Genomic DNA, 72,089 nt, shown 5'->3' on the forward strand with positions numbered 1-72,089 from the left:
GAGAATAAGAAAAGATAAAGTGATTTGAAAGAAAAATTGAACAAATATATTAAAGGTATTTTCGTTCAAAACTTAACTCTCATTCTCATTCCCATCAAAACCCAAGTGAGGAGATTGGTTTCATCAATACCCATGTTTTTAGGTTTCATTCAAAAATTTTAATTTCATTTCTATCAACCAAACACAAGGTTTAAGAATAAATTCATTCCCTTATTCTCAAACCCCTAAATCAAATGCACTTAAGATCAAGTCACAAATGTTTGAAATACGAGATGGAGTGAACAAAGATTGTAAATCAATATACTTGGAAAAATTATAATCCTAATTAATGGTTTTTTTTTGCTCACTTGGGATCCTCTTCTTTAAAACGTGAGATTGACTTCCCTTTAGATGATATCCAAGTATCTTGATATGTAATACGGATTAGAGTTTGGGTCGGCTTATCAGTATGATCCCTTCGACGTTCAAGTCAGTCATCGGACAGAGAAGAAGAAAAGTTTAGCGGAGAAAAGTTGCTTCTGCTTGTGATAATAAAAAGACCAATTTTTTTTAAAAAAAAAAGTAGATCCGCTACTTTAACGACCCTTAGTACCGATCCCACAGATATAAAGGAAGGTAAATGTAGGTATACAAGTGTTAAGCACATGGTGGGGTAAATCGCAAGTTGTCAGTTCCCTAAGAATTGACCACTGACCATTATGCGAGAGATGTCATGCATCCATTATCTGCGTTATGCCTTGAGGGCAAAGACCAACCTTTTTTTAAAAAAATGATAAACTAGTTAGCTTCATTGACTAGCCCTGGGAGTAACCGGTCCGGCCATACGAAATTTTTCCACCGACCACCCGGGTAAATCGGGAAGTGCTCGCTGCGAGCGGCCAAAAAGCCTAGTATCCTTTAGTTATGTGGTTCGTTTGGAGAAAAAATTCCTACAAATTTGTCATAGCTGGAGATTAAACCCTAGGTGCCTGGGTGATAACCTGGATGTCTATCGTTGCACCATAGCCCCCGGGGTAGAGACCAACCTTTTTTAGAACTTACTATCCGTGGTGTTTATATAGTTAGCAAAAAAGCATCTCCACATCCAATATCATGCTTCTGACATTCCGTTACACCCTCCTCCATTCATCAAGTGTCGCATATCGAGAGAAAGGAATTAAGGGAACAAGATCTGACATCCGCTACTCACTTCTCCACTCTCTGCTCACCACGTATTCTTAACCAGAAACTTCAAAGACTTTGTTGCTCGACCACTAGCGGAGCCATCCCAGGTGATCTACTCTAGTTGTGGGCTATGCTGATGTCATCATTCAGGCTGCTTCCTCTTTCTCTCACGTTTTCTTTCTTTCTCCCATGATAAATCTAGGTTTTTTCCTTTCTAACTGCCATCGGGCCCCCGGGCTACAGCTTGGTAGCCTTGAATGCGCCTTCGCCATTGTGCTCGTCAAAGCTCAACCAATTGCTCAGTGGAATTTATTTATATTTCTCAGGATAACTTAAGTATATTGATCGGAGACACTTAATAATGTTGTTCAGCAAGACTTAATAATATTGCTCAACGGAATTTGATTGTATTGCTTAGTAGAATAGATTGATTTCTAGAGTATCGTAACTGTGTTACTGTAGTATTTTACTATATAGTATGATACTATAGCATACGTGAATATCATTATTCAGAAGATTAATCTAATTTCTAGAATATGTAGCTTCGCAACACCGTAGCATTAATGTATCACGATTAGGAGCGGAACAAGAAAAAAAAGATCAGGGGGACTGAAAATTTTCTGTAGGTTAATCACTACCAAGATAATAGTTCCAATAGATAATGCAAGATGTTAATCATCATTCCTATTAGCAAAACAGAGTTAAAAAAAAGAACAAAAGGTAATCATCATGCGTCACATGTTTGAATTCCTATTAAGTTTCTCCCCGCTAAACTTTGAGGCCTTAATATCCCAAGGGTTACAGAAGTCTACCTTTCTTCCATATGTGAGCTTCATTTTCGGGTTGGTACAGAAGTCTACGACGACCGATGAGTCGGTACCAGAGGAGACGATTGGATTCTACAAGACTGCATTTGTTGAAAATGTTATAACATTTGTTCATTTTCAATTGTAGAAAAAATATCCTTTTCAATGTATACAACTAAATTGTCATTCATCCATTCATCTCCTATTCTATTATGTAAATCAGTCTTCACAGTCTTCATTGCAGAAAAAACTCGTTCAACAGAAGTAGTTGCAACTAGTAAAACTAATGCCAACTCTATCATACGATGAACCAATGGGAAAATCAAATATTTTTAGTCTCAACCAATTTCTGAGCAAGAATTTCCAAGTCGTCAATTGAAGAAATGTGAGGATTATCCCGCAGATTATAAAAGTAACTTATAAGTTGTTATTCCAAAAATAAATAATCAGTACCAAAGAAGTCCTCGGGATAAAAATTAACAAGATGCATGAGTTTATGAACATCAAACTGAGAGAAATAATTTCTTGGATGAAGAAATGATATGCAATGAAGCAATTTCGTACTAACTTCTGAAAATGATTATTTATCTCTTGTATAATTAAATCAACAACCTAACATTCAAAATTGCAACCATGACAACATTAATAATCAATGAAATCTCTTTAACAATAAATAAAAAAAATAGAAATAATACCTGACAAAAAAATTTCCATACGATAATGATGAAAATTGGTGATGAGTAGCCCTCTATGCCTGTCATGACCACGAGTTAGCATATTGTCCTCCATATCAAGTATTATAATCATATTCAATTCACAAAATATGTTAACCTGTTCCAAAAAGTCTTGTAGTCGATATTTCACACTTCTAACTAAGGACATGACTTGAACAATATTTTGATCCCCTTGTTGTAGGAAAAGTGATAACTCATTTGTAATTCCCAATATATACTTCATTAAATGTAACACAAAAATAAATTGATAATTCTCTATCTTCTCAATTAAACCTGCAGCAATACCTTTATTCACATAATAAGAGGCGTCATTATATACATTTCCTAGCACTTCTATCATTGAAGACCACATAGAGCATAGACGAAGTAATGTTAAGTAGTGTGATCCCCAACGAGTATCTTCAGGTCTTGCTAAACTAGTTTCTTGATTTTTTTTCCTTTTCCACTAGTGATTTCTCCACTTTCCAATTTAACAATTATCTTATCATGTTGAATCTTTCTAAGTTGATCTCTCCTCTTACAAGATGCTCCAGATATATTCACAATCATGGTGATATACCTAAAAAATTTATTCACAGTAAAATTGTTATAGGCAACAACAACAAGAACTAATTGTAACTGATGAGAGAAACAGTGAACATACATTGTAAATGAATTTTCTTGTAGTATCAGAGATTTCAACCCATTGAACTCACCACGCATATTTGAAGCTTCATCATATCCTTGGCCTCTCAATCTAAATAATGATAAACCATGTTGCACAAATAAAGCATTAATAGCCATTTTCAAAGAATGAGAACTAATGTCAGACACATGCATTGTTGGGTTTTTCGGGTCGCGAAAACCGCTTTTTCGCTTCGTGGAAACCCCGAAACCCCAAGCCACCGGATCCGTGTGAAGTAAAATAAAACAAAAATACGAGTACGAGTTTACTAAAGCCTAGATCTACACTAGGAGAAGAGTCTTTACCCTTGATGCGCGCCCTTCGCGAATCCCGCTCGTCCAAGGTGTCGGATCTCAAGATTGTCAAAGTAGACAATCCTCTAGAAGTATCCACACGAACAAACTAGGTGAAGAAACCTAACACAAAGGTGTGCTAGCACCTTGGTGAGGTTCGACCAAGAGAGGAGAGGGAGAGCAAGAAAAGAGAGCAAGGAAGAAGATGAAGTGAATGCCCTTGAATGAAAAATCAAATTTTTCATTCACTACAAAAGTGGCCAGCCACATTAAGGAGTGTAACTCCTTTTCATTAAATGTGGAGGCCATTAAGGAGGGGACTTGTAACTTCCATGAGGTGGCACACACATGTGCCAACTATGATGATGTGACACATCATCATTAGTTCTCCTAATGCCAACTCACAAATGAGGTGACAAATAGTCAAGTCAAACTTGACTCTTCCTCTTCCTCTCAAGTCAAGTCAAACTTGACTTAATCTCTCTCATGGTTGATCTAATCCAACCATTTAATTCAAGCCAATTTAATATAATGAATCTAATTCATTTAATTAAATTGATTCAATGAGTCATAATCTAAATTAGACTCATTGAACACATGAATCAACTTGAGCCCAACTCAATTAGCCCAACTAGGATTACTCTTAATCCAATTTGATTCATCACATGAATTTAATCCTCTTGGTTCATCATATGAACCTAATCTCCATCTAATTGTCCTTAGTGTGTGACCCTATAGGTTCTTATAACGTTGGCAATGCCCTAAACCCATTTAGGAGCATAAGTAATGAGCGGTATCTAGCAATACATCATTACTACCCAAGTTACAAGAATGTTGAGATCCAACATCACCTTGTGACTACTAATTGTGACTCCTCACAATATATGACAAGTGTCCTTCTATTTTAGACATCTAGATTGATTAATATGAGGCATAGACCGTGTCATCCTCTAATCAATCTAAATCTTGAACTCTAAGTAGACTCAATAAATCAAATGAGCTCAATATCTCATATTGACTCATTTAGGCATGGACATGCACTTCGTGGTCTCACTCTATCAAGAATATCGATGTCTCTCCCGTTATATAGGAGGGATAGATCTCATCTACATCACTCACATCCCTCTGCATAATTCGTTACATACCCAGTAATCGCCTTTATAGTCCACCTAGTTACGGGTGACGTTTGACGAAACCAAAGTACATAACTCCTTATGTAGGGAACCATGGTGACTTCAGGTCTAAGAACTAGTAGTCATACTAATAGCCACATGAGAAAGCATATGACACTCATATAACGATCCATGATACTTTCTCATGGCCGGTCATTCAGTATACATTCTCCAATGCATACCCATGTGTCAACTTGATATCTCTATATCCATGAATTGTGAGATCAAGTCATCGAGTTGACTTACATGCTAGTCTTATTGCATTAACATTGTCCCTGAATGTTAATACTCGACTAGGAATGATTAAGAGTAGTGTTCCCTATATCATCTCACTATCGATTCAACCAATCGATTGATATAGGTAAGAACCTTCTACTCAAGGACGCTATTATACTTAGTTTATTTGGCACCAATACAAGTAAGTATAATAACCCAAAAACAAATGTCTTTATTTATATAAGAATATGATACAACAAGTCCATAATACAATCATCAAATGATTGACTCTAGGGCTCTAACTAACATGTATAACTACAAGAAATCATTCAATCACACATCCTTCTTTATTTAGATACCTCAAAACAACTATCATATGCTCCTTCACTGAACTGTCCCGAGCCTCATCAGCTAGCAAAGAAAAAAATTTATCTCCAATATCATTGATTATAGCAAGTGTGATCTCTGAGGCACAAGCACGTGTTAAATCCTTTTGAATTTTTGGCGAAGTCATTTGATTGTTTGCAGGAGCATCTTGTTTTATAACTTTAGAAACCTCTTCATTTCATTGACTATATCATTAAAGCAACTAAAGAAAATTACCTCTATTTGAAGAACTAGTTGACTCATCATGCCCTCGAAAAGGCAACCCTTGCTTCAATAGAAAGCGTGTCACATCCAACATTGATGTTAAACGGGTGCGATAATCAATTTCTATATTACGACTATGTACTCATAAAATATTTCCCACACTATGCCTTTGATCTTGAAAAAACTCAAATTGTATTATAGCTTCATTGTGACAACTATTCACAGTCTTCATATGGCGATTGAATCTTTCTAATGACATTTTCCAATTGTTGTATCCATCTTTTATAAAGACATTATCTACATTTTCTTTATTTAAGGGTTTGAAAAGATAACACCAAAAATAAAATGCAGCATCTTTTGATATGCTCTACTTTAGCCATGTATATTTTTTATACCAAGTTCCTTGAAAACTCCTTTCTTGATTACCAAAAGTTATTTTTGGATACACATGACCATATGGTTGACAAGACCCTTGGAGCGCATACTCTCTTCGAGCTTGATCTTGAATAACAATATCAAATTCTTCAATTGGTTTTCGTAATCCTGGATTACTAACAATATCATTCAAATTTAATTTTCCACGGGATTAATTTTCCACTTGTTCAATAACATTCGGCTTATTAGAGGAGCCGAAGCTGGAACTACGAGTTCGTTTAAAAAATCTTTCCATATCATACACAAATAAATAACTAAAAATAAATTATTTAATGGAAAACTACAAATGTAATGGAAAAAATATATATTGAACTAAAAGTCTAAAACTTTAATAAACTACCACTATCATCTACTAATCTAATAGAAAACTAATGGAAAACTAAACTACAATCATAATGTACCTTTTACAAAAAAAAAATCAAATAATAATGGAAAACTACCCATCTAATATAAAACTAAACTACAAATCTACAATGACATTCTATACATTTCAAAAAAAAAAAAATCAAATAATAAAAAAAATTTGAAATACAATCAATCTAAGTTCTAACCTTATGGAGAAATGGTGTTGGAGTTTGGAGCCTTAGAGTTAGAGACTTGGTTGCCGATTGACCGTTGGAGAATGGAGAGTCGGAGACTACTGTCGAGTGTCGCCGCCTATCGCCTGGCTATCCGCGAGTGAAACTGTGACTCCATCCACTACCGCACTTGGAGATTTGGTTGGAACCTTAGATTGAGCTTTGGAGGAGAGTTAGAGTGGGAGAGGGATTGAGGGAGAGGTTAGGGTTTCCGTCGTTCTGCGAAGTAGGCAAGCAATAGCGAAGGTAAAATAAAAGGCATTGCAGACTTGAAGTCTGTGTTTAATGTTTTTATTTATTTATTTTTATTTAATTTGGCCAGTTGGCCCCCACTTGCTAAGTTGTATTTAATTAAAATGCTAAGAAAAGACAAAAGAACACTCCTTCTCCGGCACCGCACCCGCACGCCACACTATACAGTGGCACCACCGCACCACACAGCCGCACAAGCACATTGCACATTGCACACTGCACACTGCACACTGCACACAACGTAGCCAGTGGCATTGGTGCACCACCTCTGCTAGTGCACCGCACTACCATAGGGCCTACACCGGCACTAGCAGCAAGTGCAAGCGCTGTGGGCAGTGTCCAGGTGGGGGAAGCTGAAGCCTCCTCCTCTTGTGTCGCTCGAAAAATTTCATGTCGGCTGACAATGTTCAGTGGACGACAGCCAACTAGGGGGGACTGAAACCTCCCTCAACCTCCCCGTCCAGTCCACCACTGATCATGATTGCTTGGGGATTAGTTTTGAGTCTCCAGAATACTATGACATTTTACTATAGTGTTAATGTATCACGATTGTTTGGGATTTAGAATAGTTTCTCAAATATTGTAGCAATGTTGTTATTATAGTATCATTGTAGCAATGTTGTTACTATAGTATCATTGTAACATAATTGCTCGGAAGAAGACCTATGGCTCTAGCAGTTCGAAAATAAATTTAAATATTATCAATAATATTTTAATAAAAAAATATAAACTACATGGGCGAGGTCTCAAAATGTATAACACAGGCTGGCGGAGCCAGGAATAATAGCCCGTCTGGGCTAAAAAAATTCTCCAAATGACCCTCGGGGCTAAAAGCCTTTTTTTCCCATTGAAAATTCAAAATACAAGATGTGAACAAGTAAAATTAATTAAATTTTCAACTGAGCCCCCGGGACTATAGCCCGAGTAAGCTTGCTGAGATCTAAACCATGAAGCTGTCAGACTCTAGTCTTTTAGGAGGATTTTGACAAGACCCTGTTCCACCTTTGGATTGTAATAAAATTCCACAAGATTTACTTCACAAATACGGCAAACACTTGATTTGCACTTATCGTAAACAATTTTTGTTTTTTTTTTCAGTAATGGAAGTATGGAACTCAAAAGAAAGGAAAACCGTTTTCAATGCGGTCGATCACCTTAACAGAAAAGCATACGTGACCATATCAAATTACTAACCAAACGACAAACCACGTAATTAGATGCGAATTTAAGTTTAAATCTAGATCTACACAATTGAGATTCTCATTTCTTTGTCCCTTTCTATCACGGCTCTATCTAACGAGTACATTCTCCACTAGAATTTTTACAGTTAAAATTTTCTGATTCCCTCAAGCAATATATATAATTTCATTTATCACCTCCTATAAAGTTATTTTCAATATTATTATGAAGATTGAATCAGATCAATTAAACTCATTGAACCGAATAGACTAACTCCTCTCATGCCACATGAGAACATTTTTTAAATAATAAATTAAGATTTCAAATTGGTTGAGAAATTTACATCACTTTGATGGGGCCTCACAACCTATTTTAGTTAGGTAGTGATTTCAAAGTTTGACTAACTTAGAAAATTGAATGCATTAGATTCCGATATAGCTCTCTTATTCCGATTCAATCTTTGATTGAAATCAAAATCAATTTGGATGATCTTCTTCATCTCAATTTCCAAGTCTGTTGTTTGGATTTATAATGTTCAACAATATTTATGTAAAATTATATTACTAGTTTGATTTGTATATTGCATGTTTTAATCATGCTAAATAAAATTCTGCCTTTTTGCATTTTAAAAATCATTTTAAATAAATTTGAATATTAAAAGAATCTTGTTTTTAAATGAAAATTTCCTTTTATATTTGGTAGAGGTTACACTTCGGCAAGCGACACCTCCTTGAAAGGAGAGAAAGGTAGCGATCTCGAGCGGGGGAGAGGAGAGGACTTGCGAAGGGGTTGGAGGCGCTTGTATTGTTTGTTATCTTCTGCAGTTGGATCGATGGAACTGGATAGCATCGAGTGCATATCGGTGTCAGATGGGATCACGGATGACGACGAGGTTGCCCGTGTTCCGCTCTCCTTCCTGAAGCCACACGGTGACGGAAGCGGTGTTCAGGCGACGCAGGTTATCAGCCCTGTGAGCAGGGTGCATGAGTTGCTGGAATGCCCTGTGTGCGGCCACTCGATGTACCCACCGATCCATCAGGTTAGATTTGCCCCTTCTGGGTTTTCTCTCTCAATGCGTGCACGGTATCGGGCATTCGGATGTAGCGGTTTCTGTGGAATCTTCTTCTGGTTTCCTGATTCGAGCGGAATCGATGTGTTGTTTGTACTAAGATGGGATTTTTGACATTGAATGGTTTGATTTCGGGTTTGAATCTCGAGTGTCATGTGGCTTAAAGCTCTAGTGCTTGCTCTATTTTGGTTATTTTGTGTGTTTCAATTTTTAGATGTAGTTTTTTTCAATAAAGGCAGGACTTGTAGACTCTGATTGTGGATGTATTGTCTGCCTTTTCTTTTTCTTACTATTCTTCATGGAGTCCTTCGTTTGCTTGTTTACTTCTCAACCTCGTTAAAAAAAAAACTTTTAGTAAATTTGGACTAATTCTTGCATCTTGATTCTGCAATTGAGTTATATAATAATTTATAGTGTTTTGCATTACTTTCCATTTATGAGCCCATCTGTCCCATTTGGTTTCTTATGATTGTCAATTGGAACATAATAATGTAGATTTCTCTTGAAATTGAATGCAAACCTGGAAATTTTCTCAACCTCATTAGCAAAATTATCTCCAGTTCCTATTAGATGTCTCCTCCGTTTGTAGCTGGAGAAATATAATATTCATTAAGTTGAACATTGGTTTTCATAACCAAGTGATAGAACATGACTTGGATAGGTGGCGCAGAATATAGATTATTTTGGGGCATGATGTTTAAGAGGAATTAACGAGAAAACAAGAGAGAAATAATGGAAAAAGTAGCCCAAGCTAGGTTTAAAAACCTTCTCGAGAAAACAAGAGCAGGAATAGAAGAATAAAAGTGATGTAGTTGTAACGTGACTTAAGCGAAACCAATTGATTCAATATCAAAATAACTTGTTCTTAACATCATCTAAGCATAAGTTTATATAGCTCTCGAAACCCAAAAAAAAAAAAAAAATAGAGAAAATAACCAACTAGACTTATTTCCTAAGATTTATGATAAATTAACTAACAAGACTTATTCTTTAAGATTTAAGATAAATTAACTAACAAGACTTGGTTCCCTAAGATTTATGACAAAATTAAATATAATTAAGAAAAAAATACTTAATTAACGGATTACTAATTAAACTCATCCTCGAAGGGGAAGATAGCCGTATCAGAGGGCATAAAATTGTGGTGCTGGTGGATGCTCCTGCATCAGACGTCTTAGTTTGAAAAGAACTTGTCCTCGAGTTTAAAGTAGTATCAGGTGGCAGCTTCAGAGGAAAATCATCTGGTACTAAATCGGTAAAATCTACTAACAGTTGTTGGATTTTCACCTTATCAAAATTAATTGAATCCCCATAATCTCCATCACCATCATCAACAAAACTTAATCTGTGTGCTATAGGTCTTCGCCCACGACTACCATCAATGTATGCCTGTATCACCAATCCCTCCCTTAGGGTGAAACCCATCCAGAAATTCCACTTCTACCACTGCACAAGATAACCACTAATGCAAAAATTTGAACCTTCAGGCTAAAGATTATGTATAGGCTTCACGTCACTTCGGTCAACTCCTCCTCTTGTTTCTTCAGCAGTATAATTTCGGTATCTTATCCATGCAAATTCTCTCGTCTTTTGTGCATGAGCATATAGATTTTGAAAGGTGAATTCCATGCCTCATAAGTATGAAATCTTTCTTGGATTTAGACATGCTAAACTGTTTTAGCACTCTGTCTATACAAGTAACTTTTTCGGTCTATCTCTATAAATCATCATTCCTAGGATGTAAGTTGCTTCTCTCATATCTTTCATGGAAAATGTCGTGGACAACCAAATTTTCACTAATTGTAAAATTGACACATCATTTCCTATAAGTAATATGTCATCAACATATAATATTAGAAATACGACCACAGTCCCACTAACCTTTTGATACACACAAGGTTCGTCTAGATTTTGTGAGAAATCAAACTCTTTGATCGCCTCATCAAAATTGATATTCCAACTCCTGAATGTTTACTTTAGTCCATAAATGGACCATTGAAGCTTGCATACTTTATTCTTGTTAATAGATGTGAAACCTTCGGGCTGTATCATATACACATCCTCGAGTAGGTTTTTATTAAGGAAAGCTGTTTTCACATTCATTTGCTATATCTCATAATCATGATGAGCTGATATGATCAGGAGTATCCAAATGAAATTAAGCGTGGCTACAACTGAGAAGATTTTGTCATAGTCAATGCCTTGCGTTTGACGATAGTCATTCGCTACCAACTTTGCCTTATAGGTAATTACATTACCATCCATGTCAGCTTTCTTCTTGAAAATCATACGTAATGCCTTTAGATGGGTCCACCAAATTCCAAACTTAGTTTTCGTACATAGAATCCATTTCCGATTTCATGGCTGTAAGTCACTTGTCCTTCTCTGAGCTATTCAGAGCTTCTTCGTAATCAATAGGTTTCTCATCCTCAATGAGTAACACGTCATTCGATTCTCTTACTAGATATCCATATCTCTCAGGAATGTGTCCTACTTGATCTACAAGGAGGTTGTATCATAATCGATTGCGGTTCTTGACTAGGTATCTCATTAATGCCTATTGGATTCTCTTGAACTTCATTAAGTTGAACTATACTCTCACTTGCTTCCTGCAAGAGAAATTTTCTCTAGGAATACAACATACTTTGAAACAAATATCTTTTATTCCAAAAGGTGATAGAATTAGTAACTCTTAGTTTCCATAGGGTATCTAATAAATAAACACTTATCAAACTTAGCGTCCGACTTGTCTGATACAGTCCTCTTCACATAAGCAGGACATCCCTATATCTTCATATAAGATATGAGGGGTTTCTTACTAGTCCATACCTCATATAGAGCAGTTGAGATTCGCTTCGTCGAGACTTTGTTTAGCAAGTAAACAGCTGTCATGAGTGCAAGACCCTAAAAGGTTTTGGGAAGATTTGCATGATCCATCATTGACCTAATCATATCCAACAGGGTTTGGTTACGCCTTTTTGATACACCATTATGTTGTGACTTATAAGGCGGAGTCCATTGAGATAATATACCATTGCCCCATAGATAATCTTGAAACTTTTAGCTTAAATACTCACCACATTGATCGAATCGAAGTATCTTAATACTTTTACCAAGTTGTTTCTCTAATTCATTTTTGAATTCTCTAAACTTTTTAAAGGTTTCAGACTTGTGTTTCATTAGATATACATACCCATAACAAAAGTGATCATCAATAAAAGTAATGAAGTAGTTATAACCTCCTAGTATTTGAGTTGACATTGGTCTGCATACATCGATATATATGAACCCAAGTAACTCATCAACTCATTCATCCTTTCCAGAAAAAAGTAACTTTGTCATCTTGCCTTTTAAACATGAATCGCATGTATCTAATTCAAACGATTCGAGAACTGCAATCTATTGCAATTCGACATACGTTTCTTGCTTATATGGCCAAGGCGATAATGCCACGAGTAAGAGGTTAATTGATTATCTATTCGAGCGCTTTTATTGCTCGTTTTGATATTAAATACGTCACCAGATATATCTAACGTGTAGAAGTTATTACATAAAATTCCAGTGTCATAAAGAATGCCATTCAAAGTTATATAACAACAATTGTTACTAAAAGTCAAATGGAACCTTTTCTATTTAAGCAAGAAATAGAAACAATGTTCTTTATTAATACAGGAACAAAATATCAATTATGCAGTTTTAAAACAATCCACTAGGAAGCTTTAACAAGTATGTTTCGATGACAATTGCATCAACCTTTGCTCTATTTCCCAACTCCCAAACTTGATTCTCCCTTGACGAGTCTTTTGCTATTCCTTAGTCCCTGTATGTTATTACATATATGTGAGCCACACCCAATATCCAATATTCAAGTGTTTGAGGAAATAGCATGACAATCAATAACGAAAATGCCTGAAGAGGATGGGGGCATCAGATGCCTTATTCTTCTTCACGGACTCAAGATAAAAGTTTCTTCGCCAGTGTCCCATCTTACTACAATGATATCATCGGCTTTTTTGTGCTGGTTCTACTGTCTTGGCCTTTTTGCTCTTCCCCTTAGCCTGATGTTTTGGCTTCCTCTTAGAACCTTTCCTGGAGGAGTCTACTAACATCACAGTTTTCTATTCACCTTTAACAGAAAGACTCCACAGGCTTGAGCATATTAATCAATTCGAAGATGATCGATTCCAAATTGTTCATCTGATAGTTCATCACAAATTGTGAATGACTTTTCAACAAACTATGTAGAATTAAGTCAATACTTAACTCATTATCCATCGTGAAACTGAGTCATGCTAAATGCTCTATGTAGTTGTTCATCTTTAATACAAATTGTATTGTAGACGAATTCTCCTGCATCTTTGAGCAAAAGAGAAGCTTGGAGACCTTAAACCTTTCGGATCTAGCTTGCTCATCAAACAATTCACGAAGATGATAGACAATATCATAAGCATTCAAATGCTCATGCTGTTTTTGTAGTTTAGGAGTCATAGCGACTAGCATGATGCAACTTGTAAGTATAGAATCATCTTTATGTTTCTGATGGGTCAACAATTGGTCCGCAGTTGTATCGACATCAAGACTTGTGGGAAGAGGCTCATCAAGGATATAAGCTACCTTCTCAACTTTGAGAATAATTCTCAAACTTCGAAACCATTCCAAGAAGTTCGGCTCAGTCAGTTTTGTTCGAATCTAAAATCGAACACAGATTAACAGAAGTCATAATTAAATTATTAACCTAAAAATACAAAAATGAGAATGTATTAGAGACATGATTTTATTTATGTAAACAATTTACATGTAATAAAAGTTCGTTTATTTATCAAATTCAAATACCCTTATTTTGAATTCGAGAGATAATAGGTTTTCTCTAAGTGGGTTAATATCCACCATAGATAAGAATAACCTTGACTTGGCCAACAAGACATTCTTAGCTATAACGGTAGGTAATAAATTTACCGATTGCATATCGCTTATATGCAACTATCATATTATGCTAGCAACTAATTGATTTTCGTATAAATATCAGGTTGTTAACACATTAACAAGTATACATCAAATGCATATCACCTAACTTTACCTCTATCCACATTGATCATGGTTTTTGCACAACAAATCAACGCTTCAAGTTTAAAACCAACCCGTTAATCATGAGCATCTCCATATTTTGAACATATTTAATTTCAAGTTGATCTTAACTTTGGCCAACAACTCAAACAAGAACTTAAACTCTGGTTCTTACTATATTAACGGAAGATGTAAGTTTTAATATTATGTAAGGGATTTGGTTCCATCTACATCATGCAAATATTCTATCTGTATGACATTATACGCATGACATAAATGATGACATGACACATTGCATGCATGACATAGATGATGACATGACATATCGTACGCATGATATAGCATGCCACATCACACATACGGTAAGATCTAATTACATTGCACACATGACAAAATCTAATCATATTATAATTAATGCATCTACATGGCATACAATATGACATAAATATGACATAAATTTAAATATATTATAATTCTATTTTGGAAATAAAAATATGTTATATATCTGATTTTAATAAATCAAGATTTATCTAATCAAATTAGGAAACTAATTTCTAAATTTAATTAACATATCTCATCTAGAATCTTTCTATCAATTAAGAATCTTTAATTATTTTATAAACAAATTTTCAAATTATTTTCATAATAATTTAGGAATAAATAATTAATATTTCTTAATTTATTACAGAATAATTCAAATTTAGATTTTCCAAATCTTTCTAAATTTGGTATTTCCTAACAATTTAGGAAACTTTTCAAAAATAGAATATTTTATAAATCTGAAAATTCTAGAAAAGATAATTTCTATAATTAAATTCAGAATATCTCAAGTCTGGATTTTTAAAAAATTTCAGAATCTTTCCAAATTTGGTTTACTTAACAAATTAGGAAAATTTTCAAAAATAGAATAAATTTCAGGAAATTCTTGAAATGATAATTTCTAAATTAACAAAATATTTCTAAATTTAATTTTTTAAAATTATTTCAGAAACTTTTCAAAAGTAGAATTTCCTAACAATTTAGAAAATTTCTAAAAATGAAAAATTCTTAATAATTCAAAAAAAATCCCAAAAGTTAATCATAACACTAATTACGAACCGTAAAATAATTTTACGATTATATCGAAGGACGGGGTCTAATACCACTGTTGGGATATGCCCGATTGCGATATGTGCTAAAAACACGTTTCGTAAATATGCACAACGGAAAACATAACGATAAATAAATTAATTTATTACATTACACACACCACACGCACACGTAGGGCTGTAAATGAACCAAGCGTTCGTGAATTCAATATGCATTAGATTAATTAAACAAACAAGCTTGAACAGCTCGTTAAGCTAAACAAACAAGCTTGAACACATATGTGTTCAGCTCGTTAACGTTCGTGAACAATGTTCGTGAACAACGTTCGTGAACAACGTTCGTGAAAAATGTTCACGAACAATATTTATTAATAAAATTCTTTTCAATATGCTAAATAAATAATAAAATAAAATAAATAAATAAATTTAAATTATCAATCTTAATAACCAATCAAACAATTAAAGTTTCAAACAATCAAACAAGCTTGAATTGAGAGCTTGATAACATCTAAACGAACCAAGCTCAAACCAAGCTCATGCCAAGCTCGAACCAAGCTCAAGCCAAGCTTGAATTGAGAGCTTGATAACATCTAAACGAACCAAGCTCAAGCCAAGCTTGAATTGAGAGCTTGATAACATCTAAACGAACCAAGCTCAAGCCAAGCTTCAAACAAGCTCAAACTCATAAAAAATAAACCAAGCCAAGCTTGAACACTCATTTCAAAATAAACCAAGCCAAGCTTGAACACTCATTTCAAAAGCTTGGTTCATTTTAAGCTTGGCTCGGCTCGGCTCGGTTATCTTATCAAACAAGCTTGAACACCCCAAAGGTCGGCTCGGCTCGGCTTGTTTACAGCCCTACGCACACGCATGCAAGATACAATTGCGCAGACAAAATCATAAAACAAAACAAAATTGAATAAAAATTATTTTAGGTATATCCTATGAATGATTTGTAACGAGAAAGGTATCAACCTTTTGCGACATTATCGAATCTCGTCTCTATTCATATCCACGCCGAGCTCTTCAAGACAACTCCAAGAGAACAAGCTTCGCCTTCGGAAGATACTAGCCACGAGCAAAGGAGAAGACAAGAAGAGGAAGAAGAAGCAAAAGGAAGATCTTCCTTTGGGTGGCTCACGACAACACGAGGAGATCCTCTTGTTGTGGTCGGCGATAAGGAGAGGAAGAGGGAGATAGAGGTATTGGATTTAAGTTTTCAAAACCTAATTAAGCCAATAATGAATTGTCTATTAATTCTCTCTTAACCATATCAATATATAGTCCTCTTTAATGAGTTGGATTAGAAAGCCCAAATTTAATCAATTATGCATTAACAAAAAAGTAGCCCATTAACCCCTTAGTTTGGTTTACAACTAAATCAAGTTGGTTCATAGCTAAACCAAATTAGGTCAAACTCTTTCATAAGAGATGTGACCTATCTGCGCTTCCGTTCCGATAAATATTTCCATATTTGTTTTATGTATAGTCCAACAAAATATTTATCTCTTGATCCGAGAATCTTATTTTCTAACTTGTTTTACGTCTTTTAGAGACTTATAGTATGTATGACCCAATAAGTTCCTGATTTATCTTGACCGTCCATAATTAACTACTTAATTATAGAACGATCATGAGTGACACCTGGTAGTACATCATGATCCCCAATTAACCAGAAAATCATAGTTTATATTAGAACTAATTTTGAACCTTCCAACAGCTATAGTGAGTCATGCCTCGTTCCTTTCACTCATTTTATACCCACTTGGTTTAGGACATGGTCTATGCATCTGTCCCCACTAGGCTGACTACGTCATACCTAACCCAAGTAATACTTTCTCATTCTGCGGATTCAAATTACTCGTACATGTGTACAAGAGTCTCATACTCTTAACATGTGATGCTTTGGCCAAACATTTTGAGTAATAATCCTAATGAGTGACCATAGAATATATGTCTCCTCGCAAGAGGTGGTGAATCCTCTGTGGACTATTCAAACATCTTCGGGTACTTCAACTTATACCCAATCATCTCGGGGCCACACTTTCAAGAGATGTTTGCTTAAGATGTTAAAGTATAAGTACCAAGATGACCTACATACCTCAAATCGAAGGAAACTTGCACTTTAGCTGCAGTAAGAACTAAACAGATATATCCATATATGTAGAGAACCATATGAAGTCTTACAACAAATCATTCCAATGAACTAGTTACCATAACTAACATCTACGTTTAACTCTCAACATCCTAATATCTTCAGCTAGTGAGAAATAGTTGCTTGGCCGAATCAAGGAGTATAACTTGTGCTAGTCTTACAGAATTGATGATGTCCGAATGAACCAATTCAACGACTAGGGAAATTTTAATGCGTTCATAATTCCACATGTAGAGATAATCACAAGTTGTGATCCAATCACAAATTATCTCATGCTATGAATTGTATTGCGGACATTCAGTGAATGAGTTTAAAACTATTCAAACATATAATATGCACTCAAATAGTTAATCTATATTTATCAAATAAATAGTATAACCATAAGGTGATTTGCCTTAGACACCCTCAAAATCTAACACTTCACATTCTGCATATTCCACAGCACCCATAAGTGGTTGGATGTTAGGAACAACTTCAGATGAGATGACTTTTCCTCTATGATGGCCACCTCGAGTTGATGCATTCACTTATGATAGTTCAACAATCCAAATGCTTCTCCAAGGAGGAAGCTTGATACCAGGTGGGGTATGGTGGTGCTTTAGAAGTAGAGCCAAATCCACCGTCTCCTCTAACTGTTGTACTTAAGCTTTTAGGGACTTCATAAATATCTGGTGTTAGAATTTTCTCAAAAATTATTTGAGCAATACAGTTGCCCGGTTGAATTTGTACTGGTTCATTAGAATGATTAAAGGCCAGTATAATAATTTCTCCTCGATAGTCGTTGTCAATAACTCCAGCCCCAACATCAAGGCCCAAGTTCCAAGCAGCGCTTGATCTGGTGGCAATTCGGCCATAGCTGCCGTACGGAATTTCCAGGGAAATGCCTGTAGAAATTTTTTCTCTTCCTCAAGCCTTGATAACGCATGGCTCACTTGCGACTAAATCGAAGTTTGCATCATTATCAGATTTTTGTTGAGGAATTATTGCATAAGGAGAAATTTTGTGTACTAGTACAAACGATTGAGCTTTCTTGGTTATAATAGTAGTCCTCTTCTCCATAAATAGGATCTTCAGGAGTTTTCTCCGCTAGGACGGCTAATGTATGAAATGTTTCCTCATCACTTTGGATTTCTTCATCTTTGCTATTATAGCTGGTCGCTCGTGCTGATGAAGAGGTTATGTAGTTATTGAAGTTCAAAGATATTCGCCCATCCATAAGATTTCTGGTGTTGACTTCGGATGGCTGCATTTGTATACAAATCTGGGTAGATTTAATTACCCAGTTACATCCTTGCAAACTTGAAGTTGAATATCGTCTGCCTGGCAAGGCTCAGACATCGTGGCTCGTTAGGTATTCCATTACTCCCTGTATTTTGTAGGCAAAGCTTATATTGGGAGTATTGGAGAGTCGCCCTACCATTCCCCTTGTTATGAGAAGGTTGGCTTCTTCGTGCTGCCATTGATCATATCCTCTTGTTTGAATTGATATCTGTAGATTTCTATAAAAATCACCAATAGTTAGCATTATATCATGAATAATATATACTAACTGGCTTCCATCAGTGAGATCTACTTCCATGGTTGCAATAATTGCTTGATCACCCATCCAGCGATTATCACGTGTGGAGGGTTTGTATTCGTACATGAAGAACTCCAAGGTGAATATATTGCATACGACTTCGTTGGAGTTGGTTGAAGCTATTTTCTTGGATGAAGGTTCGATCAAGCTGGTTCCCTTCTGTGACCAAGATAGCTTCTTCAGATCTATGTGCATATATACAGTGATGAGCATCATCTCGTCTGGAATGGTATAATACTTCTGCAGGTACCAAGGATGCCCTCTCTTGCATGAACAATCTTAATTGGGCTTGTGGATCAATTTGCTGCTCTAATGTGTATGCAGAGGTTGATCCCCCCAAGAGTCTTTGGCCAAGTCTTCTTGTAGCTTGCCGGGCATTATATAGTCTTCGTTGATTCCTTCTATATTCTCTAATTTGGTCATCAAAGAGGGGAGTAGTGGCTGAAGAAGTTGGTGGTTGGTCCAGAGTAGTTCTGGTTGTCATTTCAACTTCTCTTGTTCTTCTTTGAGAATCTTGTATGGATCACGGAATACTCGTAGCTTTCCTTTTCCCTCTTTTGGGCTTTCTGTAGGACCTAGAGACAAATTTTGCAATTTAGTAATTAAATCGTCAAGCAAAGAGGTTGCTTTGATCCCTCCTTTTGTTTGCTCAACGATCGTCTTCAAATCAACTTGGATATCCTTCAAGCTTTTAGCTATCTGCACAAGTAGCTGAAGTTGTGTATTATTTTGTTTTATAATCACCATATTTCCGGATGTAGGCCCTTGGAATTCGCTTGGCTTAGCGAATTCAACTGCCGGTGATTCAATCTGTTCAGTGGCTTGTACTGCTTCTTTGTATGAAGAGGTGCTCTTTGTAAAGGTGTAGTTGCTCATGAAGTGGCCTACTCCAGTTTTTGGAGTAAACTTTCCACTCTGTCAAGCTTCTTGTTAAGTTCCTCCGTAAGCCTTAAAACCTTCTTTTCCATGAGCTTGGGATGTCTTGCTATTTCCCTTACAAGATCACAAACCTCTTGTTTTGTAAGAGGTTTATTTTCTGTATAAACAAGGGTTAGATTTGACAAAGCAATTTCTAATTTAAGGACCTCCCCTTTAAGGATTTGGATTTGTTTAATAATTAGTTTGAAATTTCGTAGGTGAACTTATGTGGGCCATACTACTTTCACATTAAAGTACCAACGGCGCCTGCTGCGCTAGCACCATTCTTCCCACAAAACTTGATCTATGAGCAACAATACTATATTTCATGGTGCAAAGGAGAAATAGAGAGATTACAAAAGGAGGTAGATTACTACAGAGCCCAATATGAAGCACTTCTGTTAGAAAAGGAACTTGCCAAGGAATTTCAAGAATTAGATAGAGGCAAAGAATTAGCAGAAGAAGACAGAGAAGAAGCTGCAAATGGTTTATATGAAGAAACAACAACAAAGATAGCAGCGGCGCAAGAATCTACTGGACCAGGCTCATCAAAAATATGCTTTATAATTTAACAGCTGAAATAAATATCCTTGACATTCCCAAGTTCTCGCTCCGAGCCATTCTAGATACGGGCACAACAACATGCTACGTTGATCAAAAGTCCGTACCAAAAGAAGCTCTAGAAGACAATACTTTCGTGGTCCAGTTCAGCGGTATTAATTCACAACAAACCGCTAGACTGAAACTGAAGAAAGGACAAATGCTGATAGGGCCAAATACATTCAGAATACCCTATACCTACAGCTTCCCCATAACAGTTGGAGATAACATCCAGATGATAATTGGATGCAATTTTATCCGGGCCATGCAAAATTGAAGGGAATACGGTAATATTCTATAAGAATCTTACTACAATTAATATGTTACCAACTATTACTGCAGTTGCAGTTATAGAAGAACTAGACTTGGAAGAAGAAGAATACATTCAAATTAAGGAAATGATTTTATATTCTTCTGAAAAGATATCACAAAAGTTCCAACAACAATTCAAATTCCTCTTGACAGAGTTAAAAAATCAGGATTTTATTGGAGAAAATCCTTTACTCCATTGGTCCAAGAGTCAAGTCCTTTACCATCTAGATATCAAAAATCCAGATTTCACTATTGAAGATAGGCCTCTCAAACACCTTACTCCCCAGCATAAAGAAACTTTTACAAAGCATATGGAAACTCTATTAAAGATAGGAGTAATAAGGTCAAGCAAAAGCAGGCACCGTACCATTGCTATTATTGTCAATTCTAGTACTACTATAGACCCAAAGACTGGTAAAGAGATTAAAGGGAAAGAGCGCATGATTTTTATAATTACAAGCGCTTAAATGACATAACAAATGAGGACCAGTATAGCATGCCTGAGATCAACACCATTATTCGTAAGGTCAGTAATAGTAAAATTTACTTAAAGTTTGACCTGAAAAGCGACTTTCATCAGGTGGTTATGCATTCCGACTCAATAGAATGGACAACTTTCTGGGTGTCTGATGGACTTTATGAATGGCTGGTGATGTCTTTTGGCCTCAAAAACACACCAGCAATTTTCCAGTGAAAAATGTATTCCTGTTTCAAAGGCACGGAGTAGTTCATAGCTGTCTATATTGTTGATATTTTGGTTTTCTCCTAAAACAAAAAAGAGCATACGGAGCACTTAAAAATCATGCTCAATATTATCCAGAAGAATGAACTTATACTAAGCCCCACAAAGATGAAAATTGCAGTTCCTAAGGTCGAATTTCTCGGTGCTATTCTTGGCAACCAGAAAATTAAATTGCAACCCCATATCATCCGGAAGATTGCCGACTTTGAAGAAAAAGAATTAATGACAAAGCATAGGTTTCGTTCCTGACTGGGCCTTCTAAATTATGCCAGGAATTATATCCTAAATATGGGAAAATTATTAAGCCTATTATATGGAAAAACCAGCCCAACTGGTGAAAAGAGAATGAATCAACAAGATTGGGCTTTAATTAAAAAAATAAAGGGTATAGTCCAGAGTATGCCAGACTTAGAAGTACCCCAGAAGAATGTTTTATTGTCCTGGAAATTGACAGGTGCATAGAAGGATGAGGGACATATGTAAATGGAAGAAAAACAAGTTTGATCCAAAAACTACAGAGCGAATCTGCGCCTATGCAAGTGGAAAATTCTCCCCTATAAAGTCCACAATAGACGTAGAACTTCATGCAGTAATGAACTCTCTAGAGGTGCAAAAAATTTACTATCTTGATAAAAAGGAGTTAATTATAGAACAGACTGGCAAGCAATCATAAGCTTTTTTGGCAAGACAACAAATAACAAGCCATCACGAGTCAGATGGGTAGCCTTCATGTATTACATTACCGAAACTGACATTACAATTCATTTTGAACACATAGAAGGAAAAGATAATCAGCTAGCTGATGCTTTATCAAGACTAATAAATTGTCTTGTTATTTCAGAATGGCCGATGAAAATACTCGGGTGCCTGGAATTGGTGGCACCAGCTCTTCAAGAATTACAAAAGAGGCCCAACAAGGAAGCCCAGACTCAAATGGAACAAGTTCCGATGACCCTCTCCAGCTCGTTGAACAGTACCAATGACTCTTGCACAGGCAATACCCGATTACACTAGACGAAAGCAACAGACTCGACCAACCGCTCCATGACTTGCAACAACAAGCTGCAGCCCAAGCCACAAACGCTTTACAGCAGCTTAGGCTGCTCCATTCTTTGAAAAAAACAAGAGTGTCAGAAAAGAAGCACCTCTGACAACTGGTGGTCAGATTGATATCCGACCACAGAACAAGTGGGTAGGCAGCTGGCATCCACTGCTTATCTACTACAGGATGCTATCCGGAGAATGACTTCTTTTCGCCTGTAAAGAAGGCTTTGTGGAAGTGGTGGACCCGCGAAGAATCACGGACTCAACCCACTAAGCTTTGTAAATAATTAAAGTAATGTAATGTGATCTAAAGGGCGATCACAAAATAAAGCAATGAGCTGTAAAGCAATGTAACGTGATCTAAAGGACGATCACGAGCATAAAGGTGGATTCCTTCTTATCAAGGACACTACGCTGCTTATCCAGAAAATCAGGCCATGTGACGATGGGGCCAATGAGCATCCGACGTTGCCTTTCTTTTCTTATATAAGAAGCTACAAATCCTTTGCAGAAGCATAAGCGATCCTTAGCTTCTACTCAGGAAGTATTGTAAAATCCAGTTGCGAGTAATAGAATCTGTGAGTTTCTCATCTTTTCTCCTTATTTCTATTATTTGTCATTTGTGTCTTGTGCCGCCTCCGCGACACTCTTGCACCCCCATAACCCACTGGGGATGACAAGAGAGCCTTTAGTTTGGGGAAGTAATAAGCATCAACCAAAGCAACAATATTTTTTTTTTGGTTCCCACAGTACAGTTTCGATGAACCGCATACTACCTCTCACCTCCGGAATTGCTCCAATAACTTGAACTGTAGATATTTCAGTAGCAGATAATGGATCCAGAGGAGGTCTTGTCTGATCCCGCATCATAATTGGAATTCCTACTTCATTGGTAACTAAAGAGGTTGAAAATTGAGTAATAGTCTCATCTGAATGTTGGATAAATTGGGGCATTGGATCAACACAGGGCGAGACGAGACGATGGGGATTGGGGAGTCGTCGATAGAAGAACCAGACTGCTGACTGCCGTCAGACAAGTTAGGCTCCTGGTCTTCAATCAGTGCTTCATTAGGGTCTATCTCCTCTTCGTCATAAACTGGATCACCAAATATTTCGATCTTATTATCGTCTCCGCTGCCTCCTGAGATCGGACGATTGGGAGAGTCGCACTGATTGTACTTGATGTTGTTGAGGTCCGCATCCTCATGGTTGCCTCTGTTGGTGCAATCAACCTAGAATTGATTGGGTACGATCATTGTTTTGATGTGTGTGCCAAAGAGTTTAAGTTAGGTATCATATTGGTTTTAATATATACTTAAGTCATGCAGGACTTGGTGAAATACACAAGCTTGGAAAGTCTCATCTTATGGCTCAGGTCCTTGAAGATTGGTGAAGGATGGTGCATCTGAGGGACCGCAGACAAGGAGCAACGGAGTGAAGCCTAGGGAAGCGGACTTCAAGGCAACGTGAAGGATGACACGAAGAAGAGTTGCAAACTTGAGTGCATCTGAGGGACGAAAGCTGAGGAGGAAGGCTTTAAGGTCCTTAGCCTTCGTCCCTCAGATGCACTCAAGCCTGCAACTCTTCTTCGTGCCATCCTTCACATTGCCTTAAAGTTCGCTTCCCTCGGCTTCACTTCGTTGCTCCTTGTTCGTGGTCCCTCGGATGCACCATCCTTCACCAATCTTCAAGGACCTGAGCCATAAGATGAGACTTTCCAAGCTTGTGTGTTTCACCAAGTCATGCATGACTTAAGTATATATTAAAACCAATATGAACCTAACTTAAACTCTTTGACACACATATAAAAACAATGATCGTACCCAATCAATTCTAGGTCGATTGCACCAACAATCTCCCTTTTTTGATGTGTGGCAATATATTTAAGTTAGGCATAAAAATAATTTTGAGAATTATAAACATAGTGTAAATATGAAGTATAAAATCCAAGCTCCCCCTTAACATATGCTCTATCACATATAAAATCCAAGCTCCCTCTTAACATATGCTCTATCACATATAAAATCCAAGCTCCCCCTTAACATAAATTCTATTACATAATTTTCAAAAATAATTTGCTAACTTAAACTTTGCTTTTTCTCCTCCTTTGACAGACATCAAAAGGATAAAGGGAGCAATAATCCCTCTTCTCGTAGGAGGTCTGCTAGCACATTCACGTGCTTTCCTCAGGTTGATGAGCCCCTCACTGAGTCGCTTTCCCATGTCTCTATAGATATGATTCATCAACATTACTTTCATGCTCCCAGGGCTCCGCTTAAGTGCATTTTTGATGCCACACGCATGTCAGCCCCTAGTTACATTTTTTATAAAGTTGTCATTGCATGCATCCTGCCCATGGTCACTAAAGGACAAGCCAAGATTAGACTACCCCATTTAGTCATGATGTATGCATTGGAGCAGCGTCTCGATATTGATGTCGCTTTTCAGGTCTATGAGTCTATCATACACTTTTCTAGACCGGTGCAAGGGAAGTTATACATGCCATTTTGTCACGTCTTGACATCATTTTTCATATCTAAAGGGATTGATGCCACTAGGGGTGCATTGCATCAGTTGTCCAAGGGTTTGATCAGTTAGGGCCTCGACAGAAATCTCTGGCACAGATTGAGCAGCGTCAGGGCGTCATGGTTTGGCGTCACAGACATAACTAGGATGATTCCGACTCGGACAATGCTGCGGAGGTCCTGACCCTGCTCCAGGAGCGGCACATATGTCCCTGCGTGAGCGGGTCCTTCACTTGGAGGAGTTTGTCCGTGAGGAGTTTCGGGGCATTCACTAGCAACAGACAGAGATGTTTGAGATGATGCAACACTGGGATCTTGCCTACCAGGGCCCTCCTCCTCCTTCACGTGATGATGCTTAGGCATGATGTTTGTTTGTTTTTAGTTGGTGTCGGGTGCCTTTTGGCTTTGACTTATTTATCCTTTATTCATCTCGAACACCTTTAATGTTGTTGTAGTATGTTGTCTTTCTTGACTATCTATCTTTCTGACTTTGCATGCACACCTATGTATGATTATTATGCTTATTAGTATAACTTTTAGGTCTATCTCTTTTATCCTATCTATTGTTGGGTTTCTTTTTGTGTGTGCAAGTGTGCTTAGTATACACTTGTGTTTACCTAGTGTTATGCCTATTCATGTGTGTAAGACGTTTACATGTTGGATTACTTGGGTGGTAACACTATGTAGGATCCTCATCTCGATTCCTTTTCACTTAGATAGTATTTTTGAACTAAAGGGAAGGTTAGGATTATTGCTCCCTTTATTCTTTTGATGTCTGTCAAAGGGGGAGAAAAAGCAAAGTTTAAGTTAGTAATTTATTTTTGAAAATTATGTAATAGAATTTATGTTAAGGGGGAACTTGGATTTTATATGTGATAGAGCATATTTTAAGGGGGAGCTTGGATTTTATGCTTCATGTTTACACTATGTTTATAATTCTCAAAGTTGTTTTTATGCCTAACTTAAACATATTGCCACACATCAAAAAGGGGAGCTTGTTGGCGCTTTCGACCTAGAATTGATTGGGTATGATTATTGTTTTGATGTGTGTGTCGAGGAGTTTAAGTTAGGTTTCATATTGGTTTTAATATATACTTAAGTCATGCACGACTTGGTGAAACACACAAGTTTGGAAAGTCTCATCTTATGGCTCAGGTCCTTGAAGATTGGTGAAGGATGGTGCATCTGAGGGACCGCAGACAAGGAGCAACGGAGTGAAGCCTAGGGAAGCGGACTTCAAGGCAACGTGAAGGATGACACGAAGAAGAGCTGCAAACTTGAGTGCATCTGAGGGACGAAAGCTGAGGAGGAAGGCTTTAAGGGCAACTCCGGAGAGGATGAGTGGAAGTGTGTAATTAGTATCAATCGACTGATGGTTATGACAGTCGACTAGTCCAGTCAATTGATCAGTCGACTGGGAGCGAACAGAGACATTATGTTCGCTCAACCCACGGGTACTAGTCGACTGGTATTTTTACCAGTTGACTGGTATAATGCCATTGAGCTGATGACGTACAGAATCTCTGCAGATTTGGTGGAATAGTAGCCGTTACGTGCTACAGTCGACTAATGGATTCATCAGTCGACTGGTGTCGGGGTTTTCAACAACATGTATATAAGGCTTGAGATCTTGGAGAGAAAAAAATGATCTAATACAAAAATTACTGTTAAGCTCTCCAAATGATCTCTAAGCCTCCAGACTCTCAATCTCTTCTTCCTAAGCTCATCTTTAATCTTGTGAGAGGAAGAGATCATTTTGTAAAGGTTTCTCTACCTTCGTTCTTGGATCGAAAAGGAGAAGATCATTATGAAGCTTGATTGGGTATGTGTGTGCCTTGGATTAGTCATCTCAAGGAGGTGGAGACCAAGTAAATCGAGGAGTTAGCCTTGCCTTCTTATTGCTTTTCTATTTCATTACTTGATAAATTGTAGGTCACAAATTGAAGAAAGGCTATTCACCCCCCCTCTAGTCGTACACAAAGGTTCTATTAATTGGTATCAGAGCCTGGACTGCCAGAAGGTTTAATAGCCGACTGTGCACAAGAGCTATGGTCTGATTGAGCCATATGGATACAATATTGACCTCGAACAAAGAAAGTGAGGGCTCCTATGTTTGGATCAAGAGGACCAGACACTAGGTAGGAAGTCCTAGTTGCGGCTAGGTAAGGAAGTCCTAGTAGGTCGGGTGGATCGAGGAGCAGGAAGACCTGGTGGGTCGAGGATCGGACATGGGAAGCCTGTGGTCCTTTGTTTGAGGGAGGATTGTTGGGGTTACAAGGTTGCAAACATAGTCCCACATTGAAAACACATGAGAAAGATCATGAGTTTATAAGAGAAAAGATATCTCCATTGACATTAGGCCGTTTGGATAGAGTCCAAGAGCAAAACCATGAGGGCTTAGGCCCAAAGTGGACAATATCATATCATTGTGGAGATATCTAAATTCTTTTCGATCCTACAACCTTCACCGCTGCAGGAGGAAGGGGGAACGTAGAGGCACTGCGAAGTCGGTATTCTCTCGAAGTTGTAGGTGGTGGGGAGGTTGATCCCGTATTTCTCGAAACCAAACTTGCGCTTGGACATTTCTTCTTGATTAGAAATTAGGGATTTTTCAAAAGGGGAATAAAGGAATCTACGATTACGATCTTGTGCCGCTAGACGCCGAGATAACTTTCTGACTTGTCTCTGTAGATATTGAATCTCATCTTGGGTGCTACGACCATGGTGTAAGGCTACCTCGACCCTGCCTTTTATGACCATGACCACGTCCATGATGACATCTTAATGAGCCCTGATACTAACCGACGCCGAGCAGAATATAGATTATTTTGGAGCGTGATGTTTCAGAGGAATTAATAAGAAAATAAGAGAGAAATAACGAAATAAGTAGTCCAAGCTAGGTTTAAAAATCTTCTTGAGAAAACAAGAGCGGGAATAGAAGAATAAAAGAGATGTAGCTATAACATAGTTTAAGCGAAATCAATTAATTCAATATTAAAATAACATGTCCTTAACATCGTCTAAGCATAGATTTTTATAGCTCTCAAAACCCTCAAAAATAAAAATAAACGGAAAAAATAACTAGCTGGACTTATTTCTTAAGATTTAGGATAAATTAACTAACAAGAATTGATTCGCTAAGATTTAGGACAAAATTAAATATAATTAAGAAAAAACACTTAATTAACGGATTACTAATTACACTCGTCCTTGAAGGGGAAGATAGCTGTATTAGAGGGCATAAACTTGTGGTGTTGCTGGATGCTCTTGCATCAATAGGCTATTTTGCAAGTAGACTATTGTAAACTAATTTCTCGAGGGAGTGAATGAGAAATTAATTTCCAAAACTATAGGAGTGATGGGGGAAATTATGGCATTCATTGGTCGTATAAAGGTAGAAACTCATGTACAAGCGTTGTGCTGGTACATGAATATGTGAGTGCCAACTCAAGTATGCACAAATTTTAGATAGTGTGGGACTAAAATTAAGTGATTCCTAAGACACTTGAATCGTATTCAGGATGTCATTTGAGAAGATTGAATTAATTAATTGAGTTTTAAATTAACCTAATGGGGATTTGAGATTTCGATGATTAGTCAAAATTGATTGTTCAAGCAACATGTTAGACGCATGTTGACTGCACATGAAAGAATGGTAGTGTCGAATGACATTGCAAGAAGCAAAGTTGTTACTTGCATAATGGCGACAATGTCCAGATCAACCCCTTGATTAAAAAAGAGAAGAGAAGAATTAGAAAATAATTTTTTCCCTTCTCTTGGATTAATGAAATATTCCATTCACACTACTTGTTGATTCCATCACTATATAAAGATGCTCAAATCACTCAATTTCAAGTTGACAAAGGTGCCTAGACTATTTGATGGGACTCTAACCAAAGTGGTTCCTAGACTTCCTGAAGGCATATGTAGGAGTGTAAACGAGCTAAGTCGCTCGTGAGCTATTCGGGTTTCGGCTTGAAAAAAAATTCCTTCGAGTTCGTTCGATTAAGTTAATGAACCAAGCTCGAGCCTGATTTCAAGCTCAAAACATTATCGAGCCGAGCTCAAGCTTAACAATATTTGGTTCGTGAGCTTGTGAACATGTTCGTTTAGAGGCTCGCGAACGTGTTCATATATATATATATATATATATATATAATAACATATTATTAATTATTATAACTAATTATCTTAAACGAGCTCAAACTAAGCTTATTTAATTTTTAAAGGAGCTTTTTCGAGCCGAACTCGAGCTATTTAATTTTATTATGAGCCGAGCTCGAGCTTAAGAACGAAAGCTCGAATAGAACTCGAGCCGAGCTCGAGCATAGGGATAACGAACCGAGTTCGAGCCTCTTACTGTTCGGCTTAACTTAGCTCGTTTACAGCCCTAGGCATACATCTAACCAAAGGGGTGGCCAGACTACTCAAAGGGGTAAGTCTACCAGAAAAGGAGTCTAGTCTACTCGAAGGGGGTGCGTCTATCCTAAAGGGCACATTAACTACCCTAAAGGGTACATTGACCTGAAGGAGTGCCTTGACAATCTGAATAGACGTGTTGAAAAAATTGAATAATGCAATCCACAGTCATATTGATAATCCTGCCTCACTGAGGCACTGCCAACTCTTTACTGTCAACAACAGGGTATGTTGTGTTAAATGTGGCATTGTTCTATTTTCACATAGTTGGGAAAGAGATCCCTGGGCATAGGATGCAATTGCTTCTCGGTCTATTATAGGGTAGTAAAGTAAGATCATGTAAAGTTGGTGAATTCTTTGTTCCATTGAGTGCTACATAGGTCCTGAACACCCTTATGCTATTCCTGTTTGTAGATAACAGCACACACTTCTTATTGAGTAAATAAAGATGGCTTACAAGGGATTCTCAGTCTACATTTGGAATATGAGGATTTTCTAATTAATATCTGTTGATATGAGATGTTACTGAATTTGGTTTGTTCTGCTTCAAATTATTTTCTCCTTAGTTGAAACAATTCCAAGTCATGGAGAGTTTGTCTGCTGCCACAATGTGCTTGAATCAAACCCAAATATTCATGCCAAATGTTGTAGCTCATAAACTTATGCTTTCAGCAGATTACAGATGCTTATCAATTTGAACTGATGATAGATGCCAATTGATGATTTTCTCCTTATTTAATTTATGTTTTGTTGATGGATTCATATGTTAAGGTCTAATTTCAGAATTCTGGAGTCAATCATTATCACGAATTTAGACTTTTGTCTTATGTTCTTTTTGTCTCTCATAAATTAGTGTATGAGCCACATCAACATTTGGAATTTGCGTCTTTTACCTTACAATATTTGCCTATGATTTATGGACTATTCTGAATTGTGAACTCTCAACATTTAATTGAATCACAGCATTGTTATGGTTAACATTGTGACCAAACCTGAAATTGTGCTTATTTAACTTAGCATTATTTTTCTATGAACATAAGTGATCTATCTCCCACTAAGTTGATGGCGACCTGTGAAGTTGTTGTCTGCTTACCAGTTACCGCTAAGCTGTTTCAATTTTTTTACCTGTATGCTTGGTAGGTTTGTACCTTGTACCAAGGCTTATGTCTACTCTTCGTACCATGTCCTTTGTATGGCTTGCTTCTTTATGTATATTCTCAAATAATTTAATTCCCCCATGGATATCCCATATGAATTCTCAGTTCTCTTTGCTCAAATAAGGCTGTCTATTTTTTTTATGCTATTAGCAATTTTCTTTTCCTTGCCCCAAGAGAGAGTTCTACTTGAGATTTTTCATGTATGCTTTCATGTTACAAACTTAGGATATACTATCACGAGTTCCAAATTTAACAAAATATTTGCAGTGCCACAATGGACACACTCTATGTTCAACTTGCAAATCAAGGGCCTATAATCGTTGCCCTACATGTAAGCAAGAACTTGGAGATATTAGATGTTTGGCATTGGAGAAAGTGGCTGAATCACTTGAGCTTCCTTGTCGATATTTCGCATTGGGATGTCCTGAAATTTTCCCATATTACAGCAAGCTCAATCATGAAGCTCAGTGCAACTTCAGGCCATACAACTGCCCCTATGCAGGCTCCGAGTGTTCTGTTGTTGGAGACATTCCTTTCCTCGTTGCACATTTGAGGGATGAACACAAAGTAGATATGCATATCGGTTCCACATTCAACCATAGATATGTAAAGTCCAACCCCAGGGAAGTTGAAAATGCTACCTGGATGTTGACTGTAAGTTTGCTAAACAGTTTGAGTATGTGTATTTAGTAGGGCTTATATTGATATTTGACTTTACTACGTGGTCTTCTGACTAGCTATTATGCCAGTTGATCTCTGTTTATTTTGTTAGCATACCGCCATTTCCTCCATACTCTACCTTTTAATAAAACAGGTTTCTCTCTCCATATACATATATAGGTATTCCATTGTTTTGGACAGTATTTCTGCCTGCATTTTGAGGCTTTTCAGCTTGGTGTGGCTCCAGTATACATGGCATTCCTTCGTTTCATGGGTGACGAGCATGAGGCAAGGCAGTATTGCTACAGCCTAGAAGTTGGTTTAAATGGCAGAAAGCTAACATGGGAAGGTATCCCCCGAAGCATTCGTGATAGCCACAGAAAAGTCCGGGACAGCCATGATGGTCTGATAATTCAGAGGAACATGGCACTCTTTTTCTCTGGAAGTGATAGGAAGGAGCTCAAGTTGCGGGTCACTGGCCGTATATGGAAGGAGCAGCAGAACCTTGATGCTGGATTGTACATACCAAGTTCATGTAGCTGATAGTTTGCAAATGAATTTTGTAACTTGTATCTGGATCCATGAGTGTTTGTGCTTGTCCATATTGGATTGGATATATATGTGCCTTTCTTCTGATGGATTGCTGAAGAGGGACTGTAAAATCAGTATTTGTTCTTGGTTTGTGTTATTTTGAAGTTGTTTTCCAGTCTCCATATTTGATGTATTCAGGCTTTTTAATGCAGTGAAATGCTCATGCTCCTTTCCTCTTTCAACATCGGGAAACTTACAAACATATTGGTCCTTTTAATTTGTTTTCACTTCTCAGTAAATGGTTTTTATTACGTTAATGACATAATTTTATTAATACGTAATCCATTCGAATTGCTTCAATCCGAGTTAATAAAAATCACTACCCGCACTTAATCATGAGATTGCTTTAACATTTATCGAATTTTCCTTTCGTATTTGCACTGTTTATTTTAGTTATTACGTTGCAAGCATGTTTTATTGTTTTTGTTATTATATAATATGACCAGACCAAGCCACGGTAACTTCAGAAGACGTTATTGCAAATTAATTTGTGATGATTAAATCGAAAAAGAAATACTGTTTTACGATATGCTTCAGCAAAAACATAAAATAATCTCAAAACCGTAAAGAACATTAATCATCAACAGACAAAGAGAGTGATTCATTTTCTCAAAAGCGAGAACAACAATAATGTCCTGTTTTTTTTTTTTTTCACACCTACATTGATAGCATAAATTACGCAAATTGTTATCTTATTGAAAACCAGAACACTGCTCACTGACACAAGGTAACATAATAGAGGCCGCCGCCGCCTGCCTTAGAAATCAATCGGACATTTCGGACTTACTCCCATAGTCGTCCTCATCCTCGTCGGAATTCAAGTCCTCATCTTCATCTTCATCAACATAATCGTCGTCATCCTCTCCGTCATCAGCCTCATCGTCGTCATCCTCCATATCGCTTGGGACCATGTCGCGGCGATTGGCGTAGCCACGGCAGGAATGGTAGATCGGATAGAGGAGTGTCAGCTGGCGGTGGTGGTCGGAGGCGGCGAGAGGCCGGGAGAAAGTCGTGGCGACCAAGGAGGCAGCACGGGAGAGGCTCGGCGGCTTGTTGAACGCCTCCGCCACGAGCCGACGAAGGGCAGATGAAGACACCGCCGCAGCTCGCTGCATCTCGACGATGGCAGAGGACCAGAGATGGCTGTGGTTTAGTTAGGGTTTTTCTGAGTGAGGTTTATGGAATTATTATATAGCATAGGACCGAACGTTCTGGAAGGTAATTGTTGACATAAAGGCGGTTTGATTCGGTGTAACTTGGTCCGATTAAACCGTGCGTGTAATAATTAATTAATCGGGAATTTATAAAAGTACTTATAAATTTAGGAATTTACCAAAAAGACATATCATAGTTGTATAATTATAAAAAGCACACTTGACTATCTGATCTTTCGGATATCATTTTTCAATACATCCTAACCATATTATAAAAAAATCTAGTTATTTATATGGTTTGGATGTACTTCATCTCATCACATGTCTCACCCTCTTTCTCTCCACTATGTGATATTAAGTTCCGTGATTACCATGCCTCTTCATTCTCATAAACATAATATCATCATCATCTTCCTATTTGCCATATCTCTTCATACAATTTAACGGGATTGTAAAAGAGTAAATAGAAAGCGAGAGTATTATCGTAAGGCGTTCAAGAGGCTACGTCAAAGGACAACTGCATTGAAGAATAACAGTATTGAAGGAAAAATTTGAAGCTTCACTGAAATTGGTAGAAAAAATAGATAATGATTTAGTGATGTATGTATTGTATTTGCTCCTGTTTGTAAATTTGGACTATAATGTGAAAAAATATAGTATACACAAATGGAGTTTATGTTGCCCATCAATGTATAGGAAATATTTATGGAATAACCTAATAATATGGTATCATCCATTCCTTATTTAGGGCTCTTCGGAGGTGCTCCAGTGTTATGTAATATTTTAGCTAGACCATGGTCTCGGTATCTGAGATACCAGGCCTAAGTTTAGGCTTGATATGAGATCATACTAAGCCCTTGTTAGTGTTGATCTCCTGAGACCAAGTCCACGTTCCTTGATAAGAATCAAGATTTGACGTCGTATATACTTTTCCTTGCTTAACCCTTCCTAGTGGTTGCAAGTTTGTAAAATTCCAAATACTCTAGGTACATCAATGGATTTTGGTTAAATCCCACTAGTGCACCAAGATAGGTTTGATTGCATCCATTTCAAGTCTGGCAGTTTTTTGAGACTGCAAGGAGTCCAATAGTATCCTTCATTACTTATGCAGGGCTCCCCGAAGGTGCTCTAATATTACAATAATTTTCAGCTAGAACGTGGATATGGTATCGAGAGACAAGGCCCATGTTGGGCCTAGATGGGATCATATTAGGTCCTTTGTAGTGCTAATATCCCGAGATTAGACCTACATTGTTCCTTGATCATAACCAAGGTTTGACACTATATCTATCTTCTTCTCGTTCAACCCTTCATAGTGATTGTAAGTTTGCATAAATCCAAATAACTTAGGTCGATAAATGGATTCGATTAAAATCCACTGATGAATTATGAAAATCTAGTATGCACACTATATATATCGTTGCTTGCTTTTTGAATTACATCACCATTTGATTCTGACATTGTAACTTTGCTGACTTAGTTTGTAATTTATTTTTCAGGGACAATCATATTGCTGAAAAAATTTTCTCTGAGATATAGAACACGCTTGATGCAAATTCTACCATTGAACAAGGAGCTAATGTAGTAAAAGTATCCAAAACTAATATTCCATATCTGACATTATAACTTTGCTAACTTAATTTGTAATTTATTTTTCAGGGACAATCATATTGCTAAAAATTTTTTCTCTAAAAAATGGAATATGCTTGATGCAAATTCTACCATTGAACAGGGAGCTAATGTAGTAAAAGTATCCAAAACTAATATTCCATATTCTTCTAGGTATACTGGTGTGGTGAACACAAATAGAAATACAACAATTTGACCTTTAATCTAAATAAAAAAGTAAGTAACCTAGACGATGAGGTTCCAAATCATTGTACAACACTTGTTTAATACTTTGATCCTATTTGGAGTGAGGAGGACCATATCTAGATTGCAAAGAAATTATAATGCAATATAGATGCACAAAAATTCTTAGCTGATAATATATAGATTGAACAATATGAATTTTCCCAAAGCAGTATAGTGACTTAGAGGAGTTCCCAATAGTTGATGATTCATATATTCTGAATTCTCGATTGCGACAAAGCATAATTGGAGAGACAACAGATGAGCATGAATTTTTTGTTGGACAAGTTTTTCCATCTCGACAAGAGTTTAAGAATACACTTGTGAAGTATGTCATGGTTAAACATATGAGATATAACTCAGTTGACATTCGAATAAATAGTGTTAAAGCAGTCACGATCTGGACGCTGTGGATCAACTTTTGGGTCTACGCTAATAAAGGTCAAGACGCTAGGAGCGAATCCAAATGCCCTCAGATAGATAAAAATTTATCACTTGGCCGTTATGTGGAGATAGAGTTTTGCCACACTAGGGGCGTCCAGATCGTGCCACATCAGCAAATGGTCAGATTCGACCACTAGACTATAAATAGAGCTATGGTCTTCTTCATTTTGTACAACACACTTTTATACTTCGAAATTTATTCTGTCTTTCATTTCTAAGCTTCATTTTCATGTACGAGACTTCTCCACCTCTGACATTTTGTTCGAGAAGGAAATCTTCATAGTGAGCCTACTTTCCTTGGAGCAGCAATCTTTTGATTGCAAACCAAGTAAAATTTTTTGTATTGTACTCTTTTAATTTTTTTATCTTTATGTTTAGTGTGTAATTGTTTAAGTCCAATAGTTTGAGAAAGGTATACTTGTTTTATTTTATGTAGAGCAATTCACCCTCCTCCTACCAGCCGTATAGGACCTATAATTGGTATTAGAGCTCAACCACTTTAAAAGGACTAACCGTCGACAAAAGCACAAAAGACGATGGTCGGAGCAAGTATCCATCTGCCTAAGTTCGAGGGAGACTTTGCCCACTAGAAAAAGAAAGTGGAGGTATATTTCAAAACTAATTTTGATATCTTTCTAATTTTAAAAAATGATTTTGCAGTACCTACCGATAACAATAGCAAGCTAAAGAAAGAGGAAAACTAAACAAAGAAAGAACAAGCCAAATTTGTGGCCAATGGATAAGTAGAATTCCATTTGCTAAGTGCACTTCCATCACAAGAGGTCAACATGATCAGAGTCTACAAGTCTGCAAAAGACCTCTGGGAAAAATTCTTGGAACTTCACGAAGGGTCTTCTGAAGCTAAGCTCGCAAGAAGAGATCTACTTTGGAACCAACTGACAAATCTTCGATTGAAGAAAGGTGAAACGGTCCCTCAACTGCATGCCAAGCTAAAGGAGCTAATCACCGAACGCACGAATCTTAGAGAAAAGGTAACCAACCGAGATTCGCTAAGGTATGCGCTTAACACTTTTCCAAGAACATCAGAATGGTCAACTCTAGTAGATGCATATTACATCTCTAAGGACTTAGAGGTAAGTAATCTAGAAAAATTATTTTCTACCTTTAAAATTTATGAATCTAGATGTGCAGATCTAAAGGAGTCAAAATAGAATATTGCCTTAAAGGTAAAAATGGATGAACCAGATTCTGAAACATCTCTCGACGATGATGAAACAATATTTATGGTAAGATTTTTTTTTTAAAAAAATAGTTCTTATAAATTTAATCAAGTATACGCTAAGAAAAGAAAAAGAAAAGTGAGATGTTATCACTGTAATGAAGAAGGACACGTTAAAGACAACTGCCCAAAACTAAAGAACAAGGATAAAGACAAAAGATTGATCCAAAAAAAGCACACAAACCTAAAGGCAACATGAGACGAAACATCATCAGAGTCAGAGATTGAAGCCTACGCTGGACTTGTGTTGATGGCAAGTCACCAAGAAGATGATGAAACAAGCTCATCCTGTCACGCCCCAGAGGAGTCTCTGTCCGAAGAAATTTCGGCAGCATCTCCCCTGTACGGCGGACAATCTGAAACTTATCTACAAGCACTATATACCTCAGCCACATGCGGCTGGAATAATAATAATAAAAGAAAACAAACACCACGCAGTTAATATCAGATTCAGCCTCTGGCTGACACAACCACGCAGTTAAAAATAAAGCAGCCCACTCGGCTATACCAAAACCAAAACACAAAACTGCTAGCCGGCTAGACTTACACAACCAATAACATAAATACAAAATACCACATAACAACGTCAACACTCCAAAAATAAAACCAGAGTACAGAGCTAAACAAACCGATACATAAAACAAACAAAAACATACGTGAACCGATAAGTCCTCTGATGAGACGTGGGGACCAGCAGACAGGATGCTCCAAGCGACACCATAAATAACCTGGTACCTGAAAAATATAGAGTCCACAGGGGTGAGTTCAACAACTCAGCGAATACCAATAGACATGCCTAGTAAGATATATCTAACAGCAATAAACATGGAATACAGCTTTCTAATCATATATCTAGGAAAGATGCAAAACTGAAAGGTAACTGAGGAAGCTGTACTCACCAGGAACTCCAATCCAGAACAAAAGGGTCGTCAAACCGAGAGTGTCATAAATCCTGTATGCATATCAAACATATGCATCCAACCAAATGCAGCAAATAAATGCAGAAAGCACAAGCAATAAATGCATCAATGCGTATGATGCCAATGATGCGACCTCAGTCATCTCACACAAATGGCGAGACCGAGTGGGTAGAGCTCTGACAACTCACTGCTCCCGATGAGTGACCGAGTGGACGGATGCTGTCGTACTCCCGTCCTGTGACCCCAAATCATAAATGGGGAGCTCAATGCTCTCATCTACACGGGGAGGAATCCCTGCCTAACACGTTGTGTCACACTACCCATGAGCGGACCAACGAGGCACAAAACTGCTGCAACACACACTACCCGAATCGACCACTAACCCATGAGTGGTATGTAATGGCGATGTGCTCAACAACAATGGAGTCGACTATCGCACCATGCAATCATGATGCATGACACTAAACATGGCAAAAACTGATCAACATAACCATATCCATACATACAAAATGGGTACTGTAAAAGCGATGGTCACATACCAAGATCTAGAGTACACAGGTCAGATAGAATATCAATAACCCTATGTCCTGAACATAATATGTATGGAATATCCTGATCAGCATAGAAAAAATCCATATATACATAATATGGGTACCACAGTATCAGTAAGTCAAATCCACGGATCTAGGGTATACAAGTCCTCTAAGGTATAACAACCTAGACCCAAATCATATCCCTCTTCCATAGCATATGTACCAACAATATACACAGATCAAAGAATCAGGGTCTAAACACCCGAATCATATATGATATACAAATAGAGGTACACAAATCTGATATGGCACAAAAACCTAAGTATCAGATAATCTAGATACACAGGCCAGAAACAACAATCCAAATCCTAGTCCTAGCATCAGTAAAACATGGTATGTCACTTATTCTAGATACTAAGATACTCATGGCAATAAATCACATGATGTAAGCACGGATACGTCACAGGCTATAAACCTAACATGCTATGGATATCAAACAGTGACATACCAAAGACAAACATGTTCATTGCTTGTAGTTATAAAATACTATGCATATCCAAAGACAATATCATAAAAGATAAGTCAAGAGGTACCCGCCTCCAATGTAGACGGAGCAAATCAACATCGACGTCGAGGTGCTCGTCCCGAATCAATGTGTCCAGTTTTAGCTAATTACATATAATAAATTAGCTAAATCAAATCCTCGAGAAGTTAACATAAATCCAGATCCAATCATAAACTCTAATTGGATCACCTAACTCCTCAATCGATTCTAATTAATCCAAAAACTTAAATCCAATTACACATGAATCTAAAACATGATTAACCATGATATAGCATGTATCAAATGCCCTACACCTTACCTTATTTCTCAGCCGCTCCTGTTAATCCACAGGCAAGGAAAATTGCTGTTGGACGAAGTAATTGCTTAATGTCACCAATCCTCTACTCCACCAGAAGCAACTAGCTGTTCCAGAAGCCACCCAACGCCTCCGCTGCCATAATCAGTCCACAGATAAATTCTCAACCCTTTAATATATCCTGATCCCACCAATAGGATCTAAATCTAATAGGACAGAAATAATCAAACCCAAACTCACCAGTTTTGGATGCTCCCCTGCTGGTTCACTGTAGGAGGTGGCTGAAGGAAGACATAACAGGGGAATTAGGGCACGGAAAAGAACACCAAGGCTTGAGTTGCTACTCCTAACCAAAGACCTACTCAAATTTCTGGATTTCCAGTGATCTAGGGCACAGATACGCCGGCAACAAAGCACAGTGAAGTCGACGTCGTCTGTGGTGGCCGGCATCAACTCACGAAGTGGGAGAGGCTCGGTTGTGCCAGGGGAGTCAGTGTCGGCGCAAGAAGAGAAGAAAGGAGACTCGGTCGGCGGTCGCTCGAGCGTCGCCGGCGCTAGGGCACAAGGAAGGGGCACCGGCAAAGCACATTGGCGTTGCTGGAGGCAGTGAAAACTAGGGCACGACTCGGCGTCGGTGGGCAGAGATCAGGCTCGGAGAAGAGGAGGCAGTGGCCGGCGCTAGGGCGGTGAGGGAAAGGAACAGAGGAAAAGAGAAATAAAGAAAAGAAATAAAAGAAAAATAAAGGAAAAAGTAAACTTTTCCTCACTTAAATGGGTAGCCAAAACAGGCTTTCCCGGAACCAAAATCTTATCCCCGTTAACTCGTCCATACGTGCTCCGAAAAATTCCCGAAAAATTTCCAAAAATTCCAGAAAATTCCCTTATCATTATTCGCCATTTTTCCGGTATTTTACACATCCAAAATGAGCATTGAGAGCATTGATAGAGGCGACACAATGTTAGAGGGAAGTAGCACAATAGGGGAGCATCAAATAATGAGATCGACAAATTAAGTCAGGTACGATCTCTACCTTATAAACAATTATACAAGTTTATTAAAATGCCATCTAAAAATTCCTATAAAAAATGATAATAAAAAATTATTAAAATAAAACAAAGAGGTAAAAGGAATTTTAGCAAAATCTTGTCGATTAGAAGATTTTAACAAGATGAAATTGAAAATGAAAAATTGAAAGAACAAATAAAAAATTTGAAGAATTCTGCATGTTCAAATTTTGCTACTTCAAATTATCAAGAACTAAATTATCATAACTGTTAAATTAGAAAATTATCATAAAAATTTATTGCTAGAAAGTATTTGATTAATTCAGTAGGTAGGAACCTATATTGGGTTCCAAAATCATGCCTATAAATCTTTATGCACATTTTATTTTTAATTTGGTTTAATATTTTTTTACTTAAAATTGTTCTTTCAATAAATTGTTTCATAATCTTTCTATTTAAAATTAATTAGATTGTGATTTTTCTGAGAAAAAGGATTTATTTACTTATCTGTAGGAAAAATTTTAAAATTTTTTTACCACTATATTATTTCTTATAAATTTTTCAACACAAATCATATCTTTTAATTTAAAATTATTTTGCAGAGTTAGTTTTGAATTTGTTTTTTTTGTGATAAAATATCATGTTTTCTATTAAGGAAACTATTTTAAATATTTTTTTTGACCGTTATTGAATTTTCTATGAATTGTTTACAAAAATATTAATTTTTAATATTAAAAATTCTCAAACATTCAATTCTTGAAAATTTATTTTTTTCAACATATATACTTCTTATTTTACATACTCAAAAAATTTTGTAAGATTTTTCGAGCTTAAAATCAAGTTTGAAAACATTTTGTTAAAAAATATATCTCTTTGTTAGAATAATTAATTACTATTTATTCTAATTTTATTTATTTTTGAAAATTTATCACTATTTTGGATAAACATTTTTAATCCTTTTTAAAATTTTCATAATTTTTTAAAGAAGGAAAATATTTTAAAAATTATTTTTTCTAAAATTGATTTTCAACTCACAAAAATTTCAGTTTTTCGAAAAAGCATTTCCAAAATTTTTCTGAGTGTTAGTCACTATTTGTGTAACTCTTAGAATTTTTACTCTAATTTTTAATGTGAGCAAAGGGAGAGAATATGAGATTAAGTCTAGGGGGAGGTATATTTTTACATTGCATAACATGTCTATTAATTACAAATTATTTCCCTATTATTTTATTATTTTTTATTTTATTTTACTCTAACTTAACTTGTGTTGCTCACATCAAAAAGAGATATATTGTAAGTACCTATGGTAGTTTTGATATGATCAGTCAAGTCAAGTTAGGTCATGTTAAGTTTGATCCTTATGTCTAAGTGTGCAAGAACTTAGGAGCACTAAAAGTCGAGCAAAAGACGCAACTAGCGAGAAGGATGGCATGAAAGAGAGTCAATGAGCTCAGTGCGTATGAGGGACAAGGTGCTAGAAAGAGTACGCTAGCAGATGAGAAGGGAGCCCGTGGTGTTTCCGAGAGAAGAGAAGCCAGAGTGGAAGACTGCTCGAAGAGAAGACCGAAAGATAGGTTCAGGTGAGCCCAATTTCGGATGGTCAAAATCACCCAAGCAACCGAAGAAGACGCTAGACCAATTAGCACATGACTGACTGATCCAAGCGCCCGAACCACCAGGGTGCCTGATGGGCGTCTCAACGTTGCGAATCAACTTATAGGTCCATGTCAGCAAAGGTCTAGGAGCCTGGAGCGAGTCCAAGTGCCCGAAGATGAATACAACTTTATCACTTGGTCGTTGCGTAGCCATTGCATGGAGATAGAGTTTTGCTACACCGGGGGCACCCGGAGAGGCTTCGGACTCCCAGATCGCGTCATGTCAGCAAACGGTCAGATTCGACCACTAGGCTATAAATAAAACTCTGGTCTTCTTCATTTCGTACACCACACTTCTGTACTTCAAAATTCATTCTATCTTTCATTTTCGAACTTCATTTTTGTGTATAAGGCTTCTCCACCTCTATCATTTTGTTCGAGAAAGAGATCTTCATAGTGAGCCTATTTTTCTTGGAGTAGCAATCTTTTGATTGCAAACCACGTAAAATTGTGTCTCGTACTGTTTTAATTTTATTATCTTTGTGTTTAGTGTGTAATTGTTTAAGCCTAATAACTCTTTTCCCAACCACATGGGACCTACAAATTTATTCTAATTTTTTTACTCATTATAATCACATTGTAGGTATGAGTGTGTGAACACATCCATATGATTATTTTAGACAAGCCTGATCAATTTCTTAGAATCATTCTGTGGAGTTGGTCTCACTCTCATGTTGGCATAGTCAAAAGGATGATAGACGGTGTAATTGTAGAGCAAATTATTATAGTCCAATAGAGTCAAAGCTATTTTTGGTACCACACCAATCTCCACCAACTCAAGGACTTGAGTTATTTACCAAAGGAGCTTCACATCAAGCTTAGAAGGTATAGTGCAGTGCCCAAAGAAGGTAGACTATAGTGAGTGCAAGGAAAAGAAAGAACATATTGAAAAATTAAAGCAACTATTGTATACAATTGTTACAGATTCCCATGCCATCTCCACACTACAAGACATCGTCATCAAGGATAAGGAAAAATAAATTCAAGATCTTATTCAAAGTTTGGAGGATGTTAAAAGGGACATGGCGACGACTATAAATGAAAAAGGATAGTATGTTAGTAGAAAATGATATGTTAATTGCTGAGAGGGATCGTCAGCTTGGAGATAAAGATCTTCAAATAAGGGAACAACTTGATTTACTAGATAGGAGTGGCAATAATGTTGACATTAGCAATGTTGAGAATGATAAGACTATAGGTGAAAATGATAGAATTTTAGCTATAAATGATAAAATCATAGTTGAACAAGAAAATAAAATTGTAGAACTCCAAGCACTAATGCAAAGCAAGGTATCAAAAGAGCCACAAGCAGCCCTTACCTCGGATAAAGAGGTCATAGAGCCTAATCCACCAACGCATACAAAAATAAAGAGGTATGCCAGAAAAAATATTCGGCCACTATCAATAAAATTTGAACAATCCCCCCCAAAAGAAAGAGAACTGATAGAAAACAAACAACTATGAGAAAAGAGAAAGGCAAAGAGATTATTTACCATAAAGATCCAGAATCCCTTGTCCCATCAAACAAATCTTCCTCAGTATCATCAAATCAACAAATCAAATGTGCTAAGATTTAGAAGGTCAAAACCAAAATATTAAAGGTAGAGTTGATTGTAGTTAATTCTTTTTGTTGTTAATCCTCAATGACATGTTTGTCTATGAATTTGTTCAACAAGTGAAGATATATTTAAAGAAGAATAAAGATGGTGTTTTGAAATCAATCAATTAAAGTGAGTTAGTTAGTAGCGTAATTACATAACTATATAAAATAATGATGATTAATTTGTTAAAGTCACAAGAAGTGTATATTAAAACAAGAATAATATTGTTTTCTTCCTTTTCATGTTGTATTGACAATAATATATTTGAATATTATTCAATAATAATGAAATGCCCCTAGTTTTTTTATAAATATAAACTGTGGGCGTCACTCGCCCATACTTCCATAGCGATTTTTCAGTTCAATAAAATTACATAGACATAAAACATAGCTAAAGGCGGAAATTAAAACTGAAAGGTCTTCGGGTTGTACTGTCATTGTTCCAAGCTGGCTCAGTGGTTAACGCCTCCTGCCTCATTTGTCTGATTGTCTAGAAAAAAAGATGTTAAAGTCTGTAAGTGGAGAGACTCAGTATGTTCAAAACCGTGTTATGCAATAGTTAGCGTCTATAACTTAGTGTACTAAGGGAAACTCATGCTAGGTAACTTAAGACTTGATTTCTAACGTACCCTAGACATGAACACAAGCATAGGGGTCGTTATAAACATAAGAACATAAAATAAACTTGGGTATGTGCATTAGCATGGGCACAAGCATACTTGCATGGCATAAACATATACAAATAAAAATAGATTTAAATCTTAAAGATATACATAGGCATCGACATAAGCATGCTTGCATAGCATAAACATACATATAAGAATAGGCTTAATCGTGAGCATATACATAGGCATACATGAGCATGGACATAACATATCATGAACCTGTCATATTCATAGCATAACATAAACCTGAACACAACTTGAACATATTATTCTATTGGCTTAGTTGCGCGTGGCCATACCGTAACATAAGTTGTTGATCAAACAACTACCCTAGCGCTAAGTTGCCGGGAATTGCTCCTTGGAACGAATCCCCTGCCCATACATGATTTTGGCATGCTCCTCGGGCTTAGGTCCTCGGTTCATCCCACCATCCCAATTCATGAGGGTTCCTTGGCAAGCTCCCCGGGCTTAGGTCCTCGGTTCATAACTTAACCCATAATAAGATTTGGCAAGCTCCCCAGACTTAGGTCTCTTGTTCATAACTTAACCCATAATAAGATTTGCTAAGCTCTCCAGACTTAGGTCCCCGATTCATGACTTAACCTATAATAAGATTTGGCAAGCTCCCTAGGCTTAGGTCCCCGGTTCATAACTTAACTCATAATAAGATTCGATAAGCTCCCTGGGCTTAGGTCCCCGGTTACACTCACCATGTTCATTTCATAAACACATACAATAGCATAACATAAACATAATCATGATCACTACATAGGCAGGAATATTAACATGTACATAGACCTAAATATAATCCTTACATAGGCATGTGCACAAACATATCCGTAAACATGATTACTACATAAGCATGGAATACAAATATTAACAGGTGCATCACCGTAAGTGGGTTCATTTCATGAGCATTCAAGGTTATCAAAATGAGAAGCAAAGAATAACAACATGAACTTACCTAACCTAGAGATCCGAAATCTAGATGTAGCCTATATAGTCCACTAAATTACCATGATGTGAGGAGCAGGAGTAAACTCAATTGTACATACTAAATTCCGAAGGTTACAAGTTCTAGGAGCTAGCATGGTATTGACTTCTAAATAACAAAAGAGAATAGAAACCTATAAAATCCGACCCTTACAAATCTATAGAAACTAACATGGTATCATTTCCTCACACATACATACAAACCAAAATTGAAACTCATTTAGAGTACCTAAACATACATGAACTTAAGGAACTAAAATAAAACATGCTATGAGAAAATATGAAGAAATTGTAGAGCAACATTATGATGAATAAGGCCCCTAAAACAGAATTTAAAAACTATTCTTATCATGTCCAAAACTTTCAACGTCTATAACATAATTTGAGTATGCATAGTTCTCTAGTTTTTAAGGCATACATGGAAACATGAAGCAATGATGGAGTGCATAACCTCTAAAATCAGTGAAAAAAGTCCTCTTAAATAAATCTGAAACTTAGAATTCCTATACTGCCATTTAGTCATATCAAATTTTCTATCTTCTAAGGGAAAACATCTAGCAAAAACATGAAGCAATTTGTAGGAAAACCACGTGGTGAATGAACCTCTAAACAGAATTTTAACCCAAGCCCTAAAGAATCCGAAACTTACTAGTCCTACAAATTCATGTGAGCATGAAAAGTTCCCTAACTTCTAAGGGTAAACAAAAGAAAAACATGAAACCATTGTGAAGCAACCTCATGATGCACAAACTCTTAAACAAAAATTAAAACCACCCTTACGAAATCCGAAGTTTAGGAGTTCCATAACATGATTTGGGCACACAAGTTCTTTAATTTCTAAGGGGAAAACAATTAGAAATCATGAAGCCATTGTAAAGTGTTCATTAAGAGGACTAGCTTCCTAAAATAGTGGTACATCTAAGATGAATGTGTTCCATAAAAAACAGAATTTGCAGCTAAGATGATTGCTCAGAAAAACCAATTCCAATTATGGTGGTGGCACACATAAAAACTGATTTAAAAACTAAGGTGCATGAACTAAACAAAAAAAAATGTTAAAAGAAAACCCACATCTCATAACATTCGAAACCCACCCTCCATACAAACAATTTAGAGCATTAGACTGGAGCCTCATTATGATGTCATTAGCAAGAAAACAAAATAATCATTACAAGTTATAGAATCCGAATTTCCACATGTTATAGAGCCTAGCTAAAGCATCAACTAAGGTAGGGAATATATCTTAAGTACTTAATTATCAACTCCTCTTCTTGTCTACCCTTGAAGCTCTAGCACCGGTGGAGAACAATTGGGAGGGGGAGTTTCCTAGGGTTGGTCAAATCCTCCAAAACCAACATAGAGCTTTTGAAGGTAAGGGTTTTAAAGGAAGAGGAAGATTAGGACTTTGTCTTTTTATGCTAAGTCATCAATTGCATTAATTTCGTATATATATATATATATATATATGGTAATATATATAATTCATATTATAGTTTCTTAATATTAAGTCATTGCATTATATCCATATATATCACACACACACACGCACATGTTTATATAGGTTGATATATTAATTCTTATATTTTTATTTTTATATTGATTAGATGAATAACTCATATAAAAATTCATAAACTAAGTCTTTATAATTTTTTTATACTATATAATTGATTAATTCGACTTCCATAATAACTTCTTAATTAAATCTAATCTACTTAAATTTGTAGACCCTCTTGATTGAACAATTGAGGTTTTGGACACTACAAATAATAACAGTGATAATTTGTTATTATATTTTTGTTTGTTTATGTAGGATTATAGTGTTTTCAATATGGTCTAACTCTATTTTCTCATTAGATATGCAATCTTTCATGACAATATTTGATTAGACTTGGTACAACCATGACAATTGCATAAATGCATATTGGACAATTATAGCAAATGAAATCAAAACCTCTAACACACCATACTAACTAGTCATCTATATTTTGTGGGGTTGAGTTTGATATAAGTATTTAACTACCTGAACTAATCTTATTTATTTTTTCTTAGATTTAATCCACTAAATATTGATCTTGTTTACATAGGAGATATTTTCAATGATGCGTATTGACATATTGTAACAAATTGTGAAATTGATGAAGATAAGTCTATTAAATATATCTTCTATCCTCTTAATAATCATGATGATCACCTGCATCTAATGGTTATAGACATGGATGAAGGTCAAATGATTCATTATAATTCTCTCGGTGGTATAGAAAATCAAACTTTTATCTTTGAGAAAATTATAAGTATTAAGTTCTATATTCTATTACAATAAGCTTTTGATATGTATTGATATTCTAATGTCATTTATTAACACATATATCCACAAGAGAGTTTAAATTGATTCAAGTAAATGACCCCACACCAAACAATGTGTAAGTATTTGTTTATGTTTCATAGTCTTGATTGCAATTTGACTCTTACAAGTTAAAAAAAAATATTGTGTTGGAGGTTAAATTGTTTTTTTTTATGTGCTATGCCAAGAGTTTGATATTTCAGAGATCAACTGAATTCAAACAAACTAAAATGAAAGCTTATATATTTAGGATTGATGTAAAATTATGATTGACAAAAAATGGTTGATGCAAGTGTAATGTTGTTATCTATATAATATTATTGACAAAATTAAAATTGTATATTTATATTTAAAAAAAGTGTGATATGATGTTGTTAAGATATACTATTCCAATGGTGTTGATTTGGTTGTATCATATTTTAGTTGAACGGTTCAAACTTGAGGCCCAAAGCTTATGACGAGACTATTCCCTCGACCTCTACTAGTGCTAACACTGTAATTTTTCAACCCTTGCTTGTGAGACTTCCTGGCATGGTTGGAATCTCCATCAGTGGAGCCACCCCACATCATTTTGATATCACCCCGAGGAGGAAAATTGTCCTAAAAATTTTGGTGATTGTCTCGGTGATCATCTTAGCGATCATCTCGATGGGCATTCATGTGATCACCATTAGTGGAGCCACCCGACATCATTTTGATATCACCCCGAGGAGGAAAATTGTCCTAAAAATCTTGACGATGGTTTTGGCGATTGTCTCGGTGATCATCTTAGCGATCATCTCGATGGTCATTCATGTGATCTGGATCAAGTGACGTCAAGGCAGTTCTGGCTCTTATCTAAGGACTGAATTGTTTCACCGTCGATTCGATTGGTCTCCTGAATCATTGCATTGAGCATATTGGATGAGGGCACACCTGATAGCGGTGGGCAAAGTTCTCTTGCTTTGGAGACATTCTTTTATGACACGGCTGACTTCTTGAACAAGTTGTTAACACTATAGAGTATCATGAGCATAGGATTGGTAAGTAAGTGTAAAATCAGACTGCTCCTTCCTGAGGCAACAATCTCAACTCTGCTATAAATATGGGGGCTGAATCTACAGTTTGTACAACCCTCTCCTCTCTTCGAGTAGGGGCGTAGTTGGGGAATTGTTGAAGAATTTTGCTCTTGGGTGGAGGTTGAAGAGGTTTCCTATCTATCTGAGAGGTTGGGATGGTCTCACCCTTCCATGACAATTGAGCCTCTTCGAAGTGGATGAATTTTTCGACTCACCCCAATATCTTCTCATAGTTTAGCAAAGTCTTCTTCACTAGAAATCTAAAAAATCTCCATCCACCAACCCCTGAGAGAATGCGTTGTAGGATCGAAAGAGTCAAGAGAGGGAAGGGGTGAATCTCGTTCATATAAAACCTTTTCTTTTCATTTTATCTTTTTGTAAAACCGAATCAAAGTAGCAATGAAATAATATAAATCAAATAATAACAAAATTTAATTTTACTTGATTCGTAGTCTAACGACTATACTACTCCAAGTCTCGTGATCCTTAATCACTTTGATGGGCAATCCACTATAGCTCTTCTTTCTGAAACCTTTTGGAGAAGAAGTAAACTCGTATAATGAAAGAGGAGAATAGTAACAATACTACTATTTCCTTTAAATAAATGCAAGTAAATAACAAGTATACCAACAACAAGAAGCAGAAGATGAAGTGTCGTTGTTGGAGAACCTCTAGGTGTTATAGTAGTAATACTTGCACAAACAAAGCAGCAAGAGAAGAATGATTTGAACAAAGAATTGATGATTTGCCTCGAACCTTGAGAATTTCTTTTATAGGATTTGTTTGGTTGACTGAAAGACTATTCGATCGATGGTTCTATTCCATAAACTGGACCTGTTGACTAATCGTCGCGTCCTTCCTTGTTTGCTCCCATATGATCTAATCAATCTCGTAAGCATACTATTCAGTCGACTGAAACACTTTATCCTTCGATGGAACCCCAGGGTTTCCTTCCCTATGATGATTCGATTGTATCTAGAATTTCTTTACAAAAGGGGTTCAGTCGACTGATCCCTTTGATCAGTCGACAAAACCAAGGTTTCCATGTTTGTAGTGATACATACATTGTCATTCTTATCCACCTGGATTAGTCGATTGATCTACATTGTCGATTTAACTCTCGATCAACCCAATTTCCTATTTTCTATAAAACAGAGTTAGCATAACCAAAGTAATAATAGTAGTCATGCAAAATAGAGTTAGATAACATATAATAGTATGCATATATTGATAGTTAGCATTGTCTTGATCTCAATTTAGACACCTCCGTTAGTTTCTTCAATTTGAACATCGCCTAAGGTTTGTCCCAACTGGGACACGACCTCACATCTCTACTCCAGGAGACAATAACAATAATAGTAATGTAAAATAATATTAGTAAGATTATACTTAGGTTTATTAAAATCCGCTAGTCTGGTCGACTGCCCATTCTTGCTTGGAGTTCACTCCTCCAAGACCCCTCATTACTTATGGTTACCTCCTCCTAGGATTTTTCCTTACTTAGAATTTATTCCTCTAAAATTTCTCATTATCTAGGGTTACCTCCCCCTAGGGTTTTCCCTTGATTAGAGTTCACTCCTCCAAAACTTCTCATTATCTAAGGTTACCTCCCCCTAGGGCTTTCCCTTGCTTGGAGTTCATTCCTCCAAAACTTCTCATTACCTAAAGGTTTCCTTTGCTTGGAGTTCACTCCTCCAAGACTCTTTATTATCTAGAGTTACCTTCTCCTAGGGGTTTTCCTTACTTAGAGTTTATTCATCTAAGACCTTTCATTACCTAGGGTTACCTCGCCTTAGGATTTTCCTTTACTTAAAATTCACTTCTCCAAGACTTTTCATTACCAAGGATTTCCTCTCCCTAGGGGGTTTCCTTGCTTCGAGTTCATTCCTCAAAGATTTCTCATTATTTAGGGTTACCTCCCCATAGGATTTTCCCTTACTTGGAGTTCACTTCTCCAAGACTCCTCATTACCTAGGGCTACCTTCCATAGGATTTTTATTTTTCCAAGCCTCTAGTCCTCCATATTTGTTTGGACTTGCTAACCACTCAATAGATTACTCACCCTTTCCAAGCTTTCAGTCACCTTGACCACTTGGACTTACTAGTCACTTGATAGACTACTCATCCCTGTTAAGCCTCCAGTCACCTTGACCACTTGGACTTTTCCCTTTCCTAGTTATCTGATCAACCTTAACCTGACTATACTCCATTAAATATATTATCAAATAAATATTAAAATTTTAAAGATCGATTGCACCAACATGCATTAGTCAAGATCTCTAATGGGGTTAATGGGGCATCCCACACAACTCGGTTGAACCACTGAAGTTACTCTAGGAGGAATTCCCAAGGTTTCTACTTCATAGTGAATAGGTTGAGAGGTGTCGTCTGATACATCTTGTCGCATGCAAATTAGTGTAGAAAATCAACTTTAAAGTCATCGAAGGAGTTGATGGAAGAAGTGGGAAGACGACTGAAGCACTGTTGGACCGAGTTTGACAAAGTAATTAGGAAGACTCAGTATTTAACCTCATTATTGTATTAATGCAATAAGGAGACATTTTCAAAGTGGCAGAGATTATCATGGTCTGATGACCCGGTGTATTTGCCTAATTGGGGTTGTTGGAAATAACGAGGAAATTCTTGCTCAAGAATTCTTCTGGAGAAGGGTGTTCCTTGAACACTTCCTTCTTTAAAGGCGGGAACCTTTCTCTTACGGTTGTAAGGAGGCATCTCTCTTACTCTCGATTCGTGCAAACCTTCGCTCGGGAGGGCTACCCCTATTGATTGACATCATAGCCAATGAAGCCCTCATGAAGGGTGGTGGTATATAAACTAGAGGAGGAGGTGTACCCTGTTGGTGCAATCGACCTTTAGGGTTTTGATATTTGATAATGTATCCAAGTATGGTTATGTTAACTAAGAGTTAATCCAAATAGAACTTGATGTTTGGAAAAGAAAATTCTAGTCAGGATTAGATGACTAGCAAGGGTAAATTCTAACCAAAGGTTAGGAAAGTGAGAAGTCTACTAAGTGATTAGTCTTAACTAGAGATTAGGCAAGGGAAAGTCCTGATGAGTAAAGTTAGATCCTAGTGAGTGAAGTTAGATGATGGTGGAAGTTCTAGTGAGTGAACCAAGGTCCTAGTGAGTGAAGCTACGTGGTGAAAGTACTAGTGAGTAAAGCTAAGCAATGGAAGTCTCAGTGAGTGAAGTTAGACCCTAGTGAGTAAAAATAGGTGGTGGAAGTCTTAGTGAGTGAAGCTAGGCAACATTAGAGGGAGGTAACCCTAGGTAACGAGAAGTCTCAAAGGAGTAAATTCCAAGCATGTAAGACCTACTAGTTTCCAGTCAACCACGTGTGGTTGACCAATCCAGCAAATTCTTAATACTGCTAATACTATTTTACTTTACTATTTTATATCCATTGTATACTCGATATTATAGGTAAATCTTAGTAGATTAGATAGATCAGATACCAAGCAAGACCAGATAAAGTTCAAATAAGTCTGGAAGACCAAATGTTTGGCAAGTAAGTGGAGGTAAGCACTAGAGGAGAGAGATCTTGTAACGACCCAAATTTCCTTGTTTTAAGTTCCAAAAGTTCTTAAAAATATTTGGAAATATTTTAGAAATATTCTAGAGATTTTTAAAAATTTTTAGAGTATGTTTACGTAATTTTTGGAGGTCGTTTGATATTTTTACAAAACGAAAGAAATTTGACAAAAATGTCCAAGCCGAGGTTTGAACCAAAAACCTAGGGTTAAGCAGAGATTCGCTTAACCAACAGACCAGCCGAACTTTTCTTAATTAAACTTATATCGAAATATAGTTAAGTTATAATGAAAACCCAAAGTTAGACCTAGTTATAAAAGGATTAGGTTTTTCTTTCTTCCGAAAACCTATCTGTCCTTCTTCCCTTTCTTCCTCCCGCGACGGCGTTGTTCCCCTTCTTCGAGCGATTCTTCTCGGGCGAAAGCGCAGCCAAGGCTAGTGCTCCACCTCTCGGGCGACAGCAGCGAAGAAGCAAGGTCACCCCGTCGAGGAGGGCACGTGGACACAGAGGAAACGCCGAGGTTGGGAACTCATCCGAACCCTAGATCTCTCTCTCGGTTGTAAGTCCAAGCAAACCGCTGTAAGTACTACTCACCTGTGGTAGGAGTTGCTCCGAACTTAGGGTTTTCGTTTCCTTGCTTTCGGATTTTTGCTGTGCCGAGTAGAATTATATGCTAGAGCTTTTCTTTCCATGCTCTGTTTATCTAGCCGAATTGCTAAGGTTAGGTTTGCTATGCCGAATTGTTGTTCTAGGGTTTTTCTTTCCATTCCATTTGTATGAATTGCCTGTTAGTGATGCTAGATTCTTTATGCTGGAAAGTTCCATGATGAAACCGTAGTTTCAGTTTGTGGTTAGTTTCCTTTATAGCAGAATTCATTCCTGATTATATGAATCCGTAGCCTGCTATTGCTCAAAACATGTTTCAGTTGTATGTAAGTTTAGTTAAACCGTAGCATGCAGTGTTTCCCACTGAACATAAAAGCTTTCATTTTAGCATCTCAGATTTTAGACCTTTACTTGCTATTTTAACAAGTACGAACAACCCTATTTTTTCAGCATTACAATTTTGAATTCTTTGCTTATTTTGGTTAGCATGAACAGTCATATTACCAGGATTCGGGATTTGTTTGCCTTGCTACCTTATCAAGCATCCCAATATTTAGTTCCTTGCAGTTTTGTAATCTTCCTGCACTACTGTAAGCATGAATAACATTTTTCTTGTTACTCAAAGGGCAAGAACAACCCGTTATTTAGTTAAAATAGGGGGGGGGGGGTTTAGCATTTTCCTTGCTACTCAAAAGGGCAAGAACAACCTTTATTTAAAGTATGTAGTGTTAGTTTCTTGGTTTTCTTGAACATGAATAGCTATTAAGCTTATCTTGTAGTTTGATTGGCTTTGCTTTATTTTTATAGCATGCTCAGTTAGTTGCAATTCTCTACTTGTTAGATATACTTACAGTGTTCTAGTAAGCTCTATTAGGGGATTATGAGAAGTTATGAGTAGAGAAAAGACTGAGGTCTAGTTAGAAAAGATAACAAGTAATTTAAAGTAAGAGGCTAGTACCCGACTTCCAAGGTTGTCGTTAAACAAATCCAGGTGACCAATTCCAAGTTCTTGGCCCTGGTAAGACCAAAGTCTTTACCCTCATAGGACCGGAGGCTCGCTACCTTAGTCTCTATTAGAGAGCGCGCATTTGGTACTAAGCCTGGGCCCAAGAAAGAGAAGAAGAAAGTTAAATATTAATTTCAAGTATGAGGCTATAAGTAAATGAAACAAGTGTCACCTATGTTTAGAACCAGCAAAGTTTAGCTCTTATAATGCTAAGCATACAATATTAGTTTTCATTTGCTTTCCTGATTAGTTTATTGAGCATGATTAGCTTTACCTTTCAGCATGCAGCTTTATTCTTGTGTATCATGAGTATGCAGATTATTTTCAGAGTTTTGCTATTAGTTGAGCATGAGTAGATTTTCTTTTTTTTTAGCATTCCAGTTTTAGCATCCTTTGTATCTTATGCACTTTCGAATTTTTGTGAGATAGTTTAGTACTTACTAAGCAATTCGCTTATAGATTTATTTTCCTCTTACTGCAGATAAAGGAAAAGCTAAAGTATAAAGAGGAAGGCGACAAGGAGGATGCGTGATGGATGTATGTGATGTTTGGATCTATGGAAGCTTGGGACCTTGGCTAAGAAGTTGTTTAGAGTATTTCTTTTTAATGTTATTAGAGAAGTTGAGATTGTTAAAGAGTTGTTTACTTTTTCTTATGTTGCTAATTGAGTCTATTCCGCATTGTTAGTTTGGTTGTTTCCCATTATTGGTGTCACGCCCCCAAAGGAGTTCCTGTCAGACAAAAATCCGGCAGAACCTCCCCTGTACCGGTGACAATCTGAAGCATCACTACAAGCAAAATACATCAGCCACATGCGGCTGGAATATTTATATACACAACCACGCAGTTATAATAACAGCCCACACGGCTGGAATGAAACAATCACAACCACGCAGTTATATATAAAACAGCCCACACGGCTGTACTAAAAACCAACACAGCGGAAAAACGAAAACGGAAAGCCCAATACAACCCAATCAACACACTGCTAGCCGGCTAGGCTTATACAACAAATACAACACCAAAACCATAAGATAGCCACACGGCTATACACAAATACAATGCCAAAAATAAGAAAAGAATATACAAAAGAAAACAATCACGATCTTCGGATGTGACGTAGGACCCGGCAGACAGGATACTCCGAGCGACACTCCAACCATCTACCTGAAAACATAAATATATACATGCGGTGGTGAGTATAGGTAACTCAGCGGGTAATAGACAAGATAGTGCATGGTCCATAAACAAACATGGAGATCACAAGTATACAGTCTCAGTAGGGAAATAAAGAACATGATCATACTATCATAATCAATACATCTGAACATATCAGACCTACTAACCTGACATACACACTGTACAAACCACAACTGACATAATGATAGATACATACCCAATCTGGAATCAACACATGGTACAATGATCAGTAAACTCACCGGATCCGCAACAGATATACCCGTGACACCTGTGCAATATAAATACGACTACATATACATGTAAAATAAATGATATGTATGCAGCATGGCAACCAAATGCAACAATCATATCTCAAACAAGTGCAACAACAACAATCACATGCAACTAGTATCTACTAGGCATGTATGCAAATGCAGATGCACCGCGCATCAAATGCAGGAATAATAACTGCGTATGCATGCTCCATGGTCACCCCCGACACCTCTCCAGACACCACAACCCCAGTATGGCCGAGAGGCTTGGGTCCGTGACAACTGTACTACCCTCCAGCCCACTATATAGTGGTCGAGGCGGACAGTCCACTAGTAGCTATCTAGCTACATAGCATCAGGGTCCCTGACTGCTCACAACGCAGGATCTCACTAAACCTCGTGACCGGGTGGCACGACAGGACGAGCGGCAACTGCTCTAGCTACCACTACCCATGAGTGGCCGAGTGTGACGCGCTAAACCAAACCAACTGATGACTCTCTCACCACAAGGGAGACAATGGTCATCAGATGCAATGAATGATGAACATGATATATATATATAATCATCATCCATGCAACAACCCCAAACCTCATAAATACCTCCAACATGAGTATAATCGTCATGATACCTCCACATATCCCACCAAACATATGTATACAACTACACATGTATAATCAACCAATAATCCCCAATGAACATATCAGACATACATGGACAACCCCACATATACAATCAACATGTATCCTCCAATAAAAACACATCGGACACGTGTATAAACCACAGACGTGCAATCAACACACTCCTCCAAAAGTACATAACAAATACGGATATACACACCACGTGTAAATGCACGGTCAACCAGATGACTCCTCTACACATACCCACCTATATACAGTCCACATCATATACCCAATCAGCATGATAATACCAGCCACCCGACAATCCCTACAGGACATACTCTACACGTGTAATCACCATAGAGTAGATATCAAGAGTTGAGACTATATATGAATTAAATGGAACACCTCAAAGATCAAGCATAAGTCTCTAGCAGGAAGTCAACAAATAGATATGATATAAGGTAAAGCAATCTAATCCATCGGATAACAACCATGCACTAAGTACAAGAAAATCTACATAGAGGTAAAGGAAGAAATACCCGCCTTTATCTGTCGACCGCGTCAGATAAATCAATCCCACTTCGAGACACTCGTCCCGAATCCAAGTCCTGCGATCACATAATATATATTTAGCTAATTACATAGGTAGCAACTAGCTAAATAAACTCCCCAATCTAATTAGGGAAAACCCTAATCGAAGTAACTTACCTAATTCCTCACTTCAACTCTTTCTAGATCCAAACATAATCCACAATCTATTAATCAATCCAAAACTCACTAATCCAAACTCATCCTAAATCCACAACAACCTAACATCATCATCTACAACTAACCAAACCACCACATCAGACAATCCAACCAAAAAGCAATCCAATGACCTCAAGAATGATCACATAACAATCCACATCAACCAATCATCATATCCACAAATTTCAACCCCATATAAACCTCAATCAATCCAACACATACAAATAATGATCATGTATCCATTTACATAAATCATTCACCAAATAACCATCACAAATCAACTTATCACAACCAAATCCCAAATTCAAATCAATTAATTCATTTAACACCATCGTTTAATCTACGTGTCATCTACTAACATCAAGAATCAATTCTACAATCCCTTAGAAAACCCAATAGAGTAGCACTCTAATAAGAAAACTAGTAGTACATCACTAGAAAAACACTTACCTTAAGATGAAGCAGCTAATCCAGTAGCTCACAACCCCATGACCCCTGTCCATAAGCTACAAGCACACACACACACCTATCCTCCCTAGAATAAATCCATAATCCAACCATACAGCAAATGATTTGCTTAAACCCTAATTCATAATACAAAACTCACCTCAATAGTCCCTTGCCTCCTCACCCGTGACCTCCACAGCTTCAAGAAGTGGAGAAGCAGTGATCGGCAGGAGAGAAATCTACCAATACCTTGATCCGATGCCTTCCTCCAATCCAGAACAAGAACAACCTCACAAAACAGCAAAACCCTTGAATCTATTAGAGTCCAGATCAAGAAGAACATCACAAAGAGGTAAGGTCTTTGAAATCACCCAATTTCGGATGAAGCTTACCTAGATTTGGTCCCTTCCAAGTGCCATCGCCTACTCCAATCCGGTTGATGAAGAGCAACCGATCACTCTCCAACAAACGAATTGAAGAGGATGAATGAGAAGTTCAATTGGCTTGAGACGACGCGGATCTATGCCCCTCATTGAACCCTAATCGGATCTCCTGGACGGGGAAAAGAACCAACCGAGGAAGCGATCACACCTCCAGAGATGGCTTGGACATCTTTAGTACCTTCAAGATCCGGTGAGGAGAGGTGATCGGAGACCTTGCGAGCTTGGCTCCGGCGTCTCGTGGGTCGACGATCGACGAGGAGAAATCGAGAGAAAGGGGCTCGGGGCTCGGGGCTCGGGAGAAAAGAGACTCGCGGCGAGGGAGAGAGAAATGGGAGAGGTCGGGGCGGTAGCTTTCCTCCTCAACGATCAAGGGCTGCCTTGTGCCGACGATCGGCGTCGCTTCCCGACGACCGGCGATGAAATCGGATCGCGGAGGAGGGGAGTCAGGGAAGAAGGGATCGGGGAAGGAAGTGAATCGGGAGAAAAATTTAAAGAAAATAAAACTTAGGTTTAAGTTAATTAACCTTAAGTTAAATCCTTAATCAACTCCCATTTAAAGGGGTATCCCAAATAGGCTTCGCTGTACCCCGAATCCATCCCATCAAAACGGGTCATACGGACTCCGTTTAAATCCCAGAAAATTTCTAAAAATCCCCGAAAAATCCAATAAAATTTTTCGTCCAATAATATTTATTATTTACTTTTACGGTATCTTACATTCTCCCCCACTAATAAAAATTTGGTCCCCAAATTTACTGGTCAACTCGGGGATCCTCATCCAAAGTAACCACCAATCAACATCCTCATATACAACTCCATCCAAATATCATGAACCAATCTCTAACCCTAAAGGTTGACTCTGTGAGTCATGAGCTCACCCTACTTCTGTTATTCCCACACGGTTACCTAACCAACTGTGGATAAATCAAACACCTCAAAAATCTAAAATCCACTATCAATAGATCCTCCAACACCTATATAGATCGCTCAAACTATCCATCAGTCTGGGATGAAAATCTATACTAAAGTGCAACTCCTAATCCAAAGTCTGCTGTAACCATAATCAAAACCATAACATGAAATCACTGATCTCCATCCAAAACAATACTCAGAGATACATCATCCAGTCCGGTAATCCCTCTAGAGTATAATCCTACTACTCAATCCAAAAGAATCTATCCTACAAATCGATAGCTAGAAAGCTAAGTCATCATCCAACAATGATTACCCAAACTATTATATCCTCTCCATGTCCTGGATAATCCCACAACAAAATCCATCAAAACATGCTCCCAGCTCCGTTCTAATATCCAAATCAACGGAGACAATCCCATAACATAATAATCCTGAAAATAATCCTGATGGTCTCCGATGTTCAGCCTCACTGATACACTAGACATCAAGCTACAAAATCCACGATGTCATTCTTCATACCGTTTCGCCAATAAGAATGCTCCAAATCTCCATACATCAGGTGTCACCCGAATGTATCGCAAATCCAGATCTAGGTGTTTCCTGCAGTAACTCCTCCCGGATAAGAAGTAACTCGGAAACACGCATAATTTCTCACGGAAATAAAGAATCCAAGTCTCATTACACGAGAATTCTAACCACTGGCACAAAACTACTCTGCTCATGCCGTATCGGAACTGCACCGACTCCCAGAAACGATACATCTGTGTAGAGTACAAATCCGTCTACACTAGAAAGTACAACTAAGACAGTGCAATTAACAACTTCTCGTTTCAACTCCTGAAACTGAGCTCGTAAGCGTCTATCTAGGAAAATTCCATACCCTTCCTAGACAGTCCGGTCAACTGTATAATGCTGGGGAAACCCTCAATCAAACTCTGGAAATATCCAGCAAAACTAAGGGAACAACGAGTCTCCGTATAAACTACGACTACTCCCAACTGATAACAACCTCTATCTCCTGTAGATCCACAGATATCCTCTACTAAACACAATGTGTCTCAAAAACTCGTAAAAGACAATCATAATACGTACTACTAACTTCACATATAGATGTTCCCGTCAAAACATCTCTAAAACTATAAGAAGATAGTGTACGTAATCCACATCGGATCGGGAATAGATCACAACATCATTAATGAAGATAATGAAATCTAATCCAACTCCCTAGGAATACCAAATACATCAAGTCCTTAAAAACATCTAGGGTACTGTAAGCCTAAACGATAAAACCATAGGCTCATAATATCCGTACAACAAACACTCTCAACCATAAGGTCCCCAACAAATCTGTGATCTAATCTCCAACCATAAATCACCAAATCCATAAATATCACTGACATACCAAACTCCATGTCACTATCAACATCCAAATAATAAATCATCAAGTCATATATCCACTAATAGATCATCAAAAGACAACCTACCACCACACCTGATCTCCCAATATCCACCAAACTCCAATCATCCTCAACATCCATCAATCATACCAGATAGTCTCATAAACAAAGATAGAGTCAAAAGAAAGCATCCAACCGTCAACACCTACTACCAACAACTAAATGTATCCCAAAAGTCTGTCAAATCTCATCATCTCATCCTTTCTGATAATCAAATATTCATAGTAAAGGAATGTCAATCCAAAGTCACAGGGTCATACAACCTTCTGACTAAGAGTCTATCCATCTAGAAAGTATCTCCACAACTCTTATAATCATCCCATATATGCCCCTCGATAAATATCGATAAAAAGTCAAACCCTCTAATATGAGATATAGACTACAAGATCTGGTAAAATGATCACGTGGTCAGGGTCTTAAGCCACCTGATAGAGACAATGTTAGCTGAGTCATCTAACCATTGTCTTGTACCCCATCATACTGTGATTGCTCCATCTGAGGTCCAGTAACCTCCAGTATCGAGCAATGAACACAAAAATAGAGGAGCACTATAACTAACTAGCTGATCAAAATATCCGTCAGTCAACGCTCTACCCTTCGAAGATCATCATCTGAAATTATACCTAGTTACGATCGGACCTCCTAGGTATTACTCAACTAATACCACTTCCTCCGCACCATTGCGGGGTATATACCACTAAGTACATCATGGATATCTAATCATATCCAATAGTTCCATGAGTCAGGATCTCCCATGGAACAACGTTAGACGAGTCTACTAGTCATCACCTTAAAATCCATCGTGCTGATGAAAGAAGTAGAGAACTACTCTCTCTCCAAACACCTCAAAGAAATCACTAAGTGACGACCTGATCTCCAAAAACATTCTCTGCTTCTTCCTTCACGTGGTACCGGGTCACGTAAAGGTTAAGCAGCTAACTTCAACTCTCCTACCCCAGTACAAATCATATATCCAAATGTACTCTCCAACTCATACACCCTAGTAATGGATGTATCTCATAAGTGTTAAGCAGGTAGCTTTACACTTTTCCACATCGATGGAGGTATCCTATCCGAATGTACCTTCTAAGTCATCCTATCAGGTACAATCAGTCCATGGTCAAAGTCTCCATGGAATAGGATACATCAATCCTCTATAGACTGACTAAACCGACAATGGTATTACGGCTAATTCAGTCCTTTCCACGACGACACAAGTCATGTACTCAAATATATCTCCCAAAATATCTAACCAAGCACAGGTATCCCAAAGATAGGAATCTCAAATAATAGAGTAAGTTGATCTCCTACTGATCGGATCAACATAAACAAATCGATCAACTATTTTATGATCCAACAAGAGTATATCAATCCTCCACTAATCAAACTAAGGTAAATGATACACAACTACCCAAGTCAACAAGGGTAATAAGTCAAATCCCACTGCACAAGTCAAACAGGTAACCCAATCCTAAACCGGAGTAAATCGATACTCTACTAACTGAGTCAACATGAGTATACAGATATCGTCCACTACCCAGCTAATGATAATAAAGACTGGTATGTGACTCTGACTCTCAACCAACTAGTAGTAACAGACACTAAAAACTACTGGTAGTATGATAAGATGAATCCCCTGAGACTGTAATCCTTGATCTCCATTAGGTCAACCGTGATCAGTGATTGACCCAACACGTGCAATGCATGCTACAAACAAATAGGCAAGTACTAACAAGAGAATACTAACACACATCATAACTATCAGAACAACCATGCATATACTAACAGAAATGTATGATCACAATATCTAAACATACCTCCTATAGCCTGGAGATGTCCTGCTGCTCTGGTCCCAAAACACGAAAAGTCACACCAAGAAAACGCACCAAACAAAACACGAAATTAGCTATTGACAGATTTTTACGATAATTTACGGATAAATCTAAAATCCAAACATCAAGCATAAATGAAGTCACTTAGAAGGTTTCACCCAAGATAAATCGACAAACTCACAGCTGCAGAGTGTTGTGTGCAATGCCCCCAACAAGTGATGAAATCATACATCACCACAGCTGCTTAAATATTTATGGAATAATTTAATCTACATCAAGTTTAAATGAACTCCTGAATGAAATCACAACCACGCAGTTATATATAAAACAGCCCACACGGCTGTACTAAAAACCAACACAGCGGAAAAACGAAACGGAAAGCCCAATACAACCCAATCAACACACTGCTAGCCGGCTAGGCTTTATACAACAAATACAACAACAAAACCATAAGATAGCCAGGACTATACACAAATACAATGCCAAAAATAAGAAAAGAATATACAAAGAAAACAATCACGATCTTCGGATGTGACGTAGGACCCCGGCAGACAGGATACTCCGAGCGACACTCCAACCATCTACCCAAAACATAAATATATACATGCGGTGGTGAGTATAGGTAACTCAGTGGGTAATAGAAAAGATAGTGCATGGTCTATAAACAACATGGAGATCACAAGTATACTGTCTCGGTAGGGAATAAAGAACATGATCATACTATCATAATCAATGCACCTGAACCTACTGACATAATAACTTGACATATAAACTTACAAACCGCACAAATCGCTGCGACATAATGGTAAATACATACCCAATCAAATCGACGCAAGGTACAAAGATCGGTAAACTCACTGGATCTGCAACGGATATACCCGTGACACTGTGCAATATAAGTACGATCGATATACATGTAAAATAAATGACATGTATGCAACATGGCAACCAAATGCAACAACCATATCTCAAACAAGTGCAATAACGACAATCACATGCAACTAGTATCTACTAGGCATGTATGCAAATGCAGATGCACCGCGATCAAATGCAAAATAATAACTGCGTATGCATGCTCCATGGTCACCCCCGCCACCTCTCTAGACACCACGACCCCTGTATGGCCGAGAGGCGTCGTACTAGCCTCATACTCCTTACCACTATATAGTGGTTGAGGCAGACGGAATGCTAGTAGCTATCTAACTACATAGCATCGGGGTCCCCGACCGCTCACAACGCCGGATCTCACTAAACCTTGTGACCGGGTGGCACGACAGGACTAGCAGCAACTGCTCCAACTACCACTACCCATGAGTGGCCGAGTGTGCGGTGCTAAACCAAACCAACTGATGACTCTCTCACCACAAGGGAGACAATGGTCATCAGATGCAATGAATGATGAACATGATATATATATATAATCATCATCCATGCAACAACCCCAAACCTCATAAATACCTCCAACATGAGTATAATCGTCATGATACCTCCACATATCCCACCAAACATATGTATACAACTACACATGTATAATCAACCAATAATCCCCAATGAACATATCAGACATACATGGACAACCCCACATATACAATCAACATGTATCCTCCAATAAAAACACATCGGACACGTGTATAAACCACAGACGTGCAATCAACACACTCCTCCAAAAGTACATAACAAATACGGATATACACACCACATGTAAATGCACGGTCAACCAGATGACTCCTCTACACATACCCACCTATATACAGTCCACATCATATACCCAATCAGCATGATAATACCAGCCACCCGACAATCCCTACAGGACATACTCTACACGTGTAATCACCATAGAGTAGATATCAAGAGTTGAGACTGTATATGAATTAAATGGAACACCTCAAAGATCAAGCATAAGTCTCTAGCAGGAAGTCAACAAACAGATATGATATAAGGTAAAGCAATCTAATCCATCGGATAACAACCATGCACTAAGTACAAGAAAATCTACATAGAGGTAAAGGAAGAAATACCCGCCTTTATCTGTCGACCGCGTCAGATAAATCAATCCCACTTCGAGACACTCGTCCCGAATCCAAGTCCTGCGATCACATAATATATATTTAGCTAATTACATAGGTAGCAACTAGCTAAATAAACTCCCCAATCTAATTAGGGAAAACCCTAATCGAAGTAACTTACCTAATTCCTCACTTCAACTCTTTCTAGATCCAAACATAATCCACAATCTATTAATCAATCCAAAACTCACTAATCCAAACTCATCCTAAATCCACAACAACCTAACATCATCATCTACAACTAACCAAACCACCACATCAGACAATCCAACCAAAAAGCAATCCAATGACCTCAAGAATGATCACATAACAATCCACATCAACCAATCATCATATCCACAAATTTCAACCCCATATAAACCTCAATCAATCCAACACATACAAATAATGATCATGTATCCATTTACATAAATCATTCACCAAATAACCATCACAAATCAACTTATCACAACCAAATCCCAAATTCAAATCAATTAATTCATTTAACACCATCGTTTAATCTACGTGTCATCTACTAACATCAAGAATCAATTCTACAATCCCTTAGAAAACCCAATAGAGTAGCACTCTAATAAGAAAACTAGTAGTACATCACTAGAAAAACACTTACCTTAAGATGAAGCAGCTAATCCAGTAGCTCACAACCCCATGACCCCTGTCCATAAGCTACAAGCACACACACACACCTATCCTCCCTAGAATAAATCCATAATCCAACCATACAGCAAATGATTTGCTTAAACCCTAATTCATAATACAAAACTCACCTCAATAGTCCCTTGCCTCCTCACCCGTGACCTCCACAGCTTCAAGAAGTGGAGAAGCAGTGATCGGCAGGAGAGAAATCTACCAATACCTTGATCCGATGCCTTCCTCCAATCCAGAACAAGAACAACCTCACAAAACAGCAAAACCCTTGAATCTATTAGAGTCCAGATCAAGAAGAACATCACAAAGAGGTAAGGTCTTTGAAATCACCCAATTTCGGATGAAGCTTACCTAGATTTGGTCCCTTCCAGGTGCCATCGCCTACTCCAATCCGGTTGATGAAGAGCAACCGATCACTCTCCAACAAACGAATTGAAGAGGATGAATGAGAAGTTCAATTGGCTTGAGACGACGCGGATCTATGCCCCTCATTGAACCCTAATCGGATCTCCTGGACGGGGAAAAGAACCAACCGAGGAAGCGATCACACCTCCAGAGATGGCTTGGACATCTTTAGTACCTTCAAGATCCGGTGAGGAGAGGTGATCGGAGACCTTGCGAGCTTGGCTCCGGTGTCTCGTGGGTCGACGATCGACGAGGAGAAATCGAGAGAAAGGGGCTCGGGGCTCGGGGCTCGGGAGAAAAGAGACTCGCGGCGAGGGAGAGAGAAATGGGAGAGGTCGGGGCGGTAGCTTTCCTCCTCAACGATCAAGGGCTGCCTTGTGCCGACGATCGGCGTCGCTTCCCGACGACCGGCGATGAAATCGGATCGCGAGGGAGGGGAGTCAGGGAAGAAGGGATCGGGGAAGGAAGTGAATCAGGAGAAAAATTTAAAGAAAATAAAACTTAGGTTTAAGTTAATTAACCTTAAGTTAAATCCTTAATCAACTCCCATTTAAAGGGGTATCCCAAATAGGCTTCGCTGTACCCCGAATCCATCCCATCAAAACGGGTCATACGGACTCCGTTTAAATCCCAGAAAATTTCTAAAAATCCCCGAAAAATCCAATAAAATTTTTCGTCCAATAATATTTATTATTTACTTTTACGGTATCTTACAGTTGGAGATTTATTCATTTGCTATTGCTAGAATAGTTTTTTTTAAGTTGTTGTGTCTTATTACTGCGTGGTTGTGAAGTATATATACCAGCCGCATGTGGCTGATGGTTTATTTTGCATGTATTGATGATTATTGTCACCGGTACAGGGGAGACTCTGCCGAAATTTTTCGGTAAGAACTTCTTTGGGGCCGTGATAAATTTAAGTGTTGCTAATAATAACATAAGTAACACTAGTAAGTAGAGTAATAGTTAAGTAACGACCACCCTTAGAGAGTAGTCAAGGAAGGTGGGTCGTTACAGATCCAGTGAATATAAGTCTCGGTGGGACTATAGGTACTAGTCCAACCACTACAAGAAAATTGGAATTCTACAACACTTAAACGACAACGCTTTTTATAAAAAGTGTTGTCTATTTTTTTTTAACAATATTTTTAGTGAAAAGTGTTGTCTATTTCATTATTTTCTTATTAATAGACATCGCTTTTATAAAAACCGTTGTGTATTAGTGATTTTTACGGGTCAAAAATAATACTTCGTAAAAAGCGTTGTCTATTAGACTGATTTTTAATGTCTACGGCAACGTTTTATAAAAAGTGTTGTCTATGTTTAAAATCTCATCTAAATCTTGATTAATACAAATCATTGGATCTAGATAAGGAGTAGAAAACCCGAACCCTTCTCCCAACTTCTATCTTCCGATAGTTTTTGATCCCGAACCCCTCTCCCAACTCCTCATCTCACGCGGCCTTCTGCATCTAACTCCTCTCCGGCAAACCCCTCTCCGGCGAACCCCTCTCCGTGAACCACTCCTCCGAACTCCTCTCCGTCAACACATATTATGTGGATCGCCTAAAATTGTGGCGCTCTTTGCTTATCCCTTCTCTGCCCACTCTTGTCCAGATTCGACATCGGATTCCCGATAATGCTGACGCCGGCGACCGCCGCAGCCGCTGCCCTCTCCCCGTCGCTCTTCCTCCAGTCCCTCCCCTCCGCCGCTACAATCACCCCTCTTTCTCGCCCCTCTTTGTTCCGCCCCTGCCCCACCGCGATCATCCTCCCTTTTAGGGCTAGACTCCGTGTCACGTGCCAGACCGTCCTCTCCGCTGACGTCTCTTCTTCTGCCGAAATAGAGGAAGAGGAGCAGCTGGCGGCGGCTAAGATCGGGAAAAGGGTTCGCGTCATCGTGCCGCTGAAGGTTTACCACATGCAGAAGGCTCCGGAAAATCGAGGTCGAAGGGCAACCCCGCCCAATCAAGTTCATCTCTCATCTCAAGGAGGATGAGTTCGAGTACGTGGATTGAGCCCGGGATGTGTCTTTCGGTTTTAAGATGGAGATTTCAGATTCACGAGAAGGAAGATGCTTTGGTGTAACTGGCAAATACTTTAGCTTTAGCTTTATCATGATACAGTGAAAGTATTATCCTGTAAATTGTGAATTAGGATGCTGAAAGTGAAAAATTGAAAAGGTGAGCTACATGATACCGTGAAGTAAGTTTCTAAATTTTCTCCTTCTTTCCTCTTGGACTGCTAATAGTAGTTTACTTGTTGTCTGATTGGATCCACATAATATGTGTTTTCTATGACTTACTCCAATTATAAGGATTTGTAGCAACAAACAGAAGCATAAAATAAAACAGGATTTACCATTTCAAAGAGGCTCATAATATCATCTTTCACAACTGTTTCAGGATTCCATTTAGTTGAAGGATTAAAAAAACATGTTGGATCCTCAGCTAGGCTCTCAACTCCATGTGTGGTTTCATTTTTTACTTGAGCATTTTCGTTGGTACGGTTTTCCAAGGGACTGGTTACATCTATCTGGGTTTTGATTTGAGTCAAAGGCTGCAATGAAGATGTTAAATCCTTAAATAAATTCTCTACTCCATGTGTGTTTTCCTTCTTTACTTCGGCAGACTTTGTGGTGGTAGTCATGTCCAAGGAACTGGTTAGGTCGGCAGCTGCACAACAAGAAGAGTGCATGCTATCCGCAAAATAGTTCTTATTGAATTTGTATAATTTTATAATTTCTGCTTTTTGCTTTATAGTCATCCAAGGTATGAACTCTAGATCTCATTGTGTTTTCTAGGCTTCATCATATGACAATGCTGGATTCATGATTGATATGTTAAAGTAAGTACAGGTTTCCACCAACTTGTATTTTTCATGTTCAAACTTGAAAGTCTGAGAAGTTTTTCCTTGGCATTCTGAACTTCTGATTGAATTTTCATCTATTTGTATTTTGCCATGGACAGGGAGTGTGGATTATCTCACAAATCAATAATTTTTGTCTTGGATGAGTTTGATCTTTTTGCTCAGGTACGTGTAGTAACTTTTAGCCACTTACATAATTCTGTGCAAGTACTTCTTTACTTGCTTGTGTTCCCTTGTCAATCCTCCTTTGTTGTTCCATTTTTATCTCATTATGCAATGGCCTTTGCCTTATTCTAAATCTTTGAGCTTTTTGATACATGTGTATGCAGGGGAAACAACGTTTACTTTATAGTTTGCTTGATGCAATGCAAACAATGACTTCACAGGCTGTAGTTATTGGTGTTACTTCTGATTGATATGTAGTCTCCACATCTCTCATTTTTCTTTACATTCATATTCATGTCAATATACACTGGGCCACCCACATTTTTTAATCTCTTTTAAAAAAGACAAGTAAAAGGAAAAATAAGGAAACATTAAAGTTAAGAAAGTGGAAGGAAACTAAACAATTGTTTTTATGTATATTATTATTCTTATTATTCTACTTGTTGACTCAATTTTTCTTCCAAGCATTGCTGGTTATACTTGATAAAGCCTCATGTCTTTCAGGATGCAGACTAACTTCTTGAAAAAAGAGTTCAGTGTAGGTTTTGTCCCAGTCTCAAGCCGACAATCCTTTTTGATCAGTATATCTAGTAGAAGTAAGCATGCAGATCGCTGTCTTCGAGGACGGCTAGCTATTTTGTGCTTTTTTTTTGTTTTAAATTCGAATGTCACTATCTATTTTGAAACATAACTATTTAGTCTTTGTGTATAGTTGAATTCTCCTGTAAATACTAATACTTTGTAATTGAATTCTATTGTTTTGGTACGAGTTTGAAATCATTAGCCGAGCTAATTAATGTTATTTTATATGTCCAATTCGAATTTAGACATGGTAAAAGAAAATTAATAGTTTTGTAAATATAAAAAAATAATTTTGTAAATAGATTTTTTTTATTTTTATTTTAAAAAGACAACGCTTTTAAAGCGTTGCACAAGTGTTGCCTTTGCCCAAAATAATAACGCTTTAAAAGCGTTGCACAAGTGTTGTCTTTGCCAAAAACAACAACGCTTTTAAAGCGTTGTCTTTAAGCAGACTTTTAACAACAGTGCTTTTAACAACGCTTTTTCAGCCACATAGACAACGCTTTTAAAGCGTTGTCTATTAGCTTTTTTCTTGTAGTGAACTTACAGCAATTTTAGAAATCTAAGCTAAAAACATGACTAAATCCTAGTCTTGGTAATACATGATCTAATTAATACTATTATTTTATATTTTATTAACTCTATTTTATAGGTTACACTTTCTTTTTTGGACTAATGGATTTTGCAGGGTTAAAAGGCAAAAATCAACCTTGGATGAATAGTATTTGAGGTGCCTCGGAGGTGCGCGAAGGTATCTCAAATCAGCCCTTGGAGACTCCTTGGACATGGTGGAAGTGCCCTCGTGCGGACATGGTGAAGGTGACTTGGAGATGCATTGGAGGCGCATCGGAGGAGAGTTTGGAGGGGCTTTAGAATGATTGGAGGTGCCCTCGCGTGGATAAACACAATAGGCATTGAAGCTAATTGAAGCCAAAGTCTTGGGGATCAGATTTGCGGTTAGAAGTGCCTTGAATGAGGTTAGAGGCATCTCCAACACTCTTTAAAAGACCTGTTCGACCAACACTTAAGATATAACTTTCCTACGAGCTTCCATGATCATCATGTTGTGCCATCTTCACAATGATGGTATGCTATAACTCTGTTATGCCCGACTACTATAGACGGGTCAACACCGATACCTAAGCGCAACCAAATTTTTTTCTTCGTGTTGGGTAACAATATTTTTCAATTAATTTAATTATTGCATAAGGAAGTGTAGGGTTATTACACTTCCTTCGTTCTTGTATTCAATTCCCTTTTTCGACAATTCTGGAAGAGGTTTTAATAGATTGCCCATTGATATGTGTTAGTAGTTAGCCCTAAGAGTCAATCATGAGATGATTAGGCATTTTGAGTTACTCATTGAGTTAGACTCAAATGAACCCACTCATTGGATTGAGTCCAATCCGAATTAGACACATTGGATTAATGGGTTAGACCCAATGAGTTAGACTTATTGGGTTATTGGATTAATGATTAATCCAATATAATAATCCAACCAATTAGTATGAATACAAAGAGACAAAAACCCTTGGTATTCATTGGATGAATATAAATAGGTTTTTGGATTTATTTTTCATTTTATGATGAGAAAAGGTATCTCTTGAGCTTCTCTCTTCTTCCTCCTCCTTCCTCCTTGGCCGGATCTTCAAGCTTGGCCGAACCATGTTTCTTGCTAGCACAAGAAGATGGTTCTTCTCCGAAGGCTTCGTTCGTGTGACAAACGAAGGATATGTTCGTGTGGATACCGTAGAGGCGCGAACGCTTGAACACGCTGAGATTTGGATCCAAAGAAAAGGTTGTTGTCGGGATTGCGAAGGGTACACAACAAAGGTATACCTCTCATGTAAAAATTTAGTATATGATTATTTTTCTCCTTCACATGGATCTGCTGGATAGAGGATTTAGTTAATTTTCGCTGCGCTTTCGCGTGTTTAGCACGCTAGATCCTTACAATACGGTCTGAGGGATCGTGTGTCTCGAAGTAGGAGTTGTCAAATGTTCCAAACCAAATAACCAATTGTGTCTTTGTTTTTGCTTATGTTTTATTTTAATTCCGTTACATACTCTATTTTCAAAATTGAAAAAGGAAGGTTTTAAAATACATGTGATTCCCCATCCCCATGTGTACTGATCCTACACACCTGTCACAAGGAAGGGACACCCGTCACAGGGGGAGGAGCTCCCTGTTGGTGCAATTTACCTCCAGGATTTTAATATTTGTTTGATAATATGTTTAATGGAGTCTAGTTAGGTCAATATTGACCAGATGGCTGGCAAGTGGTGAGTAGTCTACCAAGTGACTAGCAAGTCCAAGAAAGTCAAGGTGATATAATGCCTGGAAAGAAGAAAACCCTAGGGGAAGGTAACCCTATATGTTGGTGCATTTGGCATGAATGATCAAACCTGAGTTTTAATAAATACAAATGAATTAAAGTTATATTTGTTGTTGATCTAACCTTATTATCAAGTTTACAGAGTTGACTAACTTGACGGGTTAAGAGAACTTGACACTAGATAGGAAGTCCAGTCAAGATGTGTGATTCCTGATTAGTGAAATCCAGATGTGGGATTCTGGTAGGAGAAAGTTTGGATGTACGATTCCGACAGGAGATCCGAATGTTCAATTCCTGGTTGGCGAAGTCTGGATGTGCGATTATGACAGGAAGACTTGGTGGGTCAAATTGGACGTCGAGAAGGTAACTCGACACTTGGTAAGTGAAGGTAAGTCACTAGAGGAGAGTGACTAACTGAGGACGCCTCCTGATTGATGGGGCAGTAGACATCAGTCTAATTTATGTTCATTTTAAAAATCTAAATTGAAACCTTGACTAGATCTGCTTTGGAGAACAGGGTCTAAATCATAAATTAATCATATCATTATTGTGCTAAACTTATTTCATAGGTTATTATTTATTGTGTTAGACTAACATGTTTTCTAGGACAAAAGGAACAAAAATTATCTCGGATGAACAGTACCCGAGGTGTCTTCCATTGGATGGAAAGCACCTTTACTATTCATGGAAGCCACCTTCGATGCTATGGAAGGCACCTTCCATTGTATAAAATCTGACTTCCTTGGAGATAAGGATCATCACTTTTCGGGATCAAATTTTACACATTGAAAGCGCCTTCAATGCTATGGAAGGCGCTTTCCACACCTTATAAAAGTGTTGCTCGACCAAGAATTTGAATTTATCTCTCATACGAGTTTCTACACATCCGATTGACATTTTAACTACTTTGTCTTCCTGCTGCTACCCTGCTATTACTTTGCTATGCTCGACAACGACTGAGAAGTAGTCCAACACCGAGCGTGATCCGGTCATCTTCAAAAGTGTTGGATAATGAGTTTTAATATTATACTTAATTATTGCAAAGGAAAAGTGTAGTGTATTGTACTCGATGCCCTCTTTCGGCAGTTATGGAAGAGGTTATTAGTGGATTATCCATCGATAGGTTTGCGGGACTTGAGTTTTAGAGTAGGAGTCACCAAAGACTCCAAACCAAGTAAAACCGTTTGCATTCTTGTCATTTTCTGTTTCTATTTTTATTTACGCTACACTTGCTCTAATTTTAAAAGAAAAGAGAACGTTTTTCAAAATCACATGATTTATCCCTCTCTTACGTGCATCTCAATCCAACAAGTGGTATCAGAGCAGGTTTTACTCTAAATTAGTGCAACCACCAATCAAGCTCGGGGAACCATTTTTCTTTTCATATTTTGATTTTTCATATCTTATTTGAATTAATAAAATTTACTTCTTCAGATAATTATTTCTCATACAGTTTTTACTCAAAATTGGTGTAACATCACTCGAGTCGTCAATATGTTTTCCCCTCAAGCACTAACTAATCCAAGACCAAGTCTTGGTACCTCTTTCTAGTTTTCTATTTCAGTAATCAATGACCCAACTTGAGGATTCAGCACCACTCATCCTCCTCTCTTC

General features: G+C 37.6%; 1 protein-coding gene across 1 annotated transcript; it reads left to right on the plus strand.

Moving 5' to 3' along the window:
• The first annotated feature begins 8,787 nt into the window (after window positions 1–8,787).
• On the plus strand, window positions 8,788–32,129 carry LOC122020198 (E3 ubiquitin-protein ligase SINAT5-like). Its single transcript, XM_042578013.1, has 3 exons — window positions 8,788–9,123; window positions 31,024–31,410; window positions 31,597–32,129. The coding sequence occupies exons 1-3, from the start codon at window positions 8,917–8,919 to the stop codon at window positions 31,957–31,959; spliced, it is 957 nt and encodes a 318-aa protein (XP_042433947.1). The 5' UTR covers window positions 8,788–8,916; the 3' UTR covers window positions 31,960–32,129.
• Window positions 32,130–72,089: the final 39,960 nt, after the last annotated feature.

This window comes from Zingiber officinale, chromosome 1A (assembly GCF_018446385.1).
Source record: "Zingiber officinale cultivar Zhangliang chromosome 1A, Zo_v1.1, whole genome shotgun sequence".
In the NCBI taxonomy this organism is placed as follows: Eukaryota; Viridiplantae; Streptophyta; class Magnoliopsida; order Zingiberales; family Zingiberaceae; genus Zingiber; species Zingiber officinale.

Coding starts and splice junctions, on each gene's coding strand:
- LOC122020198 (XM_042578013.1), top strand. CDS start 8,917: ATGGAACTGGATAGCATCGAGTGCATATCGGTGTCAGATGGGATCACG. Junction 9,124..31,023: donor TGTACCCACCGATCCATCAG/GTTAGATTTGCC, acceptor AAATATTTGCAG/TGCCACAATGGACACACTCT. Junction 31,411..31,596: donor ATGCTACCTGGATGTTGACT/GTAAGTTTGCTA, acceptor ATACATATATAG/GTATTCCATTGTTTTGGACA.